This window comes from Aplidium turbinatum, chromosome 2 (assembly GCF_918807975.1).
Source record: "Aplidium turbinatum chromosome 2, kaAplTurb1.1, whole genome shotgun sequence".
Lineage (NCBI taxonomy): Eukaryota > Metazoa > Chordata > Ascidiacea > Aplousobranchia > Polyclinidae > Aplidium > Aplidium turbinatum.
Window position 1 is genome coordinate 45,268,772 of NC_137473.1, and position 72,089 is coordinate 45,340,860.

Below are 72,089 nucleotides of genomic sequence, written 5' to 3' on the forward strand. Positions count from 1 at the left end.
TTAAACAAAAAAGATTATCGCATATTTTTCATATATATATGTAATTTCGCTTGTACTCACAGCAGACACAATAGAGAGATTGTGGAAAAACTAAAAAATCAACCAAAATACAATTTATCTCATCAAATCGAGATACTTATTTAACCTGTTAAATGTGTGGTGTGGCACTTTTTACTAGTTTTGTTAAACAACTGGATATGGTACTTTTGTTTGCTTTGCCTTTATCTGTTGCAGATAGTAAAGGTAAAGGTCCCATACTCAGATACTGAGCTTTGGGGAATGAGAAGATAAGGTTCTCATTGTGCTAAGCCTTCGGCACTAAGGAGAGTAGGGTGGCCAGTTCCTTTCTCTCGGCTAGGGATGGGCAGAAGGCAGAAGATTGTGCAACTCAAATCTGCTACTTTTTCAATGTTTACTAAGAAACATGATGATGGATGGATTCATAACTAAAACACATAATGTCATAATCCCTATTGTATGACTCAGTAGCGTAGCCAGGAATTTTAAAAAGGGGGGGGTTTGACCACCCAGCAAGCGGGGGGTCTGGAGGGCCTCCCCCAGAAAATTTTGAAAAATTACTTTGAATTTGGTGCATTCTGAGAGCAATTTCAACAAAAATGTGGGTACGAATATTCCTGTAAAATGGTGCTGTCCGGTAGCATAGCAAAAGGATAAGATCATGTTTTCGGCATTTTTCGGAAATAAAGCTCTGTGTTTTCTTGTTGCTAATTCCTGGCTGAGATGTTTGAATGTTTGGTATTGGCAAAACTCGCTCTTTTAATGCAATTTTGTTTAAAATTAGGCAATTTTTTTTTAGACTGAAAGCATCATTCTCAATATCGTGACGTCACACGCGTAGCCAAAGGGGGGGTTGTAACCCCCAAACCCCCCCCCCTTGGCTACGCCACTGGTATGACTACTATTTGTACACAATACATTACACTTATCTAGTTTATTCAAAGATTACTCCATCTTATTTAATTGAAGAGATGGCTCAGAAAGACCTGCTAACTTATGCACATAAGGCATAACAAATAGCAATACTGGAAATGGTAGCCATGTCAAAGGCAACAAAAATATAGGTTCCCATCCAACAATATATCTATTGCATGGGTACTTAGCAAAAAGTGAATGCAAGAATGCATCTGTGACTAAAGAAAACTTAGACGAAGAATGGCGCTTATGCAATAATTCTCCTTGTGTAATTTTTTTTTCCAAATAATTGAGACCATAATCTTCTTTCATCTGAGGGCTCAAGTTATCCCACACTTTAAGAATTCGTTTCCGATTGAAGCAACTTTCTGCCAAGTCGGTTTGAAATAAACCAGGTTCAAGAACATGAACAGTAATGTTGAATGGTTTTAGCTCAAAATTTAAACCATCTGATAATGCTTCAACACTGCACTTCGAAAGGCTATAAGGATTAGACATAATGTTAAAACGGCCGCCAAAGCTAGAAGTGATAACAATACGCCCTTTTTTTCCTCGTTTTATCAATGGAAGAAAAGCAGAGGTTGTGCGAATAATGCCAAAAAAATTAACATCAAACACTCGATAATATTCTTCAGTATTTAACCACCCAAATGGAACCACAGGAGTTGACACACCTGCATTGTTTACCACAGCCCACAATGCTTTACCATTAAGATTTTTTTCAACAACTTTAAAAGCATTATTGATGCTAGTTTGGCTACAAACATCCATACAAAACGCTTGCAAACGATCACTGCTTTCTTCATTAAGGCAAACAACAGAGGATTGTAAAAGACATCCGGCGTGTACATAAACTCCTAGAAGATCCAACTCTTTGGCTAGTTTATTTCCAAATCCAGAGTCACATCCTGTGATCATGACATGACACTCTTCGAAATGCAACACTTTTTGCCAATATCTCACATACAGGTAATAGAGGACTAATAAAAATACAGTTACACCAAAAACACTTTCAAGCAACATATTTTTGATTCTAAAACCCTAAAAAAATAGACAATTTGTTTAGCCTGGCTTTTCTTAACAAAGTAACAATGAAACACTGTGCACAGAAAGTCCGTTCAATTTATTTACAGATATTCTTTGGATATTCAAAGTACAGTACGGTACTAAAAAGACCTAGTAAAACTATTGCATTAAATATTGTTAGGGGTTGGTTTCAATTGGTTTGCACACTTTTAACAACTAACAAACCATGAAAAGTATACAGCCATGTTTCATTATCACATTCCAGCCTATTGCAACAAATAATAGACTAACAGTGGGCAAACTGCTGCTCGGCAGCATAAATTTGGTGGCTCTTGTATTGAATCGCAATATTACAATAAAATTAAGAATATAATATCCTTTACAAATATGTCATCTCGCACTGTCAACCAAGCAGTGGCGTATATACCTAGGGTATGGCAGACATGGCTCGACCCATGGGCATCACATCAATAGGGGCGCAAAATCGGTTGGTAAAAATTAAAGTTTGTGACTTACACTTTCTTCAAAATCTAACTTGCGCCCAATACATTACAACGATCAAAAAGGAGTGTCTCTTTTACTGAAGCCATTGTTAAACAATGGAATTGTGACGTTGCAAAAGCAACATTGTGCCTCTCCTGGTTCATTTTGCGTTAAGTCAGCCGCAATTGGAAGTTTAGTAAAGTCGGTAAGCAGCAATTAGTTGACGGTTAGAAGTAGCACCAGAACTTGCTTATTCATTTTTATAAAAATTTATCAATCTAATCTGTTGTATGACTTCAACTTGGCCTGACCATTGAAGCACTCAGTCCATTCTAGGATGAAATTAGCATTAAAGTATTATTGAGCCTATAGTATGAGCATGATTACAGTATATGAAATTTTGAGACCAAGAATTAAGCTAGGTATGATTTATTTTTATGTGCTGTGCTGGCGCTGCCTAGCACTTAGCATTCTAAAGTTTTGAGGTTCATTCACAACTTCACAAGCTGTGCTTGATGATTATATGGTACCGTATTTTTACCTAACTTCCTCTAGTTATCAAACGGACAAAATGAACGCAATTCGTAGTAGAACACACTACGGTAATGTTGGAATTGGGAATGATTCTCTATTAGTTTTTTTCAATCTCTAGTTAGCATGCAACCCAACGGTCACAAAAACCCACCGACAATCCGACATGCTAACAAATGTCAGCAACAAATTAAATTAATTAATATTAGTTTTTGAAAAAATCTGCAGGTTCCAGAGAATAAATATCCAGAACTAAAAAAAAAAACAGTGAACGGCTCATTTCTGTTTTTTTCTACGACTTATTGTTGTGAATCTTTATTCTCTGTAATGAAATTCGTAAAATCAAAACTTCGTGCAACCTTGACAAATGGAAGAATTAATTTACACAGCATTAACAACTTAACGTCCAAATATTCAGAGATTAGCGAGTCAAGTACAAAACTGATATGGATAAACAATCATTGTGTTTTTATTGCTGTTATTTTGTGTTAACTGATTTTGCGGCTCGCTGGTGCTTATGCTTTATCCGCAAGCTGCTCTTTCTTTAACAACTCTGGCCACCCCTGTAAAGACTATCAAAGCATCCTTATATTATTGCTAGAACCATAGATCTATGCCAGAAGAACCCAAGTTTCAAGCCAAAGGTGTGCAACTTTTTTCATCTGAGGGTCACAGTAAGTGTCTGTGAAAAATGTCTACAGAGTAAGTGCCAATGCAATGCAAGTCAAACAAGTCACAAAAAACAGAAGAGAATATTAAGTAGCCCACCAATATTTTTCATTAGGCTAAAAGGTTTGTTTTTTGCAATTGTATGGGTCAATTAATACTTTTGAAATTATATAATACTAAATTCAAATAGAATGAGGACCTTCTAATGATCCTCCTTTCAGGGTGAAACAGGCTGCAGAGGTTCTAGAGATTAATAACTGTATATTTGTGTATAACATTTGACGTAAATTAAAAATAATATTACAATCAAACATGCTCCAAACAATCAAGAAATTAATTTGTTTCGAATTGAAAATTAATTCAAATTGTAAGCTAATCACCAAAAAGTTTGAAACTCAATGATATGAAAGAAAAATATAAAACCAATTCAATCAAAAGTATTTCTTTGAATGGTAGCAAAGCAGGGGCGGTTGCAAAGTGCAATCTTGCAGTCTTAGCTGCAGAATCTTGGGTGCTGGTTAAAGATCGGCCGCCTTGGTCAGTGACGTCACGAAAAAGGGTGACGTCATGCAAAAAAACGCAACTACTTTTAGGAAGGGTGCAAAAACGCGGAATAGAAGTAAAAGCGGAATGCTTCCCAAGGCGATTCGATCGTGGTTCAGTATTAGCCGCCCACAGTTTGCAGTGATCGATGAATACTGCCTCCACCAAATGTGTTGTAGCTTTCTCATTTCTGCGTGGATTTGAGAAATTTTACCATCGTTGGAAAGCACGATACTGCATCTATCCGATTTAATTGGTTGCAAGTTTAAAGTATGCATTATATTGATCTAGCGCTAACTTAAACTTTACTATTTTGTACCAATTCTCAGCAATTCAACTTTTACAATAAAAATATCAAACCAACACAAATTAAAAGAGTATGTCTTGGTTTATTCATATGTTAACTTTCACATTTATATGTAATCAACAAAACGAACAATCGTTGTTCAAACGTAACCGCTCGACGAAGCTTTTTTCCAATGCATTTTTCAAGGCGATTCGATCGTGGTTAAGTATTAGCCGCCCACAGTTTGCTGTGATCGATTCATACTGCCTCCACCAAATATGCTGTAGCTTTCTCATTTCTGCCCAGATTCTAACAATTTTACTATCGTTGGATGGCATTATGCTTTATCTACTCGAATGGATTAATTGCCAATCTAAAGTAGGCATTATATTTATGTAGCGATAACTTAAACTTTACTATTTTGTACCAATTCTCAGCAATTCAATTTTTACAATAAAAATACCAAATTAACACAAATTAAAAGAGTATGTCTTGCCTTATTAACCTACCAACTTTCACGTTTATATGTTATCTACAAAACGAGAAATCGTTGTTCAAACGTAACCGCTCGACAAAGCTTTTTTCCAATGCATTTTTCAAGGCGATTCGATCGTGGTTCAGTATTAGCCGCCCACAGTTTGCTGTGATCGATGAATACTGCCTCCACCAAATATGCTGTAGCTTTCTCATTTCTGCTCGGATTCTAACAATTTTACTGTCGTTGGATGGCATTATGCTTCATCTACTCGAATGGATTAATTGCCAATCTAAAGTAGGCATTATATTTATGTAGCGCTAACTTAAACTTTACTATTTTGTACCAATTCTCAGAAATTCATTTTTTACAATAAAAATACCAAACCAACACAAATTAAAAGACTATATCTTGGTTTATTCATATGTTAACTTTCACATTTATATCTAATCCACAAAACGAGCAATTGTTGTTCAAACGTAACCGCTCGACGAAGCTTAAACTTTACTAGGCCTATCTTGTATTAATTTTCAGAAATTCATTTTTTACAATAAAAATACCAAACCAACACAAATTAAAAGAGTATGTCTTGGTTTATTCATATGTTAACTTTCCCATTTATATCTAATCCACAAAACGAGCAATCGTTGTTCAAACGTAACCGCTCGACGAAGCTTTTTTCCAATGCATTTTTCAAGGCGATTCGATCGTGGTTCAGCATAAGCCGCCCACAGTTTGCAGTGATCGATGAATACTGCCTCCACCAAATGTGTTGTAGCTTTCTCATTTCTGCGTGGATTTGAGAAATTTTACCATCGTTGGAAAGCACGATACTGCATCTATCCGATTTAATTGGTTGCAAGTTTAAAGTAGGCATTATATTGATCTAGCGCTAACTTAAACTTTACTATTTTGTACCAATTCTCAGCAATTCAACTTTTACAATAAAAATATCAAACCAACACAAATTAAAAGAGTATGTCTTGGTTTATTCATATGTTAACTTTCACATTTATATCTAATCAACAAAACGAGCAATCGTTGTTCAAACGTAACCGCTCGACGAAGCTTTTTTCCAATGCATTTTTCAAGGCGATTCGATCGTGGTTAAGTATTAGCCGCCCACAGTTTGCTGTGATCGATGAATACTGCCTCCACCAAATATGCTGTAGCTTTCTCATTTCTGCTCGGATTTTAACAATTTTACTATCGTTGGATGGCATTATGCTTCATCTACCCGAATGGATTAATTGCCAATCTAAAGTAAGCATTATAATTATGTAACGTTAATTTAAACTTTACTATTTTGTACCAATTCTCAGCAATTCATTTTGAACAATAAAAATGCCAAACCAACACAAATTAAAAGAGTATGTCTTGCTTTATTAACCTACCAACTTTCACGTTTATATGTTATCTACAAAACGAGAAATCGTTGTTCAAACGTAACCGCTCGACGAAGTTTTTTTCCAATGCATTCAGGCGACTCGATTCTCCCCCCGTTCGCTGTGATCGGTGAATAGTGCCTCCACCAAATGTGCTTTAGCTTTCTCATTTCTGCTCGGATTTCAATAATTTTACCATAGTTAGAAAGCACGATACTTCATCTACACGAATCAGTTAACCCTAATTCACAAATAAACACTGGAGTGAAAACCACTTATAGTTTTGTTTTTTTTGAAACTCTACGCATGGACCAAATGACTTCAAAATTGGTAATATGTAAGGGCTCTTGATAGCCCTCAATATCGGTCACAATTAAAGTTTTCTCCCAGAACCATTGTAAAATTAAAGTAAGCGGTGGCTCATAATTGGACCAAAGTCACCCCATTTTACTTCTCGTATTAAAATAGGCGATGTTAAACTGCTTCAAGACGTAAAATTTGATGCTGTTAAGACTACTGATTTCTGCATCATTAAAGGGTTTCTATTGTTTAATCTTGAAAACTGGTGTTGCTGCGTTTGGCTAAATGTGTAGCCTACTATTTTTACTTGACCAACTGAATCTTGACTTCAAAAACTGCGTAGGCCAAGCACATTGATCCAACATGTCTGGAATAATTAAAAATGTTCAAGCAAGATTCAATTAAAGAGAATTAGTAAACACTTTTTGCCTAGTGTCTGCTTATGGATATCATTGCTTAAGTCTGTTTGGAGTTCATGGTGTTGTCCAAATGTCATATCACTTTCGGAGTAATTGATGTTATAATAGTGAAGTTTAAGTTAGCAGATAAATATACTGTATACCTTGGACATGCAATCAATTGATTCGGGTAGATGCAGTATCGTGCTTTTCAACGTCAGTAAAATTGTCAAAAAAGCTTCATCGAGCGGTTACGTTTGAATAACGATTGCTCGTTTTGTAGATTAGATATAAATGTGAAAGTTAACATATGAATAAACCAAGACATACTCTTTTAATTTGTGTTGGTTTGGTATTTTTATTGTAAAAATTCAATTGCTGAGAATTGGTACAAAATAGTAAAGTTTAAGTTATCGCTACATAAATAGGCTACAATGCCTACTTTAGATTGGCAATTAATCCATTCGAGTAGATAAAGCATAATGCCATCCAACGATAGTAAAATTGTAAGAATCCAAGCAGAAATGAGAAAGCTACAGCATATTTGGTGGAGGCAGTATTCATCGATCACAGCAAACTGTGGGCGGCTAATAGTTAACCACGATCGAATCGCCTTGAAAAATGCATTGGAAAAAAGCTTCGTCGAGCGGTTACGTTTGAACAACGATTTCTCGTTTTGTAGATAACATATAAACGTGAAAGTTGTTAGGTTAATAAAGCAAGACACACTCTTTTAATTTGTGATAGTTTGGTATTTTTATTCTAAAAATTGAATTGCTGAGAATTGGTACAAAATAGTAAAGTTTAAGTTAGCGCTAGATCAATATAATGCCTACTTTAAACTTGCAACCAATTAAATCGGATAGATGCAGTATCGTGCTTTCCAACGATGGTAAAATTTCTCAAATCCACGCAGAAATGAGAAAGCTACAACACATTTGGTGGAGGCAGTATTCATCGATCACTGCAAACTGTGGGCGGCTTATGCTGAACCACGATCGAATCGCCTTGAAAAATGCATTGGAAAAAAGCTTCGTCGAGCGGTTACGTTTGAACAACGATTGCTCGTTTTGTGGATTAGATATAAATGGGAAAGTTAACATATGAATAAACCAAGACATACTCTTTTAATTTGTGTTGGTTTGGTATTTTTATTGTAAAAAATGAATTTCTGAGAATTGGTACAAAATAGTAAAGTTTAAGCTTCGTCGAGCGGTTACGTTTGAACAACGATTGCTCGTTTTGTGGATTAGATATAAATGTGAAAGTTAACATATGAATAAACCAAGATATAGTCTTTTAATTTGTGTTGGTTTGGTATTTTTATTGTAAAAAATGAATTTCTGAGAATTGGTACAAAATAGTAAAGTTTAAGTTAGCGCTACATAAATATAATGCCTACTTTAGATTGGCAATTAATCCATTCGAGTAGATGAAGCATAATGCCATCCAACGACAGTAAAATTGTTAGAATCCGAGCAGAAATGAGAAAGCTACAGCATATTTGGTGGAGGCAGTATTCATCGATCACAGCAAACTGTGGGCGGCTAATACTGAACCACGATCGAATCGCCTTGGAAAAAAGCTTCGTCGAGCGGTTACGTTTGAACAACGATTTCTCGTTTTGTAGATAACATATAAACGTGAAAGTTGGTAGGTTAATAAGGCAAGACATACTCTTTTAATTTGTGTTAATTTGGTATTTTTATTGTAAAAATTGAATTGCTGAGAATTGGTACAAAATAGTAAAGTTTAAGTTATCGCTACATAAATATAATGCCTACTTTAGATTGGCATTTAATCCATTCGAGTAGATGAAGCATAATGCCATCCAACGATAGTAAAATTGTTAAAATCCGAGCAGAAATGAGAAAGCTACAGCATATTTGGTGGAGGCAGTATTCATCGATCACAGCAAACTGTGGGCGGCTAATAGCCTACTGAACCACGATCGAATCGCCTTGGAAAAAAGCTTCGTCGAGCGGTTACGTTTGAACAACGATTTCTCGTTTTGTAGATAACATATAAACGTGAAAGTTGGTAGGTTAATAAAATTGAATTGCTGAGAATTGGTACAAAATAGTAAAGTTTAAGTTAGCGCTACATAAATATAATGCCTACTTTAGATTGGCAATTAATCCATTCGAGTAGATGAAGCATAATGCCATCCAACAATAGTAAAATTGTTAGAATCCGAGCAGAAATGAGAAAGCTACAGCATATTTGGTGGAGGCAGTATTCATCGATCACAGCAAACTGTGGGCGGCTAATACTGAACCACGATCGAATCGCCTTGGAAAAAAGCTTGTTTTGTAGAAACGTGAAAGTTGGTAGGTTAATAAAGCAAGAATTGGTACAAAATAGTACAGTTTAAGTTTAAAATCAATAGGCATTCCGCTTTTACTTCTATTCCGCGTTTTTACACCCTTCCTAAAAGTAGTTGCGTTTTTTTGCTTGACGTCACACTTTTCGTGACGTCACTGACCAAGGCGGCCGATCCTTAACCAGCACCGAATCTTGTGTCTTGTCAAATAGCCGGGTGCATAGAATGCATCCATCCACATAGCCTATACCTTTTATTTTTGCACAGCCTGCAAACACGCTGGGGATACTCCCTTTTTCCTATAGGAGGTAAGGTGGTTATGTACGGTAGTGAGTTTTGAAACAACCTCAAAGTCGATTTGGAGGATTAAAGGTTGGCCTTGATGGTAATATTATCCTCTTCATCACTGGATAAGTTCTCATGTAGGGGGCGCAAACTCATTCTACAAACTTTGTGGTTTGATAAACTCATAAGAATAACTTTATCTGGAATATTTTTTCCATGTCCCGAGTTTTCCATAACGATCTTGATATGGTCGTGTCAGGAATATTGATATCTACCGTACCGGATTGGAAACAGACGGGAACGGGATTGAAAACTAATTAATTAACCCCATCCAACTCTGTGGAACTGAAACCAGTAGGGTTGCCAGAGGTTAATTTAAAAAACAGCCCAACCTTATGCAGAAAGCAGCCCACATTTTTGGGGTTCTAAAATGGGACCCAAAATGGAGCCCAAGCAAAGAGATGGGCATTACACAAAATTCTTCCAGAGCGCTTGATCATCAGTCCTAAATTATAAGTGCTTTTCAAGTTCTTCACATCCTTCAGACAGATTGGCAACCATGCATTCACTCAACTCTTTGTTAAAACAGAGTAGCCCAATCAGGCGTGAAAGCGTCCAATCTGGCAACCTTAGAAACCAGTGTTGTACCTGGCTCTGGTTGTACCGTCACCTTCGAGATAACATGTCAATCTCAATCAATCAATGTTTTATTTGTCAGTAACAGGAACATACATAGGTACATGTTTGAAATATGCAATATACACAATGCAAAAGTTACACAAGTTCCCATACCGACAGGGAGACAACGAGACGACCATACGGTCTACTCGTCAATTGCCTTCCTACGGAAATGACGATTTTGCCATGTAAAATAAGCTTACAAGAGAATAAACAAATAAAACGTTGAAACGTTCCCGCGCTTCAACATACGCACAAAAAAAACAACATATACCTATTAAGATAACGTAGGCCTAAACACAAAATTTCAAGAAGCAAGCAGAGAATAATCAAGTTTCCGAAGAAACTGACAAGTTGGTTTTCATAGCATATCACTTATGATGCACTGTAGCTTTGTAAAATTAACGTTTTGATCTCTTTTTTGAAGCAATGAAATGATAATTTTTTTAGCCTACTTGGAACCTCTGACCAGAGCTTTGGTCCCAATACCTGCATGGATTTTTTGCCAAATTCTGTGTTTGATATCTTGTGTTATGCTGATGAATGGATGGAGCATTTGTAAATAAATCACAATACGTAGACGGATATTGATTCATATGAACTTTGTACATATGTTTTTTTATTTCAATGTTATGTATGTCTTTTAGTTTCAAGATGTTCATTTTGAAAAATAAAAAATTAGTGTGAGCATAGTTCTGCTGAGTTCTGCCATGATGAGTTCTGCCATGGCATCGAAACAGTGACAGACTTCTGTTATCTGGGTGATCGGATAAATGGAAGTGGTGGATATGAAGCAGCGGTGACAACAAGGGCAAGATTGGGCTGGGCAAAGTTCAGGGAATGTGGGGAAATGTTGTATGGCAGAAAATTTTCACTAAGGATGAAAGGAAAAGTATATCGGAGCTGTGTGCAGCCTGCAATGCTATATGGTAGCGAGACATGGGTATTGAGAGAGAGTGAACTGGCAATCCTGAGAAGAACGGAAATTAGGTCAATGGTGAGAGCAATGTGTGGGGTGAAAACGAGAAGGGAAAAAAGGACTGAAGAATTGTTGGATATGCTAGAGATGAGAGAGACCATAGACCAACTGGCAAGGGAAAATGGAGTAAGATGGTATGGACATTAGTCTGAGCGTAAAATGCGAAAATATAGGGCCGCCTGGAATAAATTGCGACCTTAACAAATTTGGTATCGTTGGAAAGCTTAATTCCTCTAGTTTAGGATTATCACTCTCCTCCAACCAGGGACCCTTGGCAAAAAAAGTTGTGGCCGTTTTTTAAGCAACACCTTGCGCCGCTAGTGGCGCAGCTAATCTAGCTATGTTTTCAGAAGAAACAGCAAGCCGTGTAAAATTCTGGCAGTCGAAGTTGCTCCGGTGACCACTGACCAGCTTATTAGCCATGTAGTGGTATCCATCTTGAACTCTGAGCGTTGCACAAAAAGAAAAAACAAATAGCCATGAGGTTTGTAAGTAACTAGGCAGTACTGAGTAGGTTTGGGACAGCAAAGATTCTTGATCTACCACTCTGCACTGGCTGCAGTACTAGCCTAAATATCACAGAACTGAGTACCGTACCAGGCAAGCCTAACGTAGTTTAATTTGTTTTGGGAACTGTTTGCAAGAACATCATTATCGGTACCGTAAGTTATGTCAGGTTATTCATTTAATTTGGTTTGCAACAGAAGTCAAAACGTTGGATAGGGTTCCGGGCAGCAGGCGATACACATTACACAGGTGCACTAGGCCTATAACAGTGTAAGCTACAGTACGGTATGCTGGGCTATGATGAAAGTTAAAGGAAACAGGTCTAAATGTTTTTTACATGCAGCATGTCGTATCATCTCTAGCTTATGTTAAAGTACATGCAGATGGTTGCAACAGCTTCCACTGTTCATCCTGAAACATTGCCACCCACCGAAGCTGCAATTCGTTTTCATTCCTTCAGAGTACATTTGCAGGTGAAATAATAGTGCGTAGCCTAATGGTATTGTAACACAATACCCGTAATCATTTAGTATAAAAGCGTCTTTGCTCTATAGATTATACCCCTTGAAGATATTTTTCAAAAATTGTTTATTGTCGGTAACTTCAAAATATTACAGCAAATTGCGCTATTAAACTGCGGTAAGGAAAAGATGCAAGTTATAGCAAAACAAGTTGCGTTATAATATGACTAGCATAAACGTGTGGTGTAGGCTACTACAAATCAAAAATTTTATGGCAGCAAGACTTGATTTATCTAAGTTGATATAAAACTGTTGCTTCAGGTATGTCAGTGAAAGCATCTTGACACTGAAATCTTAGATCTCGCACAATGGGGATGGAAAGCTGACGCAGCAGGTGCAGTTATGCCAATAAAGGCCAATTTAGATCCGGCACCAGAATGGCTATTGAACGTTGTACGATGCAAATGCAAAAAAGGAACAAAAAATCAATGTGGTACAATGTCTTGCAGCTGCAGAAAACATGGCTTAAAGTGCGTACAGCATGTGGAGAGTGTCGTGGGGAAACTTGTTGCAATCTCAGATGTGTACAAGAAGACTGCCCTGAGGATTGCGACGGTTTGATCATGTTTCAATAAATTATCTGTTCTGCCAACAAATTAAAATCAAAATTTTACAAGTGCTCCAGTGATATTAAAAACGTTCTATTCCGTTCATATTGTACTCCAATGTATGCATGTCATCTGTGGGAAAATTATCATCAACGTAACATTAATCGCCTGCGTGTTGCCTTCAATAATGCATTTAGAATTATACACAATTTGCCTAAACATTATAGCGTACGTGAACATCAAGTCTTGTGCAACATTATAACATTTCATGCATTACTTCGGAAATATGTTTTTTCTTTTGTTGGAAGATGCGAAGTATCCGAGTGGTTAGCGCGTTGGGCTCGCATTCGAGAGCCTGCATGTTCGACTCCAGCCACCCGCACTTGCCATTGTTTCTCTGGGCAAGAAACTTTACGATCATTGCCTCTACCCAGTGATCGATTTCGAGTAATGGGTAGTACCAAATTTAAGTCATAAGTAGAGTAGACAACCGGAAACAAACATTGCCGTCGGCTGCAGCGTGGGTCAGGTGTATGTCGGAAGGCGTACACCGATGCATAGCGCTCAAGTCCGCTTTCCCGCAATGCAGGATAAAGATAAACAAACAAACTCTACTGTTGCCTCCCTGATGAGGTCCGATTGCCATCGTATATCAAATTATCGTCTTCATTATAATAATTCTATGTATGCTGATATCTAGTTTTGATGGCTGCCATGTCATCTGATTGTTTTTATCGTTCTGAATACTTTCAGTTCTTCTAACTTGCAACACTACCGTACCATTGTCTGTAAACTTGTAACATTAGATAGCCTATTTAGTGAGATTTTGTGCATTTGCAGTTTGTGTATTATTTCGTTGTTGTTGTTCGTTATTTGTGCATTTGCAGTTTGTGTATTATTTCTTTGTTTTGTATATTGACAGCTTTGTCTGATGCAAATAAATAATATTTTTTGTGTAGCCTATTGCCCAAATTTGAGCTACCGGAAAGATTCCACTGGATAGTTGAGCTGTACTCCTCAGACATGGCATATCCACTAGCAGTGTGAGTCGAATTTTCACCGTCGACAAGAACAATAGTTACACGCCTTGGGCACTGGCAGCAGTGACCGAGTGGTTAGCGCGTTGGGCTCGCAGTCGAGAGCCTGCATGTTCGACTCCAGCCACCCGCACTTGCTGTTGTTTCTCTGGGCAAGAAACTTTACCATAATTGCCTCTACCCAGTGATCGATTTCGAGTAAGGGAACGTTCAAATATTACGTAACGCTTTTTTTCCGAATTTTTGACCCCCCCCCCCTCCCCCATGTAACGTCAACGTAACGCTTTTTTCAATCCCCCCCCTCCCCCATGCAACGCTTTTTCACTACGAATTCAGCACAAAAAACTACCATTCCGTACTCGAAAGCGTTACGTAACGTTTTGCTTGAACCCCCTCCCCCCCGATGTGACGCTAACGTAACGCTTTGCATAACCCCCCCCCCCCTCCCCCTCGAAGGCGTTACGTAATATTTGAACGTTCCCTAATGGGCAGTACCAAATTTAAGTCATAAGTAGAGTAGACAACCGGAAACAGACCTTGCAGTCGGCTGCAGCGTGGGTCAGGTGTACGTCGAAAGGCGTACACCGATGCATAGCGCTCAAGTCCGCTTTCCCGCAATGCAGGATAAAGATAATAAAACAAAAACACTCCACGACATAATTATTGAAGTAAAGTTTTAAAAATTTTCGCATTTTTTGAATAATGCCCGTAATATACTCTAGCCACTTGTAGCGTTTAGTTTCGTCATTAAACCGGACCTGGGGTCAAAATGCCCCCTTGAATCATTATATGAAGCTCCGTTATGTCTAAAAACGATTTTTTAGAACAAATGTATTGGATCTGCAATTATCAATGGGCTGAGAGTAATAGGTAAGCAATTTTAATTTGATGACGTCAGAGTGACGTCATTTAAATATAAATAATATTTTATCATATGTGAGTTGTCTCTTTCTTATACACATAGGGAAAAAAGTTAAAAATGAGCCTAAAAACTTGTGCAAAAGGAAAAATACAGTTTCGCCACTAGCGGCGCAAAGTGTTGCTTCAAAAACGGCCATAACTTTTTTTGCCAAGGGTCTCTGATTGGAGGAGAGTGAAAATCTTAATCTAGAGGAGTTAAGCTTTCCAACGATACCTAGTTTGTTAAGGTCGCAATTTATTCCAGGTCAAAACGTTTTACGCTTAGACTACATGTGATAAGGAGGGAGGAAGGAAATTTTCTTAGAAAGGCACTAGATCTAAAGGTGGATGGGAAGAGGAAACGCGGTCGTCCAAGAAGAACGTGGAAACAACAAGTGAAGGATGAGTTTAAAAAAGTCGGACTGAAGGAGGAAGATGCAAGGGACAGGGTGAAATGGAGAAAAGGGGATTAAGACAATTGCTGCGCGGAAACAATCGGCCACCCCCACTAGTGGGGAACAAACCGACGATGGATTATGATGATAGTAATTTTGTTTCGTAATTATTCTTACAACCTTTTTTGTAATTTTATTAATGGATCCAGTGCACTGTCACAGGCCTTTCCCCAACTTGATATACAATATTGCAAATGACAGTAAATCAAAGCGTAATAGGCTAGTAGCCTACACATCTTTTAAAGTGTCTGTGTTGACATAATTTCTGAGTTTTAGCAACGCCCATGAACCTTTTGCTACTTTTCCACAAATTTTATCTATGTGATATTTCCATGTTAATTTGTTATCTATGTAAACGCCAAGGTATTTTATTTGATCTTTTTGTTGAATGCTTGTGTTACCGGTACCAATGTTAATGTTAAAATTTTTTAGGTGTTTTTTATTTGTTATTAGCATGTAGGATTCAGTTTTTCAGAAATTTAACGATAATCTATTAAGCTTTAACCAGTTGTAAACTTTTTGCATTTCGGCATTCACATTGTTCTGCAAATTTATTTCACATTTGTCGCTCATCGTAAGAGTGGTATCGTCTGCAAACAGTTTAACATTAATGTTCGTTGAATTTGGTAAGTCATTTATATAAAGTAAGAAAAGAAGGGGTCCCAATGTCAATCCTTGGAGCACACCGCAGGTAACCTGTCTTGAGTTTGAAGAGATTCCATTGACGACCGTGTGCTGTAGACGATTGCTGATAGCCTATAGCTTTTTAACGATTGTAATGAAGGCCCCGAAAACCGTATGTTTGCAGTTTTTGTATGAGAATAGTGTGATCAACTGTGTCGAAGGCTTTAGCTAAATCAAGAAATACAGAGCAAGTTGTATTTTTATTATCTAGGTTAGTTAAGGTGTTATCACAAACGTTTGACACAGCTAACGAAGTGGAATATTGTGGTCTAAATCCATACTGATGTGGTGTAATCAGGTCTTTTTTGTTAGATAATTGTACATTTGTTCATACCGGCATTTTTCGAATATTTTGGTGAAAGGGGACAATAGTGATATGGGCCTATAGTTGGAACAATTTTTCCTGGAGCCACTTTTGAAGATTGGGGTAACTTGAGCGACCTTTAGTAGCCTACATCAGGATACACCTTTATCGATACACTCATTGAATAAGCTGGTGAGGAAAGGGGCGATTATTGGTGAGGATAGTTTGACAAATTTTATAGGTATTCTTTGTTTGTTTGTTTTTCATATCTTTATCCTGCATTGCGGAAAAGCGGACTTGAGCGCTATGCATTGGTGTACGCCTTCCGCCAAACACCTGACCCACGCTGCAGCCGCCGGCAATGTCTGTTTCCAGTTGTCTACTCTACTTATGACTTAAATTTGGTACTACCCATTACTCGAAATCGATCACTGGGTAGAGGCAATTATCGTAAAGTTTCTTGCCCAGAGAAACAACAGCAAGTGCGGGTGGCTGGAGTCGAACATGCAGGCTCTCGACTGCGAGCCCAACGCACTAACCACTCGGTTTCAATTCCATCATGTCCTGTAGGCTACTTTTAGAGATAGAAAGATTATTAAGATGCTTTAATACTTCTTCTCGATTGACAGGTTTAAAGAAAAAGGAGAATGGGACACTTTGCAGTTTCAGTAATGAGGCAGGAGATGGTAGAGGGATTTTAGATGCCATGGAAGGACCAATTTCTGTGAAATAATCATTAAAACAGTTACTTATTTGTTCAGGGTCAGATATTTTTTCATTGTCAGTGCTAATTATTTCTTCTAGTATGTGAGCTGTGTGCTTATGTTTGTAGCCTACTTGATGATGTCATTTAGCCAATGGTTTTCCATATTTTTCCAGTGTTGTGCTTGCTTTGCGTAATAAGAAAACTGTAGGCCTAATGCATTTTTTTGCTTGCTCTTTGGTATGAGTAAGTAGCCTACATTTCTGTACTTTTTGTATGTTGCTTGTGCAGAAGTGTTTGTTGGGTCTTTTATTTTTAAGTGATATACCGTAGTCTGTTTTTAGTTTTGATGGAGTTCAAAATTCCTTTTGTTAGCCATGGTTTGGTCTTGAGTTTTCTTTCTCTTCGAGACAACAATCGTAAAGGTGCATGCTTATTTAAAGTGTCATATTAAACGTGTCGAGGAAATGATTAAATTTGCAATGAACTGAATCAATCCTTTCTGTGTAATGGTTGTCAAGCTATTCTCAAGATCACAAACGAATTCATCAGCAAAAGTTTTTCATATTCCTTACTTTTTGTGTAGGCCTATATTTTTCTTGTTTGGGTTTTATAGAGTTTATCGCAACTACAATCGAAATCTCTAATCTAATGTCTAGCTTACTCTCTATAATAACATGTTATCTCCAAGGTGACGGTTGTACGCGTGAGTCACGTCAATGAAATAAACTGACGGCGTCAGCGTTAGCGCGAATTACCTAAAAACTTTACAGCGTGAAGTACTGCGTCAGCTCTTAATAAAGAAACTGACGGCGACAGCGCTATTTTTGCCAGGGTCTCACAAAACAAAAGTACGTAGCCTATTTCGCCTTACCAAGTTTAGGCTATAGCTATAAATAAAACGCAGGTATTATGTTTTGAGACTGTATTGTAATTAGCTGCTTAATTAGCCTATTAGGTATTTCCTTGCAGAAACACGCAAGCATTTTAAAATGTTTGACAATCTGCTGCGTTTGGGATGCATAATGTCCTTTCCAAGTGAAAACATGCGTTCCACAGCAGCGCTGGATGGTATTGGTGTGTTGTAGCCTATTTCAAAAACAAGTCTTGAAAACGTTTACTTGGAAAGGTATCATTGTTCCAAGCGTTCTCTGTTGGTTTAGCCAGTGATGTACACGCATACAAAAAATATTGACGCCGTCAGCGTAAACGCAAACGTTCGAAAACCCATACGCCGTTTGCGTCAACGTAACTTGTAAAAAAAGGTTGGCAGCGCCAGCGTCAGCGCATACACTAGCGTAAACTCATTTTGTTTGCTAGGTGCCAAACATTCACACGGTATAAACCACTCGAAACAAACAAGTTTTATTTTGGATTTCCACGAAGAAACACAAGCATCTAAAAGTGTTCATCTAACATTTTGCCTCGTTTTGGTTTCAATATAGCCTACCATTGAAAACACTTTTTCAACTAATTCAAAATTTAGAAAGTTTGATAAAAAAAAATGCAAACAACAGCTAAGACATTAAAAAGTAGGCTATGCGTTGACGCTATGCGCTAAAAAAACGCGAACATTTTACGGCGTAGCCTCAAGCGACAACCATCGAAAAAAATGTGGCCGCAAGCGTTAGCGTAAACAAAAAGTCTACGCCGCAAGTTTACAGCGTAGAATTTGCGGCGTATACGTACACCTCTGGGTTTAGCATATATAAATCTTTTAACGAAGTCAAAGTCCACTGCACCAACATCGCTCTTTTCAGAGGCATGAGCTTTTGAAATAAAGTATCTTTAACCTCTGCGATGACATTCATTCATTTTTCGCTTTGTTTCTCTGATCCGTCATACTCGGTAGCCTACTGCTCACGATATGAGTGACTGCTCACCATTTGGCGAACTTCTTCCACTTGTATTCCAGGGAGCCATTCCAACAACGCAAAAGTAGGTATAATTTGGATAAGCCCCACTGGCCAGAATACATTGTGAAACGAGATTTTCCATGAAAACCAAAAATGACGCATAGCGCGTAACGCTTAAAATCTGCAAAATAATTGACGGCGCTGTCAATTCCGTCAGCTAAAAAATAAACTGACGGCGCTAGCCTCAGCGTCAACAAAAAATTGACGCCGTAAATTGACGGCGTCAACGTACAACACTGACTGAAGCCAGCTTATAGCCTACACTATAATAGGGTCACTGTGGTTAGTGCGGCGCTGTGATAAGGGTTCACATAAATTGACCTTGAAAGACAGAAAGTAGAAAACGGACAAAGAAAGTGTAACAATCAATTTACTTGCTGTAAACTGAAGGTTCTGCGCTTGCCTTGTTTGCTTATTTATTTATTTTTTGTAGTAGGCTAGGCCTATTGCGTATTCCATTTATGCGATCGTGTCGTGTTTTGTTTAACCTACCGTAGGCTAGGCCTACTGCTAAAAAATTTCTAGAATGACTGATGGTTTTACTTGATTTCGTTCTGGGTTGATATGAATAGGCTACAATTTATTGTATTGATACAACGGTTGTATTGATAGGCTATATACAGTTTACTGTGTATTGATAGGCTACAACAGAACATTTCACTGATTTGGGACAAGTTGCCAACCTCCTCGTTGTGAGTCCAGGTCCAGGCAATTCAAGTATTTGAAGCGAATGCCAACAACCAGAGACCGCAACTCACAGCAGGACACGCGGGGCGGTGAAAAGGTCAATAGCGTACGCAAGAAAGGGTTTTGACGGTTAAAACCTTTCCCATTAAGCTTGATATTTGACATTTTTGTATTGTTTTATGGCTATATGCGTCATCTTCTATTTTTCTTAATTTTTTTTGCTATTCAAGTTTAGTAAACACGTAGTGTCAGTGGCGTACGCAGGGGAGGGGGGCCATTGGGCCATGCCCCCCCCCCCCCCCCCTTAAAAATGGTTTAGTAGTTAACGACGTAGATTAAGGCATTTAATATGTTTTGCATTGCTCTGTCAAAGCAATCACTGTAACAATGTTGTTTTATAGACTAAGCCAATACGAAATACATGGCCCAATCCACCTACCCCACCCCAGGTAGGCTATGCCAATGTAGAATAGTGTTCTGTAAGCCTATTATAGTGATTAGTGAGAGAGAAATGGATAAAGTCTAAACTAAAACCATACTGGGATATCATGAAGACGTCTGGGATATCAATGGTCAGTGGCGTAGCCAAGGGGGAGGGTTACAACCCCACTTTGGCACGCGTGTGACGTCACGATATTGAGAATGATGCTTTCAGTCTCTTTATGCTTGGGAATGATGCTTTCAGTCTAAAAAAAACTTGCCTAATTTTAAACAAAACTGCATTAAAAGAGCGAGTTTTGCCAATACCAAACATCTCAGCCAGGAATTAACAACAAGAAAACATAGAGACTTAGCTTTATTTCCAAAAAATGCCGAAGAAAACATGATCTTATCCTTTTGCTATGCCACCTGACAGCACCATTTTACAGGAATATTCATACCCACATTTTTGTTGAAAATGCTCTCAGAATGCACCAAATTCAAAGTAATTTTTCAAAATTTTCTAGGGGAGGCCCCCCAGACCCCCCGCCGCTGGGTGTCGTCTTAAGCGAAGACGCCGTCGGGCTTTGCCCGCCGGTCGTCAAAGCCCCCCTTTCAAAATTCCTGGCTACTCTACTCTCAATGCCCCCCCCCTCCTTGAGAAAATCCTGCGTACGCCACTGCGTAGTGTTATGATGAAGCAATTAGGCTATAGCCAAGAAATTATCTGTGACGAAACAAAAAAGTGAAACATTGAGTTGGTAGCTGGTATCCAAATTTCCAAAATTTTCGCTTGCTTTGTTCATAAGTTTAGTAGAGCTGCAAGCAAAAACTGTGGGCTATTAATTATGGAGTCAGGCTCACCTCCAGCTCGAATAACCGGTCTGTTATTGCTGGTAACTAGCCTATTTTTTATTAGGCAACAGTTTCCACCATTTGATGGAATATCTCCTAGCAAAAGCAACTTTAATTTTACGATGAAACGTTTTTAAAATGAATTTTTGTTTCATTTTGACGGAATATTCTTTTATCTTACAATTTCGAGATCTCAGCAATTTAGTTTCGTTATGCGTTGAAAAAAAAATGAAATGTCAGCATGATAACCATAGCCTACCATATCAGATAGAAAACGTCATGAAAAAAATGCATGAAATTGCGTAAAAAGTGTTTATTTTAAGATAAACTGACTACTGTCACTCGATCAGGAGTGTTTCAAACATGACACAATCAATTTCAAAATTTTGTTTTGTTTGGTAAATAAAAAATAATTAATCACAGTTACCAACAAATTACGTAACAAATTACAAAATTAACTAAAACGTAGGCTACCATACGCTAACAATGTTCGTCAAGCTTTCTCGATCATTTTGCAGCCCTAATGATCAACACATCTACGTTTTGTGGGCTGTCATAAGCCCACTTTCGTTTCTGCCGTGAACTAAATGTTGGATACGTTTAGAACGGTCTCATGAATTTTTTTTTCAAATCTTTCTCCCCATGAAAAATTTTTGCGTACTCCACTGGAAAGAATAAACCCTCTGCCCTAGTGTCTAACGAGAGAAACTCATTGTCATGATCCTGAGCAAGTGCACTTTTCAGTGCAGGCAGTTCCACCTGTCGTAAGGGGCGGAGTAACACTGTAGCAGTTAAACGTGGAAGGCTTTACAAAAGTCAAATTCAACATCTTGGAAACCCGTGTCCCAATAGAAGTAGTTAAAGCTCGACCGCCAATTAACCTACAAACACCATGCTGAAGCCCTCCGTGCTAAGCTATCAGCACGCAACAACTTGCTGAGATGCTTAGCTGGAACATTATGGAGTGCTAGCACCTCCACACTCTGTATAAGTGCCCTTACACTTGTTTACAGCACCTCCAAACATGCTTCCCCGCTTGGTGCCGTACGGTGCACACTAGCAAAATCGACACTGCCCTCAATACCACCATGAAAATAATCACCGGTTGCCTTTATGTCCAACTCCCACTGACTTTCTGCCGGTAGCCTACTTACTATCAGGCATTGCCCCAGCTAGACTGCGTAGGAAAAATTACGTAGGCCTACATAGTCTGGTTTTACAAGCTCTGTTAAAGAATGACCACTTCCTCAACCAGATTACTTTAAACTCGCATTTCCAAAGGCCCCAGCGCTTGAAATCTCGGTGCCCTTTTTCCGCCATGTTGCAGCTATCTGCAACTCCAACTTCCAAATTTCCGTAGTTTGGAACAGTGAATAGAAAGAAGTCTCAAGATCAATTGAATTCACGTTTCTTCCCATTATACTAATACACCAACTAGAGCAGAACTACCTCGGAAGGAATGGGTAAAGCTCAATCGCTCGCAAACTGGGGTGGGCCGTTTGCCCGTTTCATTAGTTGCATGTTTCATTGGGGCCTCGTCGACTCAGGCCCGGATTTAGGGGGGGCAGAGGGTGCAGGTACCCCGGGCCCCCGACTTTTAAAGGGCCCTCCTACGTGAAAACTTTCAGCCTTTGAAGTTTTTGCAAAATGCTGTGCAGTGCTGGATTAATGCTAGCCTACTGTAGACGTAGAGGTAGTTTTTCGCGCCGTAGGCTTGAAAAAAAATTTTGCACGGGGCCCCCCGATCTAAAAGTGCCCCGGGGCCCCCCATCAGCTAAATCCGGACCTGCGTCGACTCACCATCTTGTGCATGTGGCTCAGATTTTTAAACTGCATATCACATTATTTAGAAATGTCCTGATTGTCCTGTAGCCTACAGCAGTGTTGTACGTTGACGGCGTCAACTTTTTGTTGACGCTGAGGCTAGCGCCGTCAATTTATTTTTCAGTTGACGGAAGTGATAGCGCCGTCAACTATTTTGCCGATTTTAAGCGTCAAGCGCTAAGCGTCAATTTTTGTTTTCATGGAAAATCTCGTTTCACAATGTATTCTTGCCAGCGCGACTCATTCGAATTACCAGTTTTTGCGTTGGTTGGAATGGCTCCCTGGAATACATGCGGAAGAAGTTCGCCAAATGGTGATCACCCATGTATTGAGAACGAGGGATCAGAGACTGAAAGCGAAAAATTCATGAATGGCATCGCGGACGTTGAATATACTTTATTTCTAGAGCTCTATGCCCCTGAAAAGAGCGATGTTGGTGCAGTGGACCTCGTTAAATGATTTATACATGCTAAACTATCACAGCACGCTTGGAACAGTGATACCTTTTCGACTAAACGTTTTCAACTTGTTTTTGAAATACAACACACCAATACCAACCAGCGCTGCTGTGGAACGCATGTTTTCACTTGGAAAGGACAATATGCGCAGGGGCGCCGGAAGCGGGGAGAGGGAGTAGGGGGAGCGGATGCCCCCCTGCCCTCAAATTTCTGTGGATGGGGAGGGAAGAGGGGGCAATGGTGCCCTTTTAAGGTCATGTAAGCTACTGCACACTTTGCAATATAACAATTGATGCTATTCGCTTTTAGCCTAATTATAATGTTCTATTTTTGCCTCAAAATAATATTCACGACACAAAATTCTCCATCACAGTAAGTTATATTACATTATTATAAAATAGCATGGTGCCCTTCCGTGCCATTGTTCTTTGTATAGCGGAAACTTGTATCATTACTCGATAATGAGCTGATAGATGAACATTATCGCTATATCTTATCTTAAAACTTAAAAAAAATTGGCCTTTCAGCAACAAAAGTGCTCTTTTTTCATACTCCTGCCCTTCCAGTCAAAAATCGCTCCGGCGCTCCTGAATATGCGTCTCAAACGCAGCAGATTGTCAGACAAACTTTTCGAAATGCTTGTTTTTCTGCAAGGAAATAACTAATTATATATATAGGCTGAGCAGCTAATTACAATACAGTCTCAAAACATATTACCTGCTCTTTATTTATAGCTATTGTTAGCCTGAACTTGGTTGAAATATTTCCGTTTTATGAGACGCTGGCAAAAAATAGCGCTAAAAATTAGCGCTGACGCTGACGCCGTCAATTTCTTTAAGAGCTTACGCAGTCCTTTACGCCGTAAAGTTTTTAGGCAATTCGCGCTGACGCTGACGCCGTCAAATTATTTCAATGACGCGTACAACACTGGCCTACAGTAGGCTACTAAAGCTACCTACGGGCCCCAGGATAGGTATAGTAGGCTATGTGTAGGCTATCTAACAACGCTCGATAAACTTACAAGGTTTGAAGACGCAAACTGCTAAACAACGACGACTCTTTACATTTATTTTTTGATCCTTTAGCTCAGAGGTTTTCAATCTGTTTTACACCGTGGCCCCCTTTAAAAATTTTGAAAAATCAAAGGCCCCCCTATTTTTTTCAACCTTTTGAAAAAATTAAGAAACGTCATTTTAATTAAAAAACTTGTTTATACAGTAACCGGTAGTTAGAATGATAAAATGATATAAATACAACATTAATTTGGTAATTTGATGGTTGAGCTTATTTTTGCAGTATTTTTATTAAATTTTAATTTACCTCTTTTGTTATATATTGTAGTGTTGGAGTGGATTTAGAGATAATAAATTTAAAAAAATTATCATTTTTTAAAATTTTCCATGGCCCCCTTGAAAAATGCTCATGGCCCACTAGGGAGCCATGGCCCCCAGGTTGGGAACCCCTGCTTTAGCTCGTCGTTGTATATAATTGTGTACGTCAAGTAAGTTTTTATGTGAGTTTAGTCTACATTGTATAGCCTATATGTTGTTATTGTTAAATCGAATTTTATGGACGGTAGGCTACTCATTAGCTTATACAAGCATTATTTTATTTTGTTAATTCTTTTGTGGTCGTAGTAATGTGATGACTTTATTGATGCTTAGAACTGAATAGAGAGCTTTCCTAGTTAGCTCAAAAAGTATAACGCGTAGAAATAGCGCTACTCTTGATCTGAGCAACGGGAGAGCTTACTTTTGATTGACTGGTAGCGAGTAGCAGGAGCGCCGCTCTTTCGGCATGTTGTAGCGCTGATGAGATACTTTTAAAGCACGGTAAGCCTACAATGGATGCCCACCTCTGCGAGTAGCTTACTATAATGTCGAATATTTGTTTCTTGCTGACGGTGTATTAGAAGGTGGGGAAAAACGGACATGTTAACTTTAAGTGCTTTATTTCAGCAAACAAATCAAATAGGATTATGAACCTAATTTTTTTTTATTAGTATAACATTATTGTAGGCTATGTGTTTGTTTTGCCCTAACCGTGCGCCAAAGCGGACATAGTTTGACCGTTTTGCTTCGAACTTTATTTTGTTAGTTAATTGTCAAGATCAAGAGAATTTTTGTAAACTTGTATAAACCGAGAGAATAAATAGCCTATCTATAAATAAAAACAATCAGGTTTGGTTACTGTTAAATTTATCTTAAACAAAGCGTTTGCCACCGTAAAGGAAGCTTCTTGCTCCCCCACCCGAAACTTTGTGCTGGCTACGCCCCTAGCACCACCACATCAATACCCTGACAAATTATTCTATGGGACTGCAATAAAAATAATAGTTTATTTCACACCAGTTGGGTGCATTCACTTTCTTTCAGCTTTTGATATGCACATGACCAAATTTCTACCCTTCGAGGTTAGCCTAAATTCTCTACTGATTTGAAGCACACGCACGGTTAGCTCGTTTGCGCTGGTTAGGTTAATAAGCTACAGTGTGATGGAGTGAGCAAAAATTTTTGCAAAGCTTGGGAAAATATGCTCTATTGCAGTTTTTTTCTGTTTTGGAGGACACGTAACCAAATGCTCCCATGGACTTGTGCTCTTGAGTGGTCTCTCAATGCAAACTACCAAATGAAATGCATCAAAAAGAAGCACTGGACGAAGCTACTCTGAGCTGGCTTGCTGCCATCACTTGCCCTGATATTTGAACAATTTGTTTCATACAATAAAAGAAAACAGTTTTTTCATTTTGTTTTTGTTTTATAATAGGCTAACATACATACAGAGCAATCATAAAGAGTTGGTGATTTGTATGTTGACAACTTTTAAGCTTCTTTCGTACCGAACTTTAAGTCCAGTTTAATTTCTTCTCCCAAGGATGCGGCGCCTGACACTTGTGCTAGTTCTCTGAAGGAAGCGGCGCCTAACACTTGTGCCAGTGGTCCTCGCACGAGGACGTCTAGATGTTAGTCTTTTAAGAGAACAGGTTCGTCTCTTTTCGACGATAGGATAGCCTTTTCGCGGGCAGTCGATTCGGACAGAAGGAGCCGAAAACTGCACGCCCGCCTTGTTTCTGATATATTGTAAACCGTCGGCTTGAATACCAAACGGATCAGCATGATGACCTGATTCCTGATGAAAAGCAAGAATTTTAGTCGTTCTGATTGTTCGCCATATCTGATCACTTCGCTTGACGACTTTTATAAATTAAGAAAATAGGGATTTTTAAGAATTTTTTTGCATTTTAATGATCGCTTGTTTGCTTTTATGATTAAGCTTATATTTTTAATTGGGGTAGTCGTTGTAGGTCATGGTTGCTATAGAATCTAGATCATGCTTGTGGTGGATTGTGGTGTCAACTGACAAAAATAGACTAATCAGTTCAACTCTTGGAAGCAATTTACATGCATTTTTTTTTCTTGGGTTAAACTAGATTTTTTGCTAGTTTATGAAAAAATTACCAAAAATTCCGACCACCCTACTATTGTTTTACATTGGCTAAAAGAAGGTATAGCTAAATGAGCAAAATTTTAAAAAACTTGTTCAATAATTAATTAGAGGTGCCACACGAAGTTCCAAATCGGGAAAAACTCGTATAATTAGTTGGTATGTAGGCCTAAATAGAGTCTTTCAATCTTTCCAAAATTTTACGCAGTGGCACATTTTAAACAATGAAAAAAGGTAAGGTGGTCATAACAAATTTTTAATAAGAAATTTTTAAGTCCGCAATACTGATCAGTAAATATTGGTGTAGGGCTATGAGGAACCGGGCCGGCTATGGTAAAAACGTTATAACTACTAGGGCAAAGTGGGGCGTGTTGTAACAGGGGCGTGTTGTCACAGCACGATTTCCATGTGATAACCCAAGCGTATAACCACGAGTTTTCAATGGAAGGCATAGTTTTCAGTTCTCTTTCGTACAAGCAGTGAAGATTAATAAATTTGTCACCACAGCAGAAATTATGAGGAGTGCCATTGAATTTTGGCAAAATCAGGTTTTTTAACTAAACTAAAAAATGGTCTGGCAAACTAAGGTATGATCATAACTGATCAGGAAAGATACCATTCGTTAGCTTTAAGCCTGCTCTTTTCATCATACCAAACAAATAAGACATGCAAGTAGAGATGTAGGCCTACACATGGTTGTTGAAACTACCTAATTTCATACCACGGGGCGTGTTGTCACAGCTGTGACTACTCGCCCCGTGGTGTGCATTTTTAATATTAAGAAACATAAAAAATTATTTATGCTTATACAACGAGGTAATATGCGTATTTGTTAAAATACAACGCTTTTTAGGAAATAAAAATTAATATTAGATAATGATACACACATATATTCGATAGTGACACATAATTCTCAAGATGACATTTTTATTGTTTTTGATAATGGGCATAAAATTTTTACCAATATGTTGTAAATTAAATTTTTTTATATTTCGCATATTTTTTTATTCGTTCAGCCTGTATTAAAATAATTTTTTGGTTTCTGTCATATTTTAGTCATAAAGCATGTGCAGAAATTTTGTGACAACACGCCCCATGCTCTGTGACAACACGCCCCGGGGTGGGGCGTGTTGTCACAGTCCATTCACTTGCATTAAACATGCATTTATGTAAAAACGAAATAATCCAGAAAAACTTTAGCTGTAGCTAAAAGAAGTCGAATGATACCTCTTTCAATTGCACTATCTAGCATTTCGATACCATTGGTACAAAATTGTGACAACACGCCCCACTTTGCTCTACACCATACAATATACATACATATTCTAGTATAGGCTAGCTGTGTAGCCAAAATAAGCCTACGCCAATAAATGTTGCCTAGCCATGGCGATCTATGCTACTGGCCTTTCCAACGTGGCAACAGCCAAATAATGTGGGGGCCTATACGAAAATTCAATTTATTAACTGAGATAAGTGTTACAACATATAATCAGCAATTTTCATTGGTCAAGTAATGTTTTTTAGCCGAAAAATTGTAAATATACAGTGCCAAAACGTAATGAAGATGTAATATTATTAAATAAGTGGCAAGAAAGCAGGACAATAGCTACATGTTAAGAATACCATGAGAATCAAGATATCAACAGAAACAAGGTACACGAAATCAAGAGTGACCCAACTTTCAAAACACTCAGTATGTTAAAAAATTCGTTTTTTAATCTAGAAGTATTTGTTTGTTAGTAATAATTCATGCAAAGATGCCTTTTTTACGCCTAATACCTGTTAGTTGCCAAAACTTAATAGCCCCCCCACATTATTTGGCTGTTACCACGTTGGGAAGGCCAGTAGTAGGCTATGGATCGCCATGAGCCTAATAGTATCCTCAGTAGATTGGTTGTTACAATAATAGTAGCCTAATAGTAGTAACCACAGTAGGCTACAGAAGTAAAAGTAGTAGTAACAGCTAGGCTACAGTAGCTTAGTAACAGTAAATATGTTGCTTACAGCAGCATGCCAACTCCAAGCACCAGCATAATCTTCATCGTAGGCGTGAGCTACAAGATTTTGTATTGTGCCAACTCCACCAGAAACTGAAAACTCACCAATGACAAGCGGTTTGGCCAAGTTGTAAAACGATGCAGGTTTCTACATAAAATAAATAGGCTACATTCTAACAGAAGGGTTGTGACTAGATTATATAGCCTAAATAAGCAACAAAGCAGTTATAGACTTAGAGTATAATATAGCCTATGTATTTTCGTGCCGCAATAAAATTTCATTTTTGATGGTTTATTTAGTTTAATTAATTCAGCCTCGTTTTGGTAAGTTGAACGTTTTGTTGCCTGTGTTTTCGTGTACTGTCAAGTTGATGACTGTGGAGTTCTTAGGCTACACTATCTCAGAGAATGTGAGTAATATTGCGTTTTTGACAATATATTTGCAAAGCCAAAATTTGGAAAAATTTGTTTGCCTCCCCAAAATGTTTTTTTCTACAGCTATGTTCACAACCTATATCATTTGTTACGTAAAAAGTATGAAGCATTATAGCCTGACAGCGAACAGAATGAAACCTTTAAACTCGTCATAAACAGTTCATCTGCAACACTGCATTAAATTATCACTATAGGCTATTGGTCTATATACAGTACATACCACCATTGGAGAGGTAGTACTGTACATGTTAGTGTTGTCATCTTTGTAAGTATGCATTTGATGGAAATCCAATACTCCATTAGCTTGGCCACCTGCAAGCTGCAAGCAACCATTGCTGTAGAAATTGAAGGCATTTGTTACTCCGACTTGGCTGTACTGAGCATTTTCTCTCCACGATCCAACTGTCACCAATGCTGCAGGGTCATGCCTGTTAAAAATTTATTTCATATATTATACAAAATAGCCTATATATATATATTTTTTTTGTAGCCTGTTTTGTGACAGACTCAAAGTGGTTCTATCATGAACAAACTCATCATGAAAAAAAACGAACAAACTGATGTAGCCTAAGCCTATTCGACTGGTGCATGTGGACTATCTCTAACCTATGTGTTATACTGTATTAACTGGTCTATTGATAAAAAAACAAAAAAAAACAATGAAAAACCTATAGGCTCCGGTAGCCTACTATGAAGACAACTACTGTTCAATTGTTTGCATGTGTTATCTTCCTCTAGAGCAGTGGTTCCCAACCTGGGGTTCGCGGACCCCTTGGGGGTCCGTGAGAAAGCATTTGGGGGTCCGTGATAACCTTGATGAATTTGGAAAAAAAATTGTTCTATATGCACGGATGGAGCACCAGCTATGCTTGGGAACAAATCCGGATTTGCTGCTTTAGTAAAAAACGAAGCTCCTCGTGTGGTTGTTACCCATTGCTTCTTGCACAGGTACGCCTTAGCAGCAAAAACTTTACCAGCAAGTCTCAAAGAAATTCTGACGAATTGCGTGAAAGTCGTTAATTTCATCAAAAGCAGAGCTGTAAACCACCGTACTTTTACAGCGCTCTGTCAAGAAGTAGGGTCAGATTACGAAGTGCTTTTGTATCATTCTGAGGTACGTTCGTTATCTAGAGAAGTTTTAAAACGACTGCAGCAGCTAAAAAATGAGGTATCAACTCTTTTGAAAGCCAAAGGAAGTCTCCTCTCAAAATTGTTGAGAGTAAAAGTTTTCTATACGGCATGGCCTACTTAGCCGATATTTTCGGTCATATTAACAATGTAATCGTGGCATTCAAGGACCAGGTGTGACAATAATTGATGCAGCTGAAAAACTGAAAGCGTTTTTAGCCAAGTTGCCGGTTCGGAAACGTAGATTGGAAGCAGGTAATTACGCCAAAGTTCCAATGTTAGAAGATCTTATCTTGATGGATGAAACTCAAAGAGAATGTACTCTTTTGATCTCTATGAAAGAAAAATTTTGCGCACACTTGGAAACCCTGCAAATCTCATTTCAACGTTATTTTATTTTAAGAACACCTGCCGAACGGAGTTGAAACATGGATTCGAAATCCTTTTCTTTTTGACTTGAACAATATTAGCGATGACGATCTCAGTAAAGATGACCTAATTGATTTGAGATTAAAAGAGTTATTACGCATTGAATTTCATTCAAAAACTGTGGAAGCATTTTGGTGCTCACAACTGCAAACGTACCCATTCTTGACAAAGCAGGCGATTATTGTTTTGTTACCATTCATAACCACTTACCTTTGCGAGGCAGGATTCTCAGATCTTGTTACAATAAAAACTAAACATCGAAATCGCCTGAACGTTGAAGATGACATGCGTGTTGCATTGTCAAAAACTCAACCACAGTTCAGTCGTTTAGTTCAGGAAAGGCAACACCAGCCCTCATTAAATTTGCGTACGTTGAAAAAGTTTCGGCATGGCACTTTGGGTCATCTTGATATTCAAATACTGCTGACATTTCTTGAACAATTCATTCATTTTCTTATTTGAGCAACTGTTTAATCTGATATTTACCGCAGGAGTCATAGCGGCAATGCAATATGACACGGTACAGTAGTTGAGTAGCATAATTATTACAATACTTAATAGTATGTTAATTGAGTTTCAGGCAAAATTTAGGTAGGGGTCCGCAGAATTAATAATTTGTCTAAAGGGGTCCGTGACAACAAAAAGGTTGGGAACCACTGATCTAGAGTCTAGTACATGGGTGTCCAAACTTTTTTCTAGGCGGGCCAGCTTTGATAATGCGGAAGTGCCGCTGGCCAAATGCCTGTGACAATTTTGTTTTGCATAAAAAAATGCATGTACGATAACATTAGATAATTTAATGTCATTTTCACGCAACAAAGCTGTATGCATGTGTAAGTGTTTTGGTTGGTTGGTTTTGAATCTTCGGACTGACAAAGCCTTGATTGGTTATTCCTGGTAGTTTTGCATACTTGTAGAGGCTCTTGACGCAGGGCCGGTTACTCAGATTTGCAGAGTGACGTTTTCCGATTGTTGAAGTGTTGTTGCCCAAGAATTATTCCATTCACTAGATGCCGCTGAATGGAGAGCAGTCCTGAAATGCGTTGCTTAAGCGCACACCCCGAGAGTCGAACCAGGGCCACGTGACCTTGAGCCTGGCGCGTAACCACTCAACTAACGGGGCGGACAACCCTAACCTAACGGCGGCGGACAACTTTTGCCTAACCCTACTATACATATTACGGATGTGATAAATTAGGCTGTATAGGCTAAGTTGTCTGCTTTTGCATAAAAAATTAGCACATCCAGAAACTTTTTAAAACACAGCTGTGTTAATGTGAAGGATGAAACTGACGTCTCGATTTCTCTGGTGCGAGGTTGGTAGTCTACTGGTAAGCTAAGCGTAAAATCACTTAGGTGAGAGTCGTTCAGCTTTGATCTCAAGTGCTTGTGGTTCAAGTTCATAAACGAGAACGTCTGCTCACATAAACGCGCTGAATCGAACAAGCTCAACATTTTCTTTGCAAACTTTCGCATTTCAGGAAGTTTGTTTTCATCCAGCTGCTGGTAAAAAGGTACGGAAGAGATGTTGCTGTCGGCTTCTCAAAGAAACTTGATTAGCTGCAGGTGAGCTGGAGCTTCATCAGGGTTCAAGCAGAAAGAAGTGAATAACAATAGCTTAAATCCTTTACAATTGCGGCAAAATCTCAAAAGCGGTCGTTGAATTTGCTAGCAAGAAAATGAATGAATGCTCCACTGTAGCACTCATTACTAATTTATATACTCTCCATGCATAGGCAATGATATCTGTGAGAAAATACTGTTTATTATTTTGTTTTAAATGCAAGTTGAATTTGTATGATTTCTGTATGTTTGCAGGCCAAAAATCAGACATGTTCGTATACGCCGCAAATTCTACGCTGTAAACTTGCGGCGTAGACTTTTTGTTTACGCTAACACTTGCGGTCACATTTTTTTGGATAGTTGTCGCTTGAGGCTACGCCGCAAAGTTTTCGCGGTTTTTTAGCGCATAGCGTCAACGCATACTTTTTAATGTCTTAGCTGTTGTTTGCATTTTTTTTATCAAACTTTTCAAATTTTTAATAAGTTGAAAAAATGTTTTCAATGGGCAAAGACATATTGAAACCAAAACGCAGCAAAATGTCAGATGAACACTTTCAGATGCTTGTGTTTTTTCGTGGAAATTCAAAATAAAACTTGTTTGTTTCGAGTGGTTTATACCGTGTGAATGTTTGGCACCTAGCAAACAAAATTAGTTTACGCTATTGTATGCGCTGACGCTGTCGCCGCCAACTTTTTTTACAAGTTACGTTGACGCAAACGGCGTATGGTTTTTCGAACGTTTGCGTTTACGCTGACGGCGTCAATATTTTTTGAATGCGTGTACATCACAGCCAAAAATAACACATTGTGCAACAACAAGCGCAGACCATACAAAAACGTATCTCGAACCGGATTTGCTCCGCGGACCGGACTTTGGACACCACTACTCTAGTATTTCCCAACTGCAAAAAAAAATTAGTTCATGCGCTAAGTTACTAAAATATAGCCCACTGGGCTAAGTACGAAGTCAAAAGGCTTTTAAAATCTTAGCTACATAACATCAAGTTTACTGTACGGTACATTATTTACACCACAGTAACAATACCTTTCCCTTGAAATATTATTTGCATACCGCCAGGGGCGCCGGAATTAGGGGAGGAGGCAGCGGAGCGGATGCCCCTCCTACCTTCAATTTTCTTTGGATGGAGGGAGAGGGGGGCAATGGTGCCCTTTTAAGGTCATGTAAGCTACTGCACATTTTGAAATTTAACAATTTCTACTATTCGTTTTAGCCTAATTATAATCTTTTATTTTTGCTTCAAAATATGTTCACTCCACAAAATTCTACAACACAGTAGGTTACCTGGTTACATCATTATAACATAGCATGATGCCCTTCTTTGTATACCGGACACTTGTATTATTACTCGATAGTGAGCTCATAGATGAGCATTATCGCTATATCTTATACCTTAAAAAAAATTGGCCTTTCAGCAACAAAAGCGCCCTTTTTTCGTAATCCTGCCCCCCCAGTCAAAAATTGTTCCGGCGCCCCTGCATACCGCAGCGCCATGATTGATGAAATTAATTTGAGTGAGTACTTAAATTAACCAGAATTAACAACGCAAGCGATTTTCACTGGAGTTCGATTTTCACTGGAGTTCGATTTTCAACGCAGTAAAATCAACACTAGATTGTATTTTTTCAAAAATTCCCGTGACGATTAAGCTACGCGGACTGTAAAAAGTAGCCGTGTTAATAATCTCACAAAAATACATTCCAAAACAAGCATTTCTCTTTCACGGCTGATGTTAAGTAGCCTAGTTAGGCTATATATAGACTATTAATGCGAAATCAAGTATTGGGTATGTTGCAAAACTCTACCCATTGGCCAAGTTTGGCCCGCACTGCTGAAAATTTGCAAACTCCTGTAGTGCTATCAGCTTACGTTTTAATAGCACTGGCTTGGCGATTGATAAACCTCTGTAGTCTATACATCCAGAACTGATGCACATTTCCGGTGGCCCAACCTGCCCCTGTACCATGAAGCTTGGTGCCTCGGTGGCAATTATCCTGATGCAATGTGTCCTGAGCCCACTGAAAAGTACAACAACTTAGGCTATTGTTAAATTAGGCTTATTTGTAGCAGTAGTAGTACATCAGCAAAGTTGTAGGGTACAACTTAGACCAGGGGTTCTTAAACTGGGGTCCGTGGACCCCCAAGGGGTCCGCGGACTAGTTTTAGGGGGTCCATGAAAGCTCAATCGAAATCTTAGTGTATAATTTCAACAATAGAATAAATTTTTCAAAAGAAAAGAGATTAAGTTCAAATAACGCTGATGATTTTCCGCAGGTCATCGTTACTCATTGCTTTTTACATCGCCATGCATTAGAATCGAAAACTCTCCCAACAAATTTGAAAGAAGTTTTGTCGGGTAGTGTGAAAATCGTTAACTTTATCAGAGCTTGGGCTTTGTACCATCGAATATTCAAGAGGTTATGTCAAGAAATGAGAGCGGAACATGAAGTTCTCCTCTATAATATAGAAGCTCGCTGGCTGTCAAGGGGACAAGTTTTGAAGCACTTATTTGAACTTCGAATGGAAGTTTCTTTTTTTCTAAGAGACAAAAATATTGAACTCTCAAAGCACTTTAACAGTGAAGAGTTTATTCAAGGGTTAGCTTACTTGGCGGATGTTTTTACTCATATTAATGAGGTAGCCTAAATCGTTCGATTCAAGGCCCTGCCGTTACAACTATGGATGCTTCTGAAAAACTTAAAGCTTTTCAGGACAAGTTATCTCTGTGAAAAAGGACATTGGAGACTAATGACTATTCTAATTTCTCAACGTCGGAAGAATTGATGCTTCAAAATGGAATTGCAGTTTGTAATGCTCTACCATCTTCTCTGCACACAGACATGTGCAGTCATTTGGAAGCTTTGCAAAACACTTTGTGAGGCCACTGCTCAGCCGCAGAGGATATTAAAAATACAGCATGGATACTTTTCTCTTTCCTCGTTGAACTGGAATCTATCAGGATGAGGAGGACCTTGCAAAAGATGAGTTCATTGAACTAAGGGCAATGGAATCATTAAGAATGTCCTTCAATTCAAAAAGTATTGGCGATTTTTAGAGTGCGTTGACGCAAGCATATCTTCTTTTGGTAAAGAGTGTCATGGCTGCTATGTATAATCCCTTTGGGACTACATAGGCTATTTATGTGAGTCACAATTTTCATCCTTGGTAACTATCAAAACAAGGAATCGAAACCGGTTGGATGCAAAGGATGACATGCGTGTTGCCCTATCAAAGACGAAGTCACAATTTCATATTCTTGTTGAAAACTAACAGCAGCATCCTTCACATTGCTGAAATTAAATCGAAAATATTGAAAAACAATCTGCATTCGCTATTTCAAACATAAATTTTGTTATCAATTAACTTTAATTTTATTGCGTTATGTCCAATTCATGCTGATCAAAAAAAGTTTCTCGGACTAGGCCACAAAGGGGGTCCACGCAAACCAAATTTTTTTTAAGAGGTCCGCGTTAAAAAAAAGTTTAAGAACCCCTGACTTAGACGGATGATTGGATCAACCATATGTAGGTTAAATGAAATAGCAAACAAGGGTAAGGTAAAAGTAAAGGTGATTCCCATACTTGAATCCAAACATCGGGGAAGAGAAGGTAAAGTTCTCATTATAGCCTACTAAGCCATCGGCAAGAACGAGAGTAGAGTGACTAGTTCCTTTCTCTCGGCCGCCTTTACTTCAGCAATTACGCTCACCCAATTTATTACACCCTGGGTAGAGGTAAGCGGTGTTTGTCAACAACCAGAATAAGCCGGGAGTCGAACCAGCATTGCGTGATTGGAAAGCGAGCGCCTTAAAAGAAGGACAAAAATGTTGAGTTATCATAATCAGGTCTGTGGAGAGGGAGGGACTTTGGCATGTCGGAGTCGTTAAAAAATGCCCGACTCCAACTTTATACAAAACGATAAAGAATAAAATTTTTGTTTGCAATCTGTTTTCTGGCCGACTCCAGTGTTGCGAGATGTTTGAGTGTTGCCAAACTTTTTTTAAGTTCTGTCGTTTTTTTAAAATTAAATTTCACTTTAGTTAGGATCAAAATTAAAACGACGACTTTTCTAAAAACTGGCAAGGTCAAACACTTTTATTTTTTGGTAAAGTTCAATAGCGCAATACAGAAAAGGGGGAAAAATTTTGAAAAATAGATTGCAAACTAAAATTTCATTTTTCATCGTTTTTCATCAAGCCATCAAGCAATTTTCATCAAGCCGTCGGCTGCATTGCCAAGTGGTGGGAGTCCTGGAACGATGTTCAAAAGGGCGCCGGTTCGACACTGCTCAATAGCATGGGGCTGTGTCTTTGGTAAGACACTTAAAGCATGCCTGTATGATGAGGTCACAAAGATTGGTTTCCTTGCCTACCGTTCATTTAATATAAATCTTCAATCACTGGACGTAAGTCTGGATACGACAACCAAACAATCAAACCGGAGTAAGAGTCGGTCTATTTTTAATGACTCCGATTCCAGACATGACAAAATCCTTCCGACTCCGGGGCCCTGGAAAAAAACAGGCAACACTGGACTCACTGGAGTTGAAGTCGACCAGTTATAAATTGAGGAGTAGGAGTCGTATATTTTTCCCTCGATTCCACAGCCCTGGTTTAAATTGTCTAGCAACAACTAGCAAAAGACAATTCATGAGGACAAAGACATTATGGAAGGCAGGGACGTTGCGAGTCAAAAAAATTGTGCGGGAAGAGGAAAATAAGTATTTTTGCATAATGTAAGTGACCCCAGCAACAGGTCAACAAAGGCGGAGCACTCAGCAGTGGGTGTGGAGGGCCTCCCCCAAAAATTTTTGAAAAAGTACCTTAAAATTTCGCATTCTGAGTGTATGTAAATCAACAGTAAAACTTTGTCAAATGATGTTGTAATAGTGTGTAAAATTTTTATTGAAAGGTTTTCGGGGGAGCAATTGTCCCCTTTTTCTCCTGACTATGACCCTGATGAAAAGTAGCCTATAATTTGTGTGATGGCATGTCATTTTTGTTTTTAATTTCTGTTACAAAATATGGTTCGATAAAAGTCCATATCGTCGCACAATAAGCTATCTCATCGTGATTCCACGAATTGTTGTAGCATGGGCAATCGCTATGGCTGTAGGCTTGTTTACCACTATCAACAACTTGATTAAATCGTTCCAGAAGCTATATCGGTAAAGCCAAGGTAAAAGTCGTTCCAGTATTTTCTTTCTTTTTAAATTCTATTCTTAAACTTTAATAACCATTGACCAAAAATTACAAATTATAACAAGTCTTATTGCATGCGCATGCTTTGGTTGATGTGACGGGTAAACCCACATTCCAAGCATCAGTTTGATTGTTCTGAAGGTAGGCCAACGTGGAGCATTTCAACCTGCCTCAGAAATGCAAAAGCAGCTGAGCCTACTCACAGTGATGACCAGTCCTTCGGGTTCGTTCATAATGTCATAACCACCGAGCCACTCGAATGTTTTTAGTCCCTTGACAATAGGTATAAGAGCATGTTGTATGTAAGAATCCAATTTTGCGTCATCGTTGATCAAACCATTCAGTTGATTTGCTGTGGAAAAGTTAGTTAGTTGTTTCAACAGTCCTGAAAGAAACCTTAACAAACTTCATACCAAATAAAATTAAATGCATGAACTACAAACGACTTCTATCTAGGTCCATTAGACTAGACTATAGAGAATAAGGAAATAGTGGGAAGTGGTAGGCCATCAAGAAATTATCTGGACATCTCTGTGAGAAAGCATAGGCCTATAGGCCTACATATAAAAAATATTGTTATAAAATGATCTTCTCAAGAAATAGTTCTAACTGACATTATAAATGTCTTTCTTACAGAAAAGCAATAATACTTCGCGACAACAAAATGGAGTTTTTTTTTGCTCAAAAGTTTTCAGGCCCTAAAACAAACGTGACGCGACAATTTATCGAAAGACAATTTATCGAACAACAGTTCATCGAAACGACAGTTTATCGAAACGACTGTTTATCGAAACGACAGTTCATCGAACGACTGTTTATCGAAACGACAGTTTATCGAACGACGAAGCACACATGCAATGGAATACTCAGGGGTTAGGGGTTAATGGTTAGGGGTTAGGAGCTAGGGGTTAGGGGTTAGGGGCTAGAGGTTAATGGTTTAGGGGTTAGGGGCTAGGGGTTAGGGGTTATGGGGTAGGGGCTAGGGGTTAGGGGTTAAAGGTTAGGGGTTAGGGTTAGAGGTTAGGGTTAGGGTTCGGTTTGGGTTTGGGTTAGGGTTAGGGGTTAAGGGGTTAGGATTATGGTTAGGGGTTAGGGGTTAGGGGTTAGGGGTTAGGGGTTAGGGTTAGGGTTAGGATTATGGTTAGGGGTTAGGGTTAGGGGTTAGGGTTTGAGTTTGGGTTTGGGTTAGAAGGTTGGGGTTAGAGTTAGTGGTTAGTGGTTAGTGGTTAGGGGTTAGGGTTAGGGTTTTAGGTTAGGGGTTAGGTTTTCGATTAACTGTTGTTCGATAAATTGTCGTTCGATAAACTGTCGTTCGATAAACTGTCGTTTCGATAAACTATCGCCGAAAAAGGACACCTGAGTCCTTTTTCGGCGATAGTGCTTCTACCCAACATCTTGGCTTTGGACGAGTAACACAAACCAGGTTAAACGTTTTAGGTTTCCGTTTTCCACTGAGATGTTGCTAACAGATATTATTTTAATGTTCAACAACGTTTTCATAAAACTACACCTTGATTCAAGCATGGAATAACAAACATGGAGATTTTTTATTGGTTTAAGCAAAAAAACATGTTGTGCTAGTAAAACATTGATTAAAATATAGATAGGCTACGAGCAACATTAAACTAAATTTAAAAACCAGTGCATTGCCACATATTTTTGATGCACGATAGACTGTAGCATAATTTGCATGAATTTAAGTAAACGTTTCCCAGGTAGCCTAAAGTCCCATGTGATAGTTATGTCTTTCATTATTGTTGCTGTAGCAAAGCTGTTATAATTAAACAAGCGGTTAAAATGAAATTTTACAACTAACGACTTACCGTTTGTGTTTTTAGATTTAGTTTTATAAATAAATAATATTTAATGCAAGTTTTTTAAATTTTCTGTCAGTGTGTATATCAGCCTAAACTGGCAAACACTGCGCAAATTTATTGTAGAAAATGTTATCAAAAATGCGTAACCTGTGACTGCAACCTTAGAAATTTGTCCTTGTTCAGTACCGTTGGCAGCAGTGCTTCCACTTTGAGGGATTTTATCACGAAATCGGGATTTTTCAACGCTTCAAAGGATAAAAAAAGGAAATGAAGATCGGAAGGATTTTTTAGGGATTTTTAACAATTTTGCAAGGAAATTTGGTCTTAAAAAGAGAATTGTTGTTTTTAGCAATTTTAAAGAAAATTTCATTAATATTCCCTTTGAAAAGTTCTAAAAACGACTGGAATAACGATGATCAGCTGGTTTTCGTCGCCATCCGGGACCGGAACCCCTCCTACTCTCTTTCCCATTCTCGCCTTTCCGTCGCTTGATTTCTATTCTCGCCATTTTGGGAATTGGACGTGAGTGCAGTAGGCCTACTGCAGTGGCCAGTGAGCAGTGAGTGAGTTAGTTCTCAATTCTTTTAGTTAAAATTAGGTAATCCGTTGATTTACGGTTGAACTTTAGTAGCAATGACAAAGTTCACTGAGCTTCGATGTACAGTTAGGTATGATAAGCTTAGGCTAATGCTGGTCGCCTATCCTGCCGGTTTAGAAAAGTTAGTTACAGCCTATGCTAACCTACCCAGTATTACGGTATGGTGTCATAATAATAGAGCAAGCTAGGCTGTTTAGTGTGTAGGTCTACTGTATACAACATGTATAGCGTGCACAGTCAGACTGAATCAGTATCATGAATAAGCCTAGTATCCTAAAGTTTTTCATCAGTCTCAAATGATTGTGAAGACGTTACTGACAAGGAGAAAAAAAGATAGCCCAGCCTATATTATATAGAGAGTTGAACAAGTTAGCGCATCAAGGAAAACCGAACTAAACACATAAATAAATTAGTTAATCGATAAATAATTTGTTACTGGACATTTACCACCTGCATATTTTCGGTGTTAGGGATAGGTTAAGAATCCGGGTGGGAAAGATGAGAGTGGTAATTGATGTCCAGGATTCCAGCAGGTGGTAAATGTCCCAGAACCGACTAACTGACAAGCAGTTTTTTAGCTGGAACATGAACGAAGGAAATAGCCTAAACCATGTTATTGCAAAATATGTGCTGCTTCCGCCTACTGTTTTAATAAAACATTGTTGCTTCGACATACCGGTGCTACAGAAAAAAATCGAGATTAAAATAACTTCAATTGAGATTACAATAACTTTAAAGTTGTATTAGCACCTTTTTTAACTTAAATAACGTCAAAAATAACCTCGCCTTTTAGGAAATTTTGTATGACTTCCGATTGAAGTCATACAAGGAGCTTACAATCTTTCCAAGGAGCCCAGCAACTTGGTGAAATCACTGCATATTCTTTGAATATATTGCACATTTCTTAGAAGTGTCTCGCTTTGAGACCCGAAGATCTCATTGGTACCAGGCCCAAGCTATTCTCTCTACGGATTTTCGATCGATACCCCTGTTATGGATTTTCGATTTGGAACAAGATCGTGATGGTTTATTGTTTGAAATGAGTTAAAATTCTTTAAGCAAGCCTACTCTAAGTAACACCACACTAGCATAAGTTTCAGCACCGCAACATCACATTTCAAAAGAATTTTTTTTTACAAATGCTTATTTGCATAGGCTATCTTCCAATTTCATCCTAAAAGACCGATGGAGTTTTCATATCACTTTTGTTATAAATTGACTTTAATCATCTGTCATCAAGACTGCTCGAGAAATCAAACACGCGAATTCTTCAACGTGAGCTGACTTAATAGGCTACCATAACAAATTATATGTAATTGGAATAGGTTTACCCTAGTAAACGTAGGCCTATACACCGGTGGTTCCCAACCAGTCTAACTACAATCTTAAAGTATACCCCATATCAGTTACTGTTAGTTTCTTTCTTACATCAAACAATAAATAGGCTATTATCTGTTGTGGTTTTGTGAAAGGTTAGATCTAACAGTCTTGACATGCAAAGGCTCAAAAATAACCTAGCCGCTCTTTCAAGGTCTTGATGTAGCTCAACTTGCAGTCCCCAGATAAACAATTGACATCTAGGATAAAGCTACTGTAAACATAGATTATGCTTGAATTGTATTATCTTTCAGATAACTCAATTGGTGAAATCCCAGATTTTACAACTGAAAAAAACTGCAAGTTTAAGCGGCTCTGGTTCGACTCTATATCGGAGTGTGCGCTTGGGCAATACATTTCAAGGACTGTTCTCCATTCAGCAGCACTTAGTGGATGGAATAAATTACAAACAACAACAGTCGAAAACTTCACTCTGTTAATCTCGGTGACCGGCCTATGTCAATGGTTCATAGCCTCTGCAAGTAGGTATGCGAAACTTTCAATATTCCGGTCTCAAAAAAGCTTTTTCAGTTAAAGCAGAAATATTCCCACAATCAAATATAACTTATACTCTAGAAGTGTGGGATATAGCTTTGTTTTTCTATACTCACCTGGGTGAAGTATAAGCCTTGTTACTCAACGCAAGATGTCAAGTAGACAGTTTGCTGGTTGGTTTACAAAAACAGAAAAGTTTTATTAGTCACCTTGGTGAAGGGTGTGATTAACAAATGCTCCATTCCACAAAACAAAAAATACGTAGATATTGTATTTCTGAGCGGCGCAGAGATAGTCCTTCATTTCCCTTATGATGTGATCACAATAATGGTCTGCCGCTCCCACAGAGCCATCATTGTTGAAAGCAGGAGTAAACTGACTGTCGGTATGAACAAAAATTCCTGATAAAAAAATAAAATAAATTGCAGAAGCCAAAACACTTCAACTGCAAATTAATCACTTAGATATGATAGGGAAACCTTATTTTTCTCATTTAAAGACTGCAGTGTAAAAAGGCCTAGTCCTAGTCCTAGTCAATACATCGTTTAGCTTATTTAAGTAGGCACAGGTATTTGCTGATATGTAACCTATAGGCTACCGTTTTATGTTGATTTATTGGATTACCGTGGGACAAGTTTAGGATAGGCCTGCTGCCTGTTGCTCATAAATCCGCCATGTCCGCCCCGATAGCTCAGTTGGATAGCGCGACTTCTGGAAACGAAGAAACTTCAAGATCAAGCTGCGCTGGTTCGACTCTCGAGGTATGCGCTTGAGCAACGCATGTTAAGGATTGCTCTCCATTCAGTGGCATCTAATGGATGGAATAATTCCCAGGCAACAAGACTTCAACAATCGGAAACTTCACTCTGTCAATCTCTGTCAAGCAGGCTTGCCCGAAGTTTGAAATTTGACCAATTTGACTAATTCTGACTTTGATTAATTCGTAAGCTCAAAGCAAATCTCATTTCATATTTTAAATTTAACCAACAGCGGCCTATAGCTTACTTATAAGAAATGGCATAAGACTAGCTTTCTTTGTGTAATTACAAGTAATTATGAATCTAAGAAAAATTGGCATTTTATCAACATTAAAGTAGGCTACCACAGAATGAGTAAGATCATTGGTTTCAAAGTCGCCAAATAGCAGAATAACATCTAATAGTCTTCTTACGGATAGAATTTCCACCAGCAAGCCGAATTCTAAGCAACATGTCTTCGAGTATAGCTTTGCTGTACATGTTATAATTGTGGTTTCCGAAATCTCTGGCATACAGCGGGTCACTTGACCAAGCTTGGTTCATCCCGGACAGATAAACGGGACTTCCATTGAAACAGAATTTCCTGCATGCAGAAGATAGGCACTATAAGGACCGTGACGAATGAAAGCCTGTGTTCAGTAAGAAACCAGGGACCCAAGGCCGGATTTAGAGAAAGAAAGGCCCTTGTCTATTGTCCATTTGAGGCCACTAACCTCCACCCCAACAGCCATAGAGACGAGTATTTTAAACAACTACTAAGAATACCATAGTGAATTAATTATATAATGATGGAAAAATATGCTTGCAAGCAGAGACGTCGCCAACACAAAATTTCGAGGGGTGGCAAATAAGTATTATTGCACATGTCAGTGAGCCCAGCAAAATGGGGGTCTGGGAGACCTCCCCAAGAAAATTTTGAAAAAAATGTCTTAAAATTGCGCATTCTAAGAGTACTTTCAGCCCAAATCTATAGTACCGTACTGTGAAACTCTGTCAAGTGATGCTGCAACACAAGGTACAAAGTTTACATAGCCTAAGTTACATACTGTAAAACCAAAACATCTTAAAAAATAAGTAGTGGTTAGTTCAATGTAGTTTGTCTGTCAATAAATACCTTTTGCAAAAAAAATACAGCAAGTATTGGCTACTTATCCAATTTTTATATTAGTTTTGAGGTGCAGGCTACTTGTTCGCATGGGATTGCTGTTCTATTTATTTGCATCATTGCGATACGGTACCTGAGATTCAATCATTCAATTGTTATTTGCCAGGAACAGTAGCCTATTTGGTCAAAAGATGCAAGTTGTATAATATGTATATAGGCTACTGTAGCCTACAATGCAAAAGTGCCACAAGTTCCTATACTTACAGGAAGACAACAAAACGAACATACGATCTCCTAGTCAATTGCCACCAGACAGAAACGTTAATTTTGTCATTATAACTTACTTTGTGCCTGGACCACTGCAAACGGTCAAGCGAGCTCCTTGTGATGATGAAAGAAAAACGCTCAAACAAGTAACTACAAGATAAACTTGTACAGACGACGAATACATTGCAGCCATTATTGTGCAATGCAAGTGAAGTAGCTTAATAATCTAGTTCCACTGACATTTATAGGTAAGTTTTCTAAGAACAAAATAACGCTTATGCCCCGTGGCTATCCTTCGAATCAATGTTGCTGGTTTAGATGGAAAAATCCCAGAAAATTGTATGCTTTGTATTAACTAATCTAGTGGTTTTCAAACTTTTTGGACCACAGTTTAGGCCTATAAATGAATTTTGAGATCTACCGCGGCACATTCACTTAGGCTACTTCGTCAATCTTTTTTTCGAAATGTTACTTTTGACTAACTTTTTGATAGTAACTGCTACGTTGAAGAAACTATGGCCTACACGTTATATTAGTGCTGTAAGTTATTAAAGTTAGCTTTATACTTTGATCAACACCTAAACCAGTAAAATCATTTAAATCATATAACAGGTGGGCTATACAGGTATGCCTGGCTTTGCGTACAGATTGTCTTAATTCATCGTGGCTTATTTCTTAGCAACACCTAGTGGATGACATAATTCAAAAACAATAACATTTCAACGTGCGGAACCCTCACTCTGTCAATCTCGGTAACCGGTCCTGCGTCGGAGGTTCAAAACAAGAAGTTTCAAATACAAGTATACAAAAGTAGCAGGATTAAGCTCTCAAACAAGCTATCTCAGTCCGAAGATAGAGATTCTCACAATCAATCTATCGTTGTCGCCGCGTGAGCCTCTGAGGCCGAAGGTCCATCTTTTTACCACGCCAGATTTGCGATGTTACCGGACTGCACTGGAAGGCTGCAAGAGAGCATCCAGTCTTTCGTTTCATCATCCAAGATGCGCAGACTTTCCAACCCACCGGGTAGATTGAAGATAATGTGATCATTAATGATGAGGTCTGCTGTCTGTTCCTCAGCACCACATTCACTGAAGGAGAAGAAGCCATTCCTCATTGGTGCAAGGTTGAGCGGAAGAACCCGACTCCGGTACGAAGACTGTTGAGGCGCACCCACGCTTGCCTTTGTAGTGTCAGGTCGGTGGATTGGGTGTCGGAGTCGGAAATGTACGAATATAGTCTGGTGGTACTTGACTTCCATTTAGAATTGCATCTATGGCCCGCCAAATTAGCCGCAGAGATGTCTTGCCCATCAGATTCCTTGATCAGAAGTTGAGCGGCTGGCACGAATGAGTATCTTGATTTCAGTCGACAGGGGTGCTTGTTTGTAGGAGCAGAGACCTTGGAATGAAAAAGATGATTGGGCTCCAATGTCCGTATGTCCGTCAACTGAGAGAAAGAGTACGAAGTTCAGCAGGTTGGATGCCAGCAAAGTTTGGGGAGATCGTCCAATGGTGTGAGACGCAAACATTCTGGCACCGTGCGCAAGGCGCTGTTTATGTCAGTGTCGATGTTGTGGCAGTGAGCACTGCGACACCAAACAGGTGCAGAGTAGGCTACTCTACTGAAGAGTAGACTAGGGCTAAGGTTGTACGCAAAATGACAGTCCTTGCTCCCCAGCTGGAGCCTGCCAGGCGCTTACGAGCGACGTCAGTTTCTTGGGCAGTGACGTCAAATAATGGCGATATGCGAGCGATCCATCTAATGTCACCCCAAAGTATTTTGGTTCGGGGCAGAGGTTTTCAATTGTTGTGGACATTTAGATCACGATCAGCTTCCGGATTGCGTCGGTGGAAAGCTGCTGCCACAGTTTTGGTTTCGCTGAGTTTCAGTCACCATTTCTGGAGATAAGCTTAGAAGGTTTATGTGTTCTGACTCAAGGTGTCTTTTAGGTTTTCATACAGCTTTGTGGAGTCGAGGCAGGCGCGGATTTATGGGGGGGGCCCAAGGGGCCCGGGCCCCCCCCGAAATTTTGTGAGAAACTGTTGAATGGTTTGATATGCTTCTAAACAACTGATATTAGTCCCACATCGGACTTACAACCCCCCCCTTGGCACGCGTGTGACGTCACGATATTGAGAATGATGCTTTCAGTCTCTAAGTTATGTCTCTAAAACAAAGGTTGCCTAATTTTAAGCGAAACTGCATTAAAAGAGCGAGTTTTGCCAATACCAAACATCTCAGCCAGAAATTAACAACAAGAAAACATAGAGACTTAGCTTTATTACCGAAAAAATGCCGAAGAAAACGTGATCTTATCCTTTTGCTATGCCACCGGACAGCACCATTTTACAGGAATATTTATACCTATATTTTTGTTGAAAATGCTTTCAGAATGCACCAAATTCAAAGTAATTTTTCAAAATTTTCTGGGGGAGGCCCCCCAGACCCCCGCCGCTGGGTGTCGTCTTTGGCGAACACGCCTTCGGGCTTTGCCCGCCGGCCGTCAAAACCCCCCAAATTCCTGGCTACGCCACTGATTGTTCATATCTGTTTTATCTTTTTATTACTTTTTAATTCATTTTCAAATTTTCTGGCCCCCCCCCAAAAAAAACTCCTAGATCCGCGCCTGAGTCGAGGTGTCACAATTCTTTCTATCTCTTACCAGGAAAAGATTGGGAAAGATTAATGACGTTGCTTATTGGGATATCAACGTAAAGCAATCAAATAAATGTCGAATAGTTTTACTAATAAGATAATAAATGAAAATTTTAGAAGGCACCAAAAGGGGTTCGCCGAGACGAAAAATGTAGGCCAACAATTTTCACCATCAGAACGTTAAGTAAATTCAAGAGCCTGAGGTGCAAAAAAGATGGAAAATCGTATTTCATATAAAATGTGTAGCTCCTGCTAGCTTTTCGTATATCGTTTTTACGTTCCCTGACGTCGTTGGTCATGCATATTGTTGTCCAGGAGTCTGTTGGGGAGGGAAGGTAATTTGATACATGTTTTAACATTTTTACCTGTTAACTAAAAATTACGTGACCCAAACTATTGATTTTAAGCTGAAATGAAATTCTGATTCCTTGCACACTTTTTGAAAACATTTTCAATTTTCTATTTTTATTATTTTTTTAAATTGTAATGTTAAAAACGCTACTCAAATGTATCAATTTACCTGTGAAAAGTAAATTGATACACCCGGGAGGTAATTTGATAGTAAAACTAATACAGAAATTTCCTTTGACAGGAAAGCAGTAAAAAAAAATTTAATATGTGGTTGGTGTGCTTGGGTGCAAAGATGACTGTTGAGGCCCATGTGTGCGGCACAGCTTCTGCTGCAGGATGGACATGGGAAGGATGATTGGCTGGAGTTCTTATTCAAGGTTCGGGCCCTACGCTGTTCTCGTTTTTCTGTCAGCAGATACTCCAGATAGCGTGTAAGCCTACGAAAGCCTATATATTATAATGGCTGTTTCCCAAAGTAGCTAGGCTAGTTATTTAAATCAACTAGATCAATGACAACATTTATTACAGTCACACAAAGGAATTTAATATAGTGTATCAATTTACTTTCTGCACATGTATCAATTTACCATTTTTAAAAAATAAAATAAATTCGGATTTTTGCATGCTTGGATCTACATTGCAAAAAAACGTAACATGCCCTTAAAGCTTTATCAACGAACTGTTAAATGAGTTTGGCTTCATCTTTGTGGAACTTTTATTCAATTTTCCAGACGAAAATGATCATGAGCAAAAAACTTTACGAAAATACTAAAAAAAAACACTTTTCCAATTTTATGCCACAAAAGCACGAGTTATCTGCGTAGCGTCATTTTTGTAACCATTATTTTCACAGATCTTCCACTTGATGAAATTATTTTCGAGTAATATTTTTTGTACATTTCTGTAATGGGGGTGTTTCAAATTACCTTCCGTATCAAATTACCTTCCCTTTTCCTATAGGCCTCTGCGAGCTCTTCATAGATCATTTCTGCGTTTAATTTCCCACGGCGTCTTTATTTTCTTTGTCACCCTTAGGATTGCAATGCCATAGAGTGCTTGGATGCATTCTTGCAATTAGTGCATCAGTACATACATGCTTTTGCGTGTGTTTTATGTTGCAGATTTTGTTACATACCGTACTGCAATCATGTGTCGGTGTCAGGTCCGTTAAAAGAATATTTTGGGCCCGGTACCAATGGGATCCTCGAGCCCTAAATTAAGACACTGTTAAGAAAAACGCATTACACCCAAAGAATACGCGGTGGTTTCACAAGTTTTCGGGTCACTTGGAGACACTCCGTGGCCCTAAAATTATCCTAGGCCCGGGTCCAAAAGTACCCCCCATCATATCAACGCTACTTTCGGTGGCTACATGCTCTGAACGGCATGGTTTTAATCAAAACGGGTTTATCTTAAGCTGAAGCGACCAACGCTTAGTGTCAGCATAGCCTAGCCTACCAGCCTTGGTGTGGGTATAACTTCTATTATTGCAGTTAGACGTGCTTGATCCGTGGTGTAGACATCGTTGTTTTGCAGTTTTGCTCTCCTTTCTGCTCTTGGTTTAATTTTGATGTCAGACCGGTCAGCCTCTTTTTACGTTCTAATGGTAACGATTCGTTCCTTTCCACTGCAATAAACTGATATACAAGAAATATTGGCCTCGTTCTTCGGTTATTTTTACCACTACTGTGCTCGAGATGTCGCTGTCATGATTACAGCTATGCATGAGCGTGTTGCTTACTCACTGCCCCGTTACAAATAAATTATTATTGAATACAGTAGTTAACTCTTACATTGATAGATTGTAGTCACAGATTTCTAGACTCCACGTGCTGTGTTGCCTCGTTGTTACCGCTTCCGTGTCACTGGCTTTTTGTACATCAGCCCACGCATTTCTATTGTGACTTAGCTAGCTCGCTTTCCTAGCGGCTTCATAGATTCATATTAACTTTCCGCTGAATTTCCGAGGAGATTCTACAATCATATCTGTTAGTTTTGAGAACTCTGCTTGGTTTTAAATTGACTGTTCTTCTTGCGGAATGCTTATTTCCTAGAATAAAAGAGAGCATTTTATTTCCTATAGTAGTTTGAGTCTACACTATCATTTTTGTCTCATCTTCAAATTGAGTCTCAACAGGAACATCGTAACATGTGTAGGCTACATTAACGATGTACTACATCACCGTTAGCTTTTATTTTATTGCGAAGGCCATCATCCTCGAAGACGAGGGATAGCCATTGTAGCGATCCATTATTTCATCGTATAAGTTTTCCTGCCTTTTACTAAAGTTTCTGTAATTTTCCATGCAACTGCTCCCAAAGTAAATAAGAAAAAGGGAACACAAAATAAAAGGGTTTGTTCGTCCTGTGACGAGAGCTCTATCAAATCGGACTAGCTCACATCAAACCAGCTCAAGCAGAGCTCAGTTAGACCAGTTCAGCTCTCAGAAAAACATTAAATTGATTGTTTAATTAAAATGTAATAACTCGTGATAATGTTTCACTATCCTGTAATTTCATTATTCTGTACTGTTTAAATTCAAATTGTGTTATAGACCTACAACATTATACGAACACCTTCTGATACTTCGGAAAGAGATGCATCTCAGCCAATTGGCAATTCTTTTTCAAGTCTTTTGTAGGCTACAAGCTGGCCAACCTGCTTTTCAAAAGCTCTTGCCTATACACTGTAGGTTACATAGCTTCATCGCAAGAAAAATGCAAATATCGCATTAATGCGAATTTGTTGTCTTTTTCTCCAACTGTCTGCATTTTTTCCAATGCAGACCTAGTGGTTGTCAATTTCAACCTTTCTCTCTTTATAGGTTGTCTGCTAAGCGTTTTTGTTTATTGTGTATGGTTGAGTATGACTGCAAGTCTGCAACTGAGCGTGTGGCATGCAAATGCACATATCTAACGGTTGGCATGGCATGCTACTAACCTATTTAACCTATGTTGGGCAAGCATGCATATGTCCACGAAACATTACTTTCCTTACTGCATGAAACAACCGCATGGTTTTGAATCATGTAGCCTACTGTATCTTTTTTTATTTCTGTGTTTTGTTTGCAGTTGCTGAACGACTGTTCAGACTTATGAACATTTACGATTTTGTGAATGGTATTTAGACCTGTCGATGCCTATGTTCTTTTGTTTTAATTAGTTTTGTTCGCCTTTCAAATCGTATCTTTACATTTTGTACAGGTCAACTTATAAACCAAGTCGCTAAATATTTCAAAGTTGAACTGGTAATCAATTTGCTTTGCCTTTCTCAGAAATCATCATGAACAACCAAGATCAAAAACGCAAGTGTTCTGCCCTTTTCACCGCCTGCAACGAAAAAAATGCTCCAGAGCCACTTGCAACCGACTCTCTAGCGCCTCACAGCGAATGCGAAGGCCGAATGTCAATGATCTCCAGCTGCGTTGATCTCTAGCAAATAAAAAGGAGACAAGGCTGCTGCTACATTTGTATCAACTCAATCGGCATGGTCTGCTTTTCAACAGAAAGAGCCAGACAAACAATGAATGCCTGCTACGGTTTTCAACGGCGCTTACAAAACAATTAATGTTTCTACGAGGTGGACTCTTCAACACAGCACAAACTCAGACATTCCTTTGCGGAAGGCGGTGGAACCACGCAGAATCACTTCGCGACACGATATCACAATCACAACACCACATCATTATCACAAACACTCAACATACTTATTTTGTACCATATCTGTTACGATTTTATTCCTTACCGTTTTTAACTCCTTAAATTTGAACTAAACTTGGTACCCTTGGTTCCAATTTAGCCCAAATTTGGGGAGGCCTCTGTAGCGATCCAATATTTAATCGTATAAGTTTTCCTGCCTTTTACTAAAGTTTCTGTAATTTTCCATGCAACCAGGGGCGCCGGAAGCGGGGGGGCAGGGGGGGCGGATGCCCCCCCTGCCCTCAATTTTTCTGCAGATGGAGGGGCAGGGGGGGCAATGATGCCCTTTTAAAGTCATGTAAGCTACTGCACATTTTGCAATATAACAATTTCTGCTGTTCGCTTTTAGCCTATTTATAATCTTTCATTTTTGCTTCAAAATAATATTTACGGCACAAAATTTTGCAACTGCAACACAGTAGGCCTACAGGCCTTAAAACTCGTTTTTTTTCGGCAGCCATCGTGGCCTACCGGGAGCTCCTTCTCGGCGGCCAAATTTGCGTGCTTGGAGGCCAAAATACAAACTAAAAATAACGATAGCACAAGTAAATAAAATTAAACTTGCAACAATGCTTAAATGATCACTTAGCGTTGTTGAAGTCTGGGCCTGGGCGACGTCCTACAATAGAATCGTTGCACCACGCAGTAACTGCTTTATCGGGATTGTAATCCAGTAGTGAGGGACCACCTAACGACACTCGCACGAGTGTCTCCAATGTGGCTGATTTTAAAGAAGTTCGCCACTCCCCTAGAATTCTTTTTAGCAACGAAAAACAACGTTCGACATGTGTTGACGATGACGGCAAGGTAATAAAATAAGTATTTCAATGATGTGAAGGACATTACTAAACGAAGCATAATTTTTGCAAAATAACTTCTGATCAAAAATTGTTTCCCCTTGGATGTCAACTAACCTAGTTCTCCTTTTTAACAACGATTCAATGTCCGACAACATCGAATCGACATAAAAACGACAATATTGCAGGTCGATGTAAATTAGCACTTCGGATTAAGACTTTGTTAAAATAAACGTCGGGAATTCCAAACAAGACTTACAGCGCTGGTGATCGCAGATGGATATATTCCATCAATAACAAATATTCCGCACAATGCAACAGTGGCGATTATGACGCGCTGACCTAATTCTGCGTCACTTGTTGATACTACATATTTTCGAAAGTTAATCTACGATCATTCTATTGCGAAATTAAATAATTGGCTAAAAGAGACCGGCGGCCAAACTTGGCCGATTGAGAAGGTAGCACCGGCGGTCATTCAAGCACTACTTAGCGGCCATGGCCGCAGGCTGCTTTAAGGCTTAACAGTAGGTTACATCATTATAACATGGCATGATGCCCTTTTTTTTTATACCGGACACTTGTAGGCTATCATTACTCAATAGCGTACATAGTGAGCTGATAAATTAGCATTATCGCTATAGCTTATATTAAAACTTGAAAAAAAAATTGGCCCTTTAGTAAACAAAAGTGCCCTTTTTTTGTAATCTTGCCCCCCCAGTCAAAAATCGTTCCGGCGCCCCTGCATGCAACTGCTCCCAAAGTAAATAAGAAAAAGGGAACACAAAATAAAAGAGTTTGTTCGTCCTTTGACGAGAGCTCTATCAAATCGGACTAGCTCACATCAAACCAGCTCAAGCAGAGCTCAGTTAGACCAGTTCAGCTCTCAGAAAAACATTAAATTGATTGTTTAATTAAAATGTAATAACTCGTGATAATGTTTCACTATCCTGTAATTTCATTATTCTGTACTGTTTAAATTCAAATTGTGTTATAGACCTACAACATTATACGAACACCTTCTGATAACTTAAAATTATAATTCGAATAACAATTGTGTGGAAATTAGTTCATGGAGTCAGATAGCCAAACTAGATAAATTAGATAGATAGAAATTTCATCAGGCAGTTAGACAGCCTTCATCTTAATTCAACTTATAAACAAACTATTCTTATACGTTAAATATAACCTAAATAATTATTACCACATTTTTATAAGTTACGGTACCTAAATAAAATATAACCACACCATCATCATCATCACATTAACGATGCTTTAGTAGGCTACCGGTACCGGTAATAAACAAAAAAAAACTTCTGGGTATCATCTTTTCCTGGTACCGGTAGTCTGGTTCTAGTTCCTCATGTAAGCTTCAGCATAGTGCTTCTATTAAGGGTAATTTTCGATAAATTATTTTTTCACCTCTAACCCTACGATTGTATGCAGCTAAAACAATTTTCGCATTCCAGAGTCTATCTCTGATTGTAATTAGTCTTTGCTATAGCATTCTTACGTTTGTGTAAAGTTGTTCGGTTGTCTGCTCATCGGGAGTGTCCGGTTACTTCAATTTTGTTATTTTTGCTTCAAGGAACCAAACCAAGGAAGCAGAGGGCAAGATTCAAGATGACCTGATGATACTCCAACTTAATCACATTTAGCCTACTTCTTCAATAATGTTATCAAACATCATCCACTCAAATAAAAGTTACCATTATGAAAAATTTTTGTGTATGATTGTATCATCTGAGTGGCAAATTAATTACCGTACTTCTTTTCAGCCAAATTTTAATTGAGAAGGCGTTGCGACCGTGCCAAATTTCTTTCAACTCAATAACTTACTTCGGTCACAAGCACGTTTTAACGTTTGCGTTTTATCGCTTCTACCTTTTTCTTTACCTTTGCTATGTCGACGTGTATTGTTTTTGATATGATAGTCAGAAATAAAAACAACTGAACTGAACTGAGTAAATTTTCTTTTGTTTTTATCACCAGTAAATTTTTTTTGTGGCGTTTAAAAAGCGCAATAATTAAGTTATAACTATTTGCCGCCAGCAAATTGTCAAGGCAACGCTTTATGCTTAATGGTGGCCTGGTTGGAAATCAACCAAATAAAGAAGTGGTGTCTACGGTAGTTCAGGTTTGTTTCAATTCTTGACCATCACAACAAACAACAATATATATCAAGTATAGAAGAGATTTAGAAAAACCTAGAAGCGACAAAACGCGAACGTTATAACGTGCATAATACCAAAACTAGACAATCAGTTTAAAACAGTAGCCTATGTTACATGTTACTCAACAAATAGACGATCACTGGACTCTGATTAACAATATTAACCTCACAAAATTAAGATATTTCGGACGCCTATAGCAAGAAGCAACTCATTGGAAAATTTAATGTTAGCTGGGATGGTGCAAGGCAAATGAACAAAGGGACAACAAAAAATGAAACAATATTGTTTTGTTGTATTTCTTACCCAGAACTAATAATAACTCCGGGCAAAAAATGCTACAGTACATGGGACCCCAAGCATGGGGTAAGGTTCCTTCAGAAATTAAATGTTTGTCTCCCTTTTCATTCAAAAAGCAATATCAAACGCACTTGATCGGTTGTTACTCTTGCTAAATGCAACTCTGTTGTGTATTTTTCAGTGGAATTGATCTGACATGTTTGACAGCTTTTGGAATCTAATTTGTGTTTTGTTTGATTTCTCTGTTTTTGTTTTTTATGTTATCTTCATATACAATTTTCTCATGTTTTGGCTTGCATTTACTAACCCCCACATTGCGATTGTAACCTTATTCAACGTTTCATTATTTTCTCTAAGTGTTTTCAGTATAATTTTCATTGGTGGTATTTTTTTGTAAAATACGGTACTGCCGCTGGGGTGGAAGCTGACTTGGTGACCTCATAAGGTCTTTCGCTTCCTTCCTCTCTCACTTCTATGTAATGTACCAGTGTATTTGTCGTGATAATTTGAGAAAAAAATAAACCAGTGATTGATTGATTGTAGTTGCAATGATGCATATTTTAAAATCTTTATTATGTTTTATTTTTATGCATTCAGTGAATGTAACTTCTTAAAATGTTATTGACAAAAGACAAAACTAAAGTTGATAAAACTATATTGAGACCAGAAGATAAAATACCCTATGAAGCTGCAAAAAGTTCCAATGGAATTTGGGAGAATGAAAACTTATCACAGGTAAAGTTTTTATTGTAGTAGTTCAAAACGATAGAGCTGGTGTACAAAGTGTCTGACTTGGTCATAAATTATATGATATGAAATATATGTCAAAGATAGTATCGACCAAGACATATAGGGTAAAATGTGTGAACACTGAACAGCATTCAACCAAGCAAAAGGTGTTTGTGAACAGTGAACACATAACCTTTGCTTCACTATTTTCTAACCCTAACCTTCAAAGTAAGGGTTTTGGTTGGGGTTAAAAAATAGTAAAATGAGTAAAGCAAAAATAAAGTAGTCAAAACACAAGACAGTTACTTTATCCTATCTTTTTGGTCGAATCCAATTTATGACTTCATGGTATTTATGACCATGGTACACCAGCTCCAAAACGATATAATATATACTATGCTTAACACCAATCACCAAAATTAAGACTGTGTTGATAAAAAAAAACAATTTTAACTAAACCACTTTTTTCAAAGCAGCTGTGGCAAAGGGTTATGCGTCAATTCAAAGCCGATATAATTCAAAGCGATCAATTCAAAGCCGATAATTTATTTACGATAAAGACAATAACCTTAACCCAGGGATCTCTGAAGAACAGAGATCTTTTCTTCAGAGATCCCTGCCTTAAAATTTGGTCTTTGAATCATCGGCTTTGAATTGTCTGCTTTAAATTGTCGTGATACCGTGGTAAAGTATTGGCTTCATTGTAGCTTCATTGTTCGGGTCTGCTACTATTCGGCTAGTCCGATTCAGCTAGTTCCCTATTCGGCTACAGTTTTGAATTGTATTTTGTATTTTATTTCACAATATCATTTCTTTCGCACTCCGACAAAGAAAAATAAATTGAAATGAAATTTAGCACAAAATGTTTGAACTATTAAATTGAAATGTTTGCTCACATAAAATCGACATGTATCCTACGTCATCGTTTGTATGCAAACTTAGAATATATTGGAATTCTTAACTATTACAAAATTCCAAATCCAACGACGCCTTCTGTTTATTTAGAGAATGTTGTATTCTATTCCACAATATCGTTTCTTTTATAGTTGAAATTATCAAAGCTTTAGATGAGTGGGGTTTAGACCTAACCACTGAGATCTTAAAACTAAAAAGTGAATTAAATTTATTTTTGAACTATTAATGTTTGCTCAGATAAAATTGACATGTATCCTGCGCGCCGTCTGCATGCAAACTTAAAATATATTAGAATCCTTAACTATACAAAATTCTAAATCCAACGACGCCTTCTGTTTATTCAGAGAATTTTGTATTTTATTCCACAATATCATTTCTTTTATAGTTGAAATTATCGAAGCTTTGGATGAGTGGGGTTTAGACCTTATCACTGAGATCTTAAATCATATTTATGAAACCGGAAGCATCCCTAGTGATATGGTACATTCCATATTCATAACTTTACCAAAGAAAACCGGATCAACAGAATGCTCACTCCACAGAACAATTAGCCTTGTGAATCATCTAACAAAGATCTTACTCCGAATCATGATGATGAGATTGAGAGCAAAACTAAAATTCCAGGTCATGTAACGCCGAAACCCAGGTTTATTCTAAACTGCCACTTAGGTTTTAACTTCATCTTTTATGTCAAACGCTATTTGGCAACTGTTTTTTTTTTGTTGACACGTTTTCACTGAAACTTTATCTCATTAACCTCTATTGTTAATCATGAAAAATGTTGTTTTGATGTATAACACTTATTTTGAACAAACCCAGACAACAAAATTTGTCATTTTTACATTGATTCAACGTCTGCAGACGTTGCACCAATGTAAAAATGACGGATTTTGCCGTCTGAGAAGGCACTCAAAAGTAAACACTGGATAAAATGCTAGAAGACAAAAGAAACGATATTGTGGAATAAAATACAAAACTCTCTAAATAAACAGAAGAATCGAACATGCATCTCTCTGTTATCATTTTTAATGTAAAAATTCAAACTGTGCTGTTGAAATTTCCGATTTTAGTTTTGGTCTCAATCTCATCATCATGATTCAGAGTAAGATCTTTGTTAGATGATTCACAAGGCTAATTGTTCTGTGGAGTGAGCATTCTGTTGCTCCGGTTTTCTTTGGTAAAGTTATGAATATGGAACGTACCATATCACTAGGGATGTTTTCGGTGTCATAAATATGATTTAAGATCTCAGTGGTTAGGTCTGAAGTTCTGAGCCCCACTCATCTAAAGCTTCGATAATTTCAACTATAAAAGAAATGATATTGTGGAATAAAATACAAAATTCTCTAAATAAACAGAAGGCGTCGTTGGATTTAAAATTTTGTAATAGTTGAGGATTCCAATATATTCTAAGTTTGCATACAGACGGTGACGTAGGATACATGTCGATTTTATGTGAGAAAACATTTCAATTTAATAGCTCAAACATTTTGTGCTAAATTTCATTTCAATTTATTTTTCTTTGTCGGAATGCAAAAGAAACAATATTGTGGAATAAAATACAAAATACAATTCAAAACTGTAATCGAATAGGGAACTAGCTGAATCAGACTAGCCGAAACGGACTAGCCGAATTGGACTGTAGCCGAAACGGACTAGCCGAATCGGACTGTAGCCGAATAGGGAACTAGCTGAATCGGACTAGCCGAAACGGGCCATTCCGTCATTGTTCACACAAGCACATATGAAATAAGAAGTTAGTTTTACACAATTTAACATTTCTTTGTCAGTTTGTGCATATATTTAAACAATCTGTTGTCATTTTAAATTTTGTATTATTGTGTATAATTGGTTTATATGCTGTCACAAAACTTATTTTTGTAATACAACGATAATTTTTAGTTTCAATTGAACTCATCTGCTAAAGTTGACATATACTTTTTACATAGGCCAGCACTTTTAGGTTTTAAGTCGCCAATGCCCGATTGTCGGGAATGTCTCTCCTATGTTTCTCTCTCATAAAATTGCGAGCACCTTAAACCTACAAGCCCCCATGCGCCTACTGTCAATAAAACCTGTTATTCAAATTCTTATTCCGGTTTCATTTGGATTACACTGATCATAGAGGGATTGGTCCTTTCAAATTTCCAGACTACTAGAGATTCAAATATATATATCTAATAAGCAAATTTAAGCTAGTCAAATGGAAGCAAATGATTTAATGAATGAATTTAAATGATGAATAATGATTAAATGAAAATATGAAATGAATTTAAACAGATTTAAGTTAGTTAAATTTGCAATGCATTGCATTGTAGAGCTAAAAAAACAATGGCTATTTTGATGATGGAATCTGACATGCAGAAAGTTTTGTTTTAACTTTTCATTACAATTTAGAGTTGAAAATATGCTCAAAATGCACCAAATCAAATGGAATTTTTCTGCAGTAGCCCCCCCGCTGTTTTTCTTGTCTGAAGCAACACGCACTTTACAGCTAACCAGCTGCCACTGCATCTTAGTTCAATTGTGTGTGAAACAAACCATTATAATATTATGGCTCTCACAAAAATCCACTTTGAAAAATGTACCTTTCATGGCTCTCTTACCTAAAAAGGTTCCCGACCCCTGCTATTGAGGTTCCTCGTGCAGGTGGCTCATTGACCATTTTCCGCAAGAGCATTGTCTTACTGAGATATTCCTGCTATTTTGCATTCATCAGATGCTGGCATTTGCACAGCAATCTAACCCCTTAGTGTAATTTATTAAGAATCGGTTTCGCTATTGTAATAGCATCTTCACTTACTGAGATATTGAAATTAATTTTCAAATTATTATTTATTGCATGTTGTATTATACTGTGGATATAGTGGCCCAATTGGTATGAAGCAAATAAACAATAATAAAGTATATGTAAGATCTATAACATGAGCACATATACCACATTGTACTGTCGGTTGCTTGACTGAGTAATCAAAGAGACTCATCGATCAAGGCATATGTCAATGATTGTGAAGATTGTTGGGTTAATCACCATGAGCATGTTGAACTGTGTTTTACATGATTCAAGGATTCACGTCCTTTCATCTAATTTGTATAAAAAGTTGTTACATTTGACTTGATGATGTCATTGTCTTTCATTTCTTCCTACTAAGTGTAGGCCGTAGGGCTGTTGAATTGTTTTCTGTATAAATGAAATGTACAAACAATACATTTAAAACGAATAAACAACAAATTGCATCAATTTGTAATCCTTTGCAGATTCCTTTCAAAGTGATGCGTGGTCATCAAAAAAGTGTGTCCTGCTGTCGGTTCGTTCATGATGATCAACATATTCTTAGTGCTTCAAAAGACGGAAATACACAATTGTGGGTACGCATTTCTACTTGATTAATTAATTAACTTTTCCTATTAAATAGTTTAACAGTAATATAAAGATATGATTTAATGATTAAAGTTTGAAGGTACATTTGCAATAAACCTTTTTCGACTAAAAAAATTTTTCGGAAAAATGTTTCATTCTTTTTGCACGATAGTTGCTGGTGTCTTTTTATGAAGCAACTTATTTGATTTGTACACGTAAAATCTTTGATCTATATTCAAATACCAAAACTGTTTTCATGGAGCCTGCTTGGTCATTGGTCACCTATGAATGGCTGTGATTAAAGAAATGAAGAAGTGTTTGTAAATACAGACGCGTTGAAACGTTTCAGGATGCATCTACTGGTGTAGCACTTCACACATACGCCAGTCACCAACTTCCCATCACTAAATGCCAAATGTCAGCAGACGAAACCAAGTAAGATTATTGCATACAATTATTCAATATAGCATTTGCAGATTTATTTCAAGACACCGTTGTCTTTATACCACATAGATCTATGAAAAGTTACAATATTAAAAGCAAAATCTTGAGCGTCACATTTTTGAATCTGGACAAGTCCTTCTCAAAATTGTTTTTCCAGTTTGCACGTGTAAAACTCACAACGCGTTAAAGGTGCACCCTCCCTCACCTTAGGTTTTAGGATATGATAAAAATGCTATATTAGTCATTGGAAGTTGTGTAGTGTTGTCGCAGCTCTGCTGTGTCAACTTGTAGCTGTAAAGCCGAAAAGGACATGGCAACACTGATACTCACGTTTTCCACTTAAGTTTAAATCAAAGTACCCCGCTGAGCTCCGGTACCTATGAGATGGTCACTACTGTACTACACACTTCCCCTGGTCATTGGGTAAAAGCATGGTAGCCTGAGTGTTTCTCGTGCAAGGATTATCAGCGACGAGTGATGATCTGCATTTATTCTGATGTCCGCCCCGTTAGCTCAGCGGTTAAACGACCAACTTTGTACATAAAGAAAACTTGAGATCAATCTGCGCTAATTCGGCTCCCGAGGTGTTCGTTAGAGCAACGCATTTCAAGACTGTTCTTCATTCAGCGGCACCTAGTGGATGGAATAATTCACAGACAACGACCCTTCAACAACAATCGAAAACTTTAATCTGTCAATGCAATAACTGGGCCTGCGTCAGCGGTTCAAAGCCTCTACAAGAAGGCGAAACTGCCATAAACAACCTATCAGAGGCTTTGTCAGTCCGAGGATAAAGATTCAAACCAACCAACTAACAATGATGTGGACAACCGAGCTCACGCAGCTGCAGCCATAAAGCCTTGAGGTGTAAAAACTGCAATAGCCAATGCGTCAAATAAAAAAATAAACTATGCTGTTTTCAGAAAAAATTGTACTGGATGAATTCACGAATGTTAAAATGAAATATTGCTCTTAACAACAATAATATAGTATAATTTGTTTACAGGATACTTTCTTCATCTTGGGACAAAACACTTTGTTTACTTGATGTTGCCACTGGCAACGTGTTATGGCGTGCAGAGCATGATGGAATTGTGACATCATGCGACTTATCCCCAGATGGAAAACTGGCAATTTCCTGTTGTGGATTTAACAACTCGATCAAAATATGGGACGTTAAAGAAGGAACGTTGTTACAAGAACACATGGGTTTGATTATAATGATTCTTGCTGTTATTTTTATTTTTTGACTGTAATTTAAAACGTTGATCAGTTTTTGGAATCACTATTGCCCTACTTTTGTTACTCACGTTTTTATAATCTAATTGCATCTAGCAGTAGCGGATCTAGAAAAAAAATTGGACGTCCCAGCGTCCAGTCGAAGTAAAAATATCCAAAATAAACTGAATAATGTAATGCTCTTGAGGTATGGTTAATGAGAACGGGAGTTTAGGGTTTATTTGCTCCCGAAGAAAATGTTATCTTTTTGTCATTTTTTGAGTAGGCTACTTTTAACTCCAAAAATGCTTTTTGTTAAAACGCACACGTTGTACTGTAGAACAGTGGCGTATATTCAGGGTGTTCAAGGTGTGCACTGCACACCCCAAGAAATCCAGAAAAAAAGAAAATTTCCATCGGTTGTCGATGTTCTTTACTTTCATGATATTCTAACATCTTGCTGCATGCTGATTGCTTTCTTTTCAATTGCAAAACTCGTCCCCTTCTGATTTAAATATTCCAACGTTTGAGGTCATTGCCTTTAATTTTTTTCGGTCATTACCTTTAAGCTGGGTGTGCACTGACAGCTTGGCGAGTGCTATTTAAAATAAACAATTAAGAAAAATGACGTCACAAGGCAGCGAAAACAGCAATGGTTTTAGGTCAGCCAGGCTGTGCACTCGCTGATCTGCACACCTTGGCGCGTCATTGGGGGAATCCCAGGCAATAGCAAGTTTTAGCTTGTTGGATTAGAGTTTGAGGTGATCAGCGTTGGAAACAACTTTTGCTAGAACTGAAGCAAAAGCAAGCTTTCTACGACGATGTAATTCAAAAATTTATTGCACAAACAAGAAAAATCGAATTATGCTATAGATGAATTTTCCTTCTGTAGTCGAGGTGTTAAACATTTTCGTTTTTACTAAGTAGTACGGCGGATAAAAGTACATCCGACCAACATAGCAATCGGCTTTCTTTTCTTGTTTATTATCGAGTTGCTTTGCTATTGTTTTAACTTTCACCTGTTTGTTTTTAATTCGCTTGTACATTTCTCAAGGTGTTGCGACTAGAGATGTAAATGCAAAAAAAACGAACCGTTTTTTTTTAAAAAAAACGTGTTTTTTTTCAAAAAAAACTTGAGCCAAAAAAAACACTCGTTTTTTGGTTTTTTTTGTTTTTTTTCATATTTTTCTGGAAAAGTTGCAATTTTTTTGCAATCTACAGCTTAGTTTCATTATAGTGCTCTTGAAAAACATTAAATTACTAAAAATAGTTTTATTGGTGTGCTGAAATTCCTAAGTGTTTGTGTTTGGCAGCATATGTTCTTGCATAGTCCTATGAGGACCTATGTTGTTTCGCTTTTTTCTTCATTCTCTGGCATGTTTGTGGCAGTAGACCTGACAAACATTGAATTAATGAAATTTGATGCATGACATAATGTAGATGAGTTAATTTCTTTTTCCTTTTATGGAAGTTAGCCTATGATGTTAGTATACTGTGGTACTGGTTATTCTTGTACACACTCAATGGGTTGACGAAATTTTGACAAAACAAGGTGGCAGTATTCAGTACACACATTACCTTGTTTGTGGACGTGGTAATTTACTAATGCAAGCTATTGCCAATAGCTTGTTTAAACATGTTTTGTAACTGATAGCTTGCCAACGATGTATATGCTTTATAAATGTTGAAACAGAAGTATTCTTTTCGTGTGTTGTAAGATCTTGGATTGGACACTTCGTCATTGATGCTTCTTGCAGATTATTTGGGACATATAATGCAAGAGACCTTATCACTGATATTTTTAGCTGTCAAAAGTTAGTGCATTTGTCAGAAAAGGTTTAGGTTAATGTTCCTTTCAAATGCCCACCACCCATGTTGACTATTGCTAGTAACTACCATTCTACCAACCTTGAATGAAGAAATTTTTCCTTTAAAGTGGAGTTTTTCAGCACTGCTCAGTGCTCAGTGTTCACATAGTGAATAAATGCTTTATAATGCTTTTCCTGACAAGAATAAAGTTTTACCCATATTCCCACAATGCAGGATAAAGATACAAAACAAACATCAAAGATGAAAACTTATTTTATTTGAGAACTAGGCCTACTGCTTTTTGAGATAAAAAAAAATTGACCTCTTGTCGTTACGCACCAATAAAACCATGATGCAAACTTTAATTTTTTTTATTGGGCAGAGGAAAGATTGACGAAAAGTTAGGCAAAAACAAAAAAAGTGCTAAAGTCTCAAAGTTCTGCAAACTAGTTCAAATTGGATGGATTAAGTGCAACCATACTTCTTTTAAACATGTCTATGACAGCACAATGGTGTGATTAAGGGAAAAAAAGATGACTATGACATCATAAAGGAGTGTGGAACCTCTTCAGGGAAAATAAAAAAAACATCAAAACGTTTCCATCTTTCACTACATTTAAATGTGATTTGGGCTAAAAGTTGGGACTTTAGCACTACACTGCTTTTGCCAAACTTGTCATCAATCTTTCTTCTACCCAATTATTTTTTTTTTTAATTTACGCACCATGGTTTTATTGGTGCGTAACGACAAGAGGTTAATTTCTTTTTAGCTCAAAAAGTAGTAGCCAAAACTTGTTTTAATATTCATAAACAGATAGCTCACCCCATAAAACATGGGGGTAGAGCTAAAACTTATGTAAATATGTTGAGCGGTTCTTGAGATATGGCCGTTTTTCTATTGCTCCTTATCTATAAAGCCACTTAGTGGCTAAGGTTATTTCACTTATAACTCGAGAACCGCTTGTGTGATTTTCATCACGTTTGCACCAAATGCACATCAACTGGAACAATCTCTTGACGTTGTACTGGTAATGGTGTGGTGTGCTGGGGAAAAGTGCCTTTGTGAAGTAGAGAAACAGGACCCTAACCACCTAGTCCTAACGTAACATGCCCATTAACCAAAATCCCAGGTGGCTTCGAAACTGTACACAAGTGTGGTACTGCATTTAACAACTGGCTGAACCAAATTACAGACAATACTTGAGATGTGCCAACCATAGGACACTGTGTTACTATTTGAGTCGATGAGAAACCTTTATGGCTCGTGTGTTGAGACTTGAGAGACATATTGTCTCATTTGAAAGATGTTATACGAGTTATGAGACTATTTTTTTGTTGAAAGAGACGCTATTGCAATGAGTTTACCCTAATTGCTGCATATTGTGACATTTAATAAAAAAATAGGTAAAAAAAACAAAAAAAACAAAAAAAACGAATAAAAAACAAAAAAAACGATAAAAAACAAAAAAAACGAGCTCGTTTTTTTTAAAAACAAAAAAAACCGTTTTTTTACATCTCTAGTTGCGACCGTGCCTAATCCTTGCATGAAGTAAATCATTTCCATCTCGAGCACGCTTTAACTTTCGCGTTTTTTCAGACTCCTGCTGTGTTATGGCAAGTAATATTGTTCGTTTTGATGGTCGGAAATAAAAAGTGAACTGAAGTATGTGACTTTAGAAATGCAACTTAATGTTTGATATTATTAAGTCTTTCATTCAATGCGCTGTCAAATAAATATCTATTTTGTATTCTTCTCCATTCCGACAACATTATTTTTGTCAGTTCTGTTCATGTTCAGAATTTGTGCTGAAAATGCTCTCTGAACGCACCAAATTCAATGTTAATTTTAAAAATTTTCTGGGGAAGGCCCCCCACACCCCCCGCTGTTGCTTTGCCGTCACTGAACACCCTGTCAAAGTGGTCACGGTACGCCACTGCTGTAGAACTATTTCACGATAATTTTTTTCTGGACTTCATAAAAAAACGATTAAGCAAAATCTTTTTTTTAATATTCTTTTGGTTAACAGCTGAGAATAGGCCTACTTATATTCAGGCTGAGGAAGTTCCTTTTAAGCCCATCAGAGCTTTACATATTAAGCAAAATTTTTTTTTTAATATTCTTTTGGTTAACAGCTTTAAGAGAATAAGCCTACTTATATTCAGGCTGAGGATGTTCCTTTTTAGCTCATCAGAGCTTTACATATTGTACATGATGGTAGCAGACCCTATAAATATAGATATCATGTACAATATGTAAAGCTCTGATGGGCTTAAAAGGAACATCCTCAGCCTGAATATAAGTAGGCCTATTCTCTTAAAGCTGTTAACCAAAAGAACATTAAAAAAAAGACTTTGCTTAGTATGTAAAGCTCTGATGGGCTTAAAAGGAACATCCTCAGCCTGAATATAAGTAGGCCTATTCTCTTAAAGCTGTTAACCAAAAGAATATTAAAAAAAAGATTTTGCTTAATATGTAAAGCTCTGATGGGCTTAAAAGGAACATCCTCAGCCTGAATATAAGTAGGCCTATTCTCCTAAAGCTGTTAACCAAAAGAATATTAAAAAAAAATTTTGCTTAATATGTCAAGCTCTGATGGGCTTAAAAGGAACATCCTCAGTCTGAATATAAGTAGGCCTATTCTCTTAAAGCTGTTAACCAAAAGAATATTAAAAAAAAGATTTTGCTTAATCGTTTTTTTATTAAGTCCGGAAAAAAATCATCGTGAAATAGTTCTGGGTCTGCTACTATTCGGTGAGTCCGATTCGGTGAGTCTGATTCGGTGAGTCCGATGCGGTGAGTTCCTAACCTCTAACCCCTAATTCTAAAACGGCAATGAAAATTAGGCTACGGTACCCGATAATTTAAAAAAAAAAATTGAAAAAATCCCCGTTGAGGGATCCGACTCACCGAATCGGACTCACCAAATCGGACTCACCGAAACGGGCCATTCCGCTATTTATAAGTGCTGTCCGCGATAACAAAATATATTGCAACCGTCAGAGTTAAGAGCCTTAAACACCGTTGTCAAAGTTGTCAACAGGAAGCGAGGACGTCATCAGGATTGGCGCTAAGCAGTGTGAACGTGTCTTTTATGTCAATTATCTTGAATCATTAAAAAATCATGATATCTTATAACAAAAACTGTTGGTGACTCACGAATGACAATTCTGTATGGGTGATGTCATTAACATCTAAATTAGGTATGCGATTTCCAAGTGCAGTATTTCTCGATATAGCAAATTTAGCAGCCATGTGGCTTAAATAGGCTAGGTATGGACATTCTCTTTTTTTTCTTTACTGTACGGCTGTACGCTCATCAATGTCGCATCACTAATAGTTTATGGCTTTATGCTACAGAGCATTCTGTCGCTGCATTTGCCAGACAATCGAATTCTTACCTTTCTGGAAAAGTACAACTCAATTGGCTGTCGCCAAAGACGTATTATTGTGCTGTGATGTACTGTTGTACGCTGTGTAGTGGGAGCAATCTACCAGGCGTCAGCATAAGGCTGAGTATTCGTTGTAGAACAGATAGATCGCTCATTGTACACAGCTTTAGTTTAAGTGCACTGGAAATTTTGATTTGTAATAACGCAAAAATCACCTTGTATTTTCAGATCATCATGCGAGCACTCCCACCTGCTGTGTGTTTTCACCCAATGGCCAAAGAATAGCCAGTACAGGAATGGACAGGGTAACCAAAGTCTTTGATATTGTATCAAAACAGACAACAATTACGTTAGAGTGAGTTGAATGTGGTGGCTGTCTTGACTTGTATGTGAACGATTTAACTTAGCATGAGACCAATAAAAACCATTAACGAAAGAATGACAATTGGTGAAGTGCCTTCGTCTCTAAAACAAGAAAAAACGCAATATTTTGCTACAGAACAAGGTGAAATTGTCCAATTTGTGGCTAAACTTCCTCCCCCCTCCCCAAGCACAATTTTTCCCCTTTTCCTGACTTCATGTATTATCTCATGTAATGTTTTTTCTACCAACTTTGTTAGTCGACAGGCTTCGTGTATGCAGTACTATGTCAAGTGACAGCAATTTAAGGTTTGCGTGACCTTAAGAACAACTAGATTGGTTTTTTGTTTGTGTGCTACAGTTTAGCTTTCCCAGACTACTTGTTTAAACTAAATCTTATAACAACGAACAGAAACATAGGTCCTAAAATGAGTTAATAGCTTGCATATCAATGAAATAAATTAAGCTTATATTGAAATGAATTTGGTATACCAGGAAAATGTAATGCGCTTGCACTGATACAAAAATATCTGGTGTAATAAATCTTACAAAAAGTTAATCAATTAAGTTTTTACCTTTCCAGGGGTCACAAAAATATTGTATCCAGCTGTTGCTTCTGTGACAACGAGAGATATCTTGCTACCACTTCCTGGGATAAAACTGTTCAAATATGGGATATTTCAACTGGGATGTTTAGGTACGTAGTACAGTATATCATATATTCCAGGTGCTGTCGTGCATTTAATTGTTTGATATTTTGTCCCTTGTGCAACCTATTGTTCATTTAGAACGCTTGAAATTTTTGAACAAGACAAGAACTAGGTAGCAGTCACTCCAAAGGTGCAATCGCGCTTTTGAGTATCACGCTATTGGTCTTTGTGTCACAGTCTCAACACCATCCAAGCCTTTCAACTTACAAATTTTTGATGAAACGTCTGCACCATTTGTCTTTAGCTTGCCTCCCCGTTTTAGAATTTTATTCAGCTTTCATGACATCGTCACGTTGATGTTGCAATAATCTACATTTCAAGGCAGGTCGTTCTAAATCAGTGGCTCTCAACGGGGGCGGTATGATTATCTCGGCTTAAGGGGGCGTTTTGATTATTAAGGGCATTTTGGTTTAACCCATCTATCGCCCATCGTAACGATTTCGTCACATGATTTTCTGGATAATCTACTCTAAATGCTCGCACGATAGCCAAACAATTTCTCTTACACCATCGTCGTATTTGATTGACGGATGGTTTTGTTTACGAACGCTATATATTTAAAATTTAAATTCAGTAATTTTCAGTATATCACAAAATCTAGTGAGTTCCATTATGACGTAAATTACACAGTAAATTAATAATTAATCGTTTTTGTTAGGGGGGCGGTAAAAGTTCGCCAGTTTATAAAGGGGGCGTTGGGCCAAAAAAGGTTGAAAAACACTGTTCTAGATTACTTTAAAAATGATCTTCGAAAGCGCAAGGATTCTCTTAAGAGTTAATAACGATAACTTAGTCTTTTTTAAATGACTTTTTCAACTCAATTTTAGTGAAGTTCAATTCACTTCAGTTTGCAGTTATTTTTGAACCTCGCAGCGAAAACAATTGGTGTTTTGCTGGATATTTTGCGGAAAGAGCACTCACTTTACTGCATTGCCAACAAATTAAAATCCCGATTTTGTAAATGTTCAACAACTGTTAATTTTTTTTTTCGCTCATGCTATACGTCCTTTTATGCCTCGCAACTGTAAGTTGCATCAATAGCATCTTTCTTGTTTTAATCGATTGCGAGTGGCTTACAATGACTCGTTTAGAATGCTGCATAATCTGCCACGTTATGTGAGCGCACGTGAACATCACATTAATTGTAGGCCTACCATATTTTCATCGCCTAAAAAAAGGACACGTTTTGCCAGCGAGTAAAATACAAGTAGAATGTTACGTATGAAGAATTTTTTACATCCGTTTGGATAAATATAGACCTATGCAGCAAAAGTTACAGCAAAAAACATACAAGTTTGTTTGTTTCTCGAAAGCCGATTTGTTAGATTTGTGTGACAAAATAAAAATGTGATGTGATAATGTCATAAAAATGTGACAAATCAGGCAGTATCTGCAGGTAGCCATGCCTTAACTTTTTTCAGAAAAAAGGATCAGCTTTAACGAGATCATAAAAATATTTGCACGAAATATACAGTACGGTAATTGAAGTTGTATACAGCTGTTAATGAGATGCTAAGGACAGACTCAACTAAAAGGCTGTTTCTTTCCTTGTACAATTGTGGCTGCATCATAGATTAAAGTCATTCTACATTTGCACTCATATGAGTTGTAGGCTAAGTATCTATGCCACGATTTATGTTGAAATAGGCTACATGTCATGCATAGTGCACTTTGGATTATTTTTCGATTTGCTTTACTTGACAAATTAGCCAAACTATTAAGTTGGTAGGCCTAATCAGCAACGTTTACAAGCGCTGAATCAATACAAAATAGATCTGGGTAAAATAATAATTTATTGTAAAAGTGTGAAAACCTCAAAATGTAAATATATCAAACTCTTTTGCAAGTTTTTGCGTTTTTTAATGTTTCATTTCTTTGTGATTTACTCCATTTTTTAATTTTCTTATTTTTTTTAATTTGTCCAATTTTTCATTTTCATAAATTGGTTGATCAGATTTCGTCAATGAGGAAATTTCCTCACAAGTGGATTTGCAGTTCCACTCGCACTCATCGCTGACCATTATTTGGCTTTTAAGACAATCACAAAGCAATGTAGTATGTTTCAATGAACATCTAAGATTGTTTAGAACAGCAGATCAAATAGTACGCCAATGTTTTTTTGAAAATCTATAAATCAGAATGTTGCATTGGTACAGAAATGGTTGGAAATTGCGAAAAAGTCACATAACAATGAAATCTTGTTAAAAATATGGGCAAGAAAGCTAAAAATGTAAAAAAAGAGGACATTTGAGCATTTTTGGGTGTCCTCGGAGGACAATATATTTTTCTTTAAAAAAGAGAACAAATCCTCTTAAAAGAGGACATATGGTACCCCTAATTAATTGTAATGTTATTACTTTTGACACCTTATTCAGAAAGAACATGTTTTCCTTTATTCAGCGCTGTATTAACGGTACCCGGTCATTTGGTCGACAGACATTTGGTCGACAGTCATTTCGTCGACAGACATTTGGTCGACAGGACATTTGGTCGACAGACATTTGGTCGACAGAACGATTCATTTTAGGGTTAGGTAACTAACCTTAAACCTAACTCTAACCCTAACCCTGAAATGAATCGTTCTGTCGACCTAACGTCCTGTCGACCAAACGTCCTGTCGACCAAATGTCTGTCGACCAAACGACTGGACACCGTATTTACTCCGGCAACAGTCTGGTAATGTCTTTGATGGATTTTGACTGTTTTGATAGATCAGACTACTTCAAACATTATCAGCAGGCTCTTTATCTTGATCAGTAATTGATCATACTGTCTGGTTTGCTTGTTTTTTCGTTTTTGTGTGGTTACTATGGACAAAGTTTTTGTTTGCAATAAACTTGTAACAAAAATAAATCATAACATAGGCCTAACTCTAAGTCTAGAAACGGTAGAAGCCACAACACGAAGGTGTACACTGCACACGTGCTTGATACCGAAATTAAAACACCAAGTATACCTGATTTGACAAACCATGTCTAACGAGGTTGTGCTCTCTATAGATCTCAAGGTCCTTCCAGCTTTGGGAGAGGGCACGAAGGGTCAGCCAGCTGCTGCAAGTTTTCATCAACAGGTGTGGGAGGGTATTTATTTTACGTCTTCTCACTCACTTTACAATATTCAATTTGTTTTATTCGTCGGAATGCGAAACAAACGATATTGTGAAAATATAATATTCATATATCAGTATCACAATTAGGCCTATATTTAATGGCCGTGTGGTCTTCATCATAAAAATTGAGTGATAAAACAATTGGAAAAATTATTAACACGCTTGTCGCTCATAGGCCTGCATTATTATATATTTCTAATTGCTATAACGTAAATCAGTAGCATCAGTTTTGTTCTAATCACTGCTAAATGTGACTCTGTGCCTCCATGGTCATCGTTGTAAGGTTGTAAAAAACAATTTTTAAAGCATTCAGTTCAAACTTACTTTTTTAACAGCGCAATACTTGGTGTCTGGTGGCTACGATTGTGCGGTCATTTTGTGGGAGGTTTCCAACAGAAGTAAGAAAATCGTTTTAAAGGTAAGAGTAGCCTATAACCTGCAGGCTGCATATCATCACACGCGTGAAATTTGAGTACCAAGATTTAAATGTGGCTGACTGGAGTGACTTTAAATAGTTTTTTTTTGTGATAGTAAAAGTGCAAACGCTCTAAGTATAGGCTACAAGCCCGCGTTATGAGCGGTGACCATTTGGAATAGCCGTAACCTTTTTCCTGCCATTGTTCCACAAAGGGAATAGATTTTTTTTGGTGCTGTTTAAACAACTTTAGATTTTAGTATGGATATTATAATTCATTTTGTGTGATGTTACGGAGTCATTGTGCTCTTTTGACCAACTTAATAAAAAATATCTTGCTTCGGCCTATACAAAATTTTCTACGAACGCCAATTTCATGAAAATTGCACTTTCGGGGTTAGGTAAACTTGTGCATCCATAAAAAAATTATACTTTTGAAATGTTTTCAAGCCTACCATAATTTTTATCAGACACATGTGGTAACATCTCCACGTACCCTACAAAAAATCTGATGTAAGGCTATTTTGAGGGATAAAATTTAGCTTAAACATTTTTGTTCCCTTTCAAGAGTTCACGCCGGCTTAGTCATTTATACTAATACGCTCTTGCAAGAGAGAGCGTTTCCCACAATTAAAACTTGCCAAACATGTACTTTTGGTTAGGCTACACTCTGAAATGATGCTGTTAAACCTATCTATGTAATCATTTGACCAATGAAACATGATCATTTTTGTTCCAGGGGCACGACGGCTGGGTGAACGGGGTGGACATCAGCAAGGATGGAAGTTGGATTCTTTCTTGTTCTGACGTGAGTTCCCAAGTTACTTTTATCTAAAAGTTTGCCATGCTGTCGAAATCACAAAGCAAAGCGTTTGAAGTCTAAGTACATTTTAGTTTATAATGTTCATTGAGCTTACGTAGCTTATAGCAGGCAACTAAGGCTAGATTATTTTCTCCAAAGCAGCGATAACTGGCATAAGCTAGGTTTTCAAAGAAACAGAACAATAATTTGGCTACGGAATAACGTCATAGAAAAGGCTGTTGTATAACCAAAACAAGCCAAGGCTTTTTGCGAGACAAACGTGAGCTGTTTTTGTCGTAGCATATTGGTTTCTTATCAGCTGCTTCCTCACTATGTTCACACGCAACTGCAGTTTTGCGTTAAAGTTTTGGTTCGTGATAAGCTGAAGTTTCATTCAAGACGGAAACACATTGTGTGCTCAGCGATTAAATTCATGGGAATGTTTTGTTTGATGTGAATTATTGATTATAAGTTATAACTATTAATTGTTAGCCTATTAATTTACTTCGCCATCTGCATCATCATCACAGCAAACGCCATGGCCTACACGGCAGTGGCCAGAAAGAAGAACGGAATACAAACCAAACATCATAATTTGCTCTTGCTATGTTGAATATTACTAATTATCTGTCGATCTGTAGGATACCACGATAAGAGTGTGGAAGATTGACGCTGCCAACCATATTCCCGCTGTTATTGAAAATAGAAAGGCAATGGGCTTAAAAATCGTGCAAGTGAGTTTGTATACAGGCTTCGCGTAAACAAGAAGAGTAGCCACATGTTGATCTTGCGTGTTGCTTCTTTTCAAGCTGGCACTTCATTAGCATAAGCGGTGCGGCTGATTAACTCATGTCAACTAGTAAAATTTTCTATTTAATGTGAGCAACTCTACTCACCAAATCTCAACAATTCATGGTGTCGACTTGATATTTTGTTTGTATAGGCTACACTTAGACAAGACCTGTGCTAGTTTGAAATAACATATTAACTAAATTTTTGTGCAAATTTTTTCAAAAAAACATATCCAGCCTAACTGCTTTAAACATTTTAATTCCTCGCAGTGCGAAAGATGCAACAAGCCCTTCTCTATCGCACAACTCGACGAC

General features: G+C 37.9%; 3 protein-coding genes across 3 annotated transcripts in view; 1 reads left to right on the forward strand and 2 right to left on the reverse strand.

Annotated features, from left to right (window-relative positions):
* Nucleotides 1-963: 963 nt before the first annotated feature.
* On the reverse strand, nt 964-1,956 carry LOC145764334 (retinol dehydrogenase 16-like). The gene has a single exon (XM_082575951.1). The coding sequence runs from the start codon at nt 1,954-1,956 to the stop codon at nt 964-966; it is 993 nt and encodes a 330-aa protein (XP_082432077.1).
* A 23,591-nt stretch (nt 1,957-25,547) lies between these two features.
* On the reverse strand, nt 25,548-43,950 carry LOC145765392 (mannan endo-1,4-beta-mannosidase-like). The gene is made up of 8 exons (XM_082577209.1): nt 43,823-43,950; nt 42,787-42,956; nt 41,825-42,016; nt 37,532-37,680; nt 33,998-34,146; nt 29,210-29,417; nt 28,562-28,702; nt 25,548-26,242 (listed from the first exon to the last, which is right to left on the reverse strand). Exons 1-8 carry the CDS (start codon nt 43,936-43,938, stop codon nt 25,970-25,972), a joined length of 1,398 nt encoding a protein of 465 aa, XP_082433335.1. The 5' UTR covers nt 43,939-43,950; the 3' UTR covers nt 25,548-25,969.
* A 10,366-nt stretch (nt 43,951-54,316) lies between these two features.
* Nucleotides 54,317-72,089, forward strand: part of LOC145787433 (WD repeat-containing protein 88-like) — a 17,869-nt gene continuing 96 nt past the window's right edge. The window contains exons 1-11 of the mRNA XM_082599179.1: nt 54,317-54,456; nt 58,624-58,734; nt 59,076-59,161; nt 60,177-60,379; nt 65,816-65,942; nt 66,531-66,644; nt 69,657-69,727; nt 70,102-70,184; nt 70,921-70,989; nt 71,625-71,717; nt 72,045-72,089. The exon at nt 72,045-72,089 is cut by the window's right edge and continues 96 nt beyond it. Coding sequence (XP_082455305.1) covers nt 54,337-54,456; nt 58,624-58,734; nt 59,076-59,161; nt 60,177-60,379; nt 65,816-65,942; nt 66,531-66,644; nt 69,657-69,727; nt 70,102-70,184; nt 70,921-70,989; nt 71,625-71,717; nt 72,045-72,089 — 1,122 coding nt within the window. The 5' untranslated portion in view covers nt 54,317-54,336. The remainder of the gene's footprint in view (nt 54,457-58,623; nt 58,735-59,075; nt 59,162-60,176; nt 60,380-65,815; nt 65,943-66,530; nt 66,645-69,656; nt 69,728-70,101; nt 70,185-70,920; nt 70,990-71,624; nt 71,718-72,044) is intronic.

What these genes read in the sequence shown, in the direction of transcription:
- LOC145764334 (XM_082575951.1), bottom strand. Translation starts at nt 1,956, where the DNA reads ATGTTGCTTGAAAGTGTTTTTGGTGTAACTGTATTTTTATTAGTCCTC.
- LOC145765392 (XM_082577209.1), bottom strand. Translation starts at nt 43,938, where the DNA reads ATGGCTGCAATGTATTCGTCGTCTGTACAAGTTTATCTTGTAGTTACT. An exon ending in TAATCACACCCTTCACCAAG is followed by an intron (nt 37,681 to 41,824) that starts GTGACTAATAAA and finishes ACTTTTCCACAG; the next exon opens with CAAATCAACTGAATGGTTTG. An exon ending in GTACTACCTCTCCAATGGTG is followed by an intron (nt 28,703 to 29,209) that starts GTATGTACTGTA and finishes TATTTTATGTAG; the next exon opens with AAACCTGCATCGTTTTACAA.